The 72,089-nt window shown below is 40.3% G+C and overlaps 2 protein-coding genes across 4 annotated transcripts in view; both read right to left on the bottom strand.

Annotated features, from left to right (window-relative positions):
- The window catches only part of LOC103181068 (potassium inwardly rectifying channel subfamily J member 8), an 8,088-nt gene extending 2,146 nt beyond the window's left edge, over positions 1–5,942 (bottom strand). The window contains exons 1-2 of one of the 3 annotated variants that reach the window (XM_007897277.2): positions 5,857–5,942; positions 4,366–5,606 (exon numbers count right to left, since the gene is read on the bottom strand). In XM_007897277.2, coding sequence (XP_007895468.1) covers positions 4,366–5,469 — 1,104 coding nt within the window. In that variant the 5' untranslated portion in view covers positions 5,470–5,606; positions 5,857–5,942. Of the gene's footprint in view, positions 1–4,351 lie in introns of all 3 variants that reach the window. The other 2 variants (XM_007897276.2, XM_042335701.1) reach the window with 2 other exon arrangements.
- A 2,155-nt stretch (positions 5,943–8,097) lies between these two features.
- On the bottom strand, positions 8,098–59,001 carry abcc9 (ATP-binding cassette, sub-family C (CFTR/MRP), member 9). The gene is made up of 39 exons (XM_007897275.2): positions 58,799–59,001; positions 56,356–56,497; positions 54,680–54,801; positions 54,077–54,243; positions 52,687–52,929; positions 51,641–51,826; positions 51,243–51,281; positions 49,970–50,134; positions 48,853–49,008; positions 45,984–46,118; positions 45,169–45,331; positions 44,899–44,939; positions 44,206–44,348; positions 41,473–41,575; positions 40,041–40,151; positions 38,571–38,643; positions 37,212–37,317; positions 36,480–36,524; positions 35,207–35,305; positions 34,934–35,018; positions 33,922–34,002; positions 33,371–33,508; positions 31,466–31,591; positions 30,638–30,737; positions 29,183–29,427; positions 28,190–28,356; positions 27,311–27,380; positions 25,887–26,044; positions 25,305–25,397; positions 24,158–24,260; positions 19,497–19,610; positions 17,402–17,522; positions 16,043–16,173; positions 15,399–15,477; positions 14,952–15,060; positions 13,611–13,714; positions 12,537–12,670; positions 11,919–11,981; positions 8,098–9,803 (listed from the first exon to the last, which is right to left on the bottom strand). Exons 1-39 carry the CDS (start codon positions 58,941–58,943, stop codon positions 9,666–9,668), a joined length of 4,743 nt encoding a protein of 1,580 aa, XP_007895466.1. The 5' UTR covers positions 58,944–59,001; the 3' UTR covers positions 8,098–9,665.
- Positions 59,002–72,089: the final 13,088 nt, after the last annotated feature.

The following is a 72,089-nucleotide window of genomic DNA, read 5'->3' on the forward strand; positions in this document are numbered from 1 at the left end:
CATTTTGATCTCTTCTTCCCCACTGCAGAGAGAGTGTGTGTGTTGTGCTGGTATCAGCTGAACAGCTGTGATAATGCAGCTGTGGTTAGCCCAGGGCTAACCTGGCCAAGGTGCTGTCGCTCCTGTAAAGGGAGGGAAGGCAGCTTGTCTCCCCTCATCACTTGCTGAGCTTCAGAGCAGCAACTGGAAGAAGTCTTGGGCAGAGTTTGCTGACTGGAGAGAGCGAGAGAGAGAGGGAGGGAGGGAGGGAGGGAGAGAAGGAGGAAGGCAGGCAGCTTGTGAGCAAAGCAACTGCAAAGCAGCTGGATTATTCTCCGCACGCAAAAGCGTTGAGCAGTAAAAGCAGTGGGAAGGGGATGGTTGGTGCCTTTTTCTACCCAAATCCCGAGTCATATCCCACACTTTCTGACGTAAATGGGTGGAGCTTTCCCCCAGATGATATGAGCTGTATGTGTTCTTGTCCCAAAGGCACACACACACACACACACACAGAGAGTCACTGTATTAACTCCTTCACCACACATCACCACAAGTGCTCAAGGGCGAGTGTGGGGGGTTGAATGGTGTGTTAGTCATTTCATTATCTTCTCTTATTATCTTCAGGCCTTTTCGTACAAAATGTTTGTCATTTCAATGAAACACACATTCACTTCAGTACTCTGCTGTAAAACCCAATCAAGTGTTCTTTTAACATCCTTTAAAATTGTGTTCAAATGATCCCACTATTCCCTTGCTCACCACGGGAAACCTTATTTAACAAAAACATTGCCAATATATTATTTTCCTCTGAATTTCCCCCTCTTACCCTGTCACTTCCGAGCAGCGTCGTACAGGGTTGAAAAGATAATAAAAGTAGAGACATGAGACAGGCTGTCACCTCAAGAGCTGTGTAAAAGTTGATCTCAGTTCCATTCTCAGCTAAGTTGTCGTTTTTACTAAGACGCTACATTACGAGAGGGCAAGCAATCCACTGATCTAGAGCCATGCCACCCATTACACCTTCTCCCTATCCCACAACAATAACTTGCATTTATACAGCGCCTTTCACACGGGGCAGTGTCGCGGAGCGCTTAACAGTGGTGGAGCCTGATGCCGAGCTGGGGGGAGGGAGGAGGTAACTGTAAGGAAGGTTAAAGAGGAAGGTCGTCAGTCGTGATCTGAAAGAGGGGAAGGAGAGGGCAAGGCGGGGTGGGGGGGGGGTTGTTGAGACAGAGAGTTCCAAAGCTCTGGGGTGTATTGGCTGAAAGTGCGGCTGTCGATGGTGGAGCGGAAGGGAAAGAGAGACAAGCAGGAGGTCAATATCTCACATTATCTTGGACACCGCGCGATGCTATTAGAATAAATTGATGTCCATCGGGCTGATCACAAGCAGCCCCTCGTTTCTCTTATCTTGTCAACCAGCCTCATGATCGATGCCATCAGCCAGAAGGCTTCTCAAACAGGTCCTGGCCCCACACACCCTAACCTGGGTTTGGCTAAGAAGTATTACAGTATCTACACTAAAATACTCACTAAGCCGCCCATTCACAATATCTAATACACCTGGTGAAGCACGTCTTGGTTGAACTTTCTTACTCAACGATTACTTGTTTGAGATGTTCTCAATTGGTCCCATCAGCCCCTTAGCTTTGCTTTTGGCTTGAAAACATGGCCAATCGAACAACACTCAACGTTGGATACTCCCACTTTGGAAATGGCTGGCGGAAGTAAAGCAACTGAACAGGAGAGCTAAGCGACGCGTTTTAATGCAGGGAAACAAAGTCGAAATAGATAAAAAGGTAGTTTATGTGGGAAAATCACAAAGGAAAAAAACTAAACTAACATTCAGAATAGTGGAAATAAAGAATTACAACAGAAGGAAAGGGAAATGGCATAAAAAGATATTGTTTGAAATCTTTAATTTTAATTTGTTTTTATTTAGTAATCTTTTTTGCTGTTAATTTAGAGTGATAAAGATACCTTGATATTTGAGTAACTTTTATTAACTTTTATCGGTTTTATTGAAAAGAATTGGTTGCTTAATCCACGACTGTTTGTGGGACATTGCTGGGTGCAATTGACTGCCGTGTTTCACCCACCAAATACATACATAATCAATCCACTTTACAGTGTATTGTGTGAAGCGCTCTGAGACGTCTCAATGACGTGATCAGGCGCTGTATCAAATGCAAGGATTATTATTACTAACAGAAGGGTAATGAGAGGAGGGTTATTTTCAGTGTCACAATATATGAACCAATCAGTCCACTAAAAAAAGTACTTTTGCAGTCTAGGGATTAAATATTTGAAATGTATTTGTTCTAATTTAAAGTTAAATTCTCTTATTCTGCTAAATTATAACAGATTCGGAGATTCATTTTACAGTGCCTTATCGATTAATAGATCTTATAAATGAATAACAGATTCATTGTAATCATTTCATTAGCTTTTAGCCGTAAAATGACTCTTTTTTTCAGAATCACAATACGTGAGATAAAAACATGAACCAACCACGGGATCCAGGAATAGAGTTATTTGGTCTGGACCTGCTACAAGGAAATTTACAAAGGATTTTGCTGTGGAATTTGCGTGCATGAAATGGTGCACACAGCTCCTTTTTATTTGGCAGAGTCCAACTTGGCTGCCATACAGCTAACCCAGAACAAGTCAATTTACAAAATGCAAAGATGGAACTGACATTTTTCAATACATATCCAAGTGCAGGAAAAAAAGTGTCAAGCAAATAACTGTATGAATCAGTTGAGCAACGGTCTAACTTTCACTACAAATAAATAGATAAATAGTAATAAATAGCAATGACATTTTCAGACATCACATTATTCCGAATAGTGAGTAGGAAGCTTTGACGTCGCAAATAGTGCAATGAAAATCCTTTAAAAAGTGAAAAAAAATTCCGTCAGCCTATTTTTGGATGAAACCAGAGTGTCACTTAATATTACAATGGAAATAAAACGTGTGTTCCTGCTCGTACAGCACATGTAACCTGGTGCCAGGGTGGTTCAGTGTGTAGCTCTCTTGTCTCTGTGACAGAAGGCTGTGGGTCAAAGCCCCGGATATGGACTTGAGCTGGTCATCAATGCTGACATTCCTGTGCAGCGTTGGGGGAGCCACGGTTTGTCGGAGAAGCTGTCCTTCAGGTCAGACTGTTGAAATGGATGTTGAGGATCTCATGAAGTTATTGAAAAACAAGTGAGTTTCACCTGGTGTCCTGTTCACAGTCCTGTCAGATACATTGGTTGCTCACTGCAGGACTAGGACTCATGCTACATGCGAAATATCGGCTGTGTTTGCCTCCAAACAGTCACTAGACTTGCCAGTAATTCCTGCGAAGGGCTTTGTGATGCTTCAACGTGCTGTATACATGCAAGTGCTTTCTTTCATTGATTGCACAAATGTCTTGTGTTTGCTTTTACACCTTGCAGGTATCGTGAATCTTACAAATGAATGACTAGTCAATGGCAAGGATGAGACATGGAGAATCAAGCCCTGGTGGGTGAGCACTGTACACGTTGGTTTGGTAATGATGTCCAAACAGCCCTATTTTGAACAGTGACACTGCAGTAACCCTGAACCTGGAGAGGTGATGCCAGATATTAATGCCGCATTTGCAGCCAGCCGAGCCAATTCTCCTGCACAATAATGGCTGCCATGCCTAATATATCACCCAGTCATTTGGATGTTTATTGCTCTCCGTGCACTATTTCCACTCCTCTTATGTTTAATGTTTGCAATTGTTACTGCGCTAACGATAACATTGGGGGATGAGATTTACAGTACGGTGTTCCCAGCTGCGCTTTCATTTTCTCTCCAGTGAAAAACATCGCGCTCCTTGCATTCACTCCAACAGAGAAAGAGATGTCGACATTTCAGACGATTGAAGCATACTCTCTGTGCACGGGTTTTCCATCTAACTGGAGCACGAATGGGAAATATCACGTCAATATTAACGTGACTCTTGCCCTACTTTGTCAGACATATTGACTGCCACGTTTTGCCCACAAAAACACACAGTCACTCCACTTTGCAGTATATTCTGTGAATCGCTTTGAGACGTCTCAACGACGTGATAAGGCGCAATATCAAATGCAAGGATTATTATTGTCATGATAATCAGGCGTTGCAAGATAATCCGTATTCTATCCTGGTCTTTAAAACCAAGTAAGTTCTTGAACACAATGCAATGACTTATTTAAGAGCTCAATGTCTTGTAAGCGATTGGTTTGATGTCAGTTCATTTCATAGTTCGTCGGCTCCACTGTGACCCTCCAGTGTGAAAAACTGAACTTTACTCGTTGAGAAAGATGAATTATTTCGTCTCATTGAGTTATTTTTCTTCAAGGAACTGCGTTTCCTCAAGGAGTTCTGGTGAGACAGTTCACTCTTTTGAAGAGTCTGGATCAGGATGGATGGTTTCTCATCGAGTTCCCGAGCACTGCAGTGAGGAGTGGCCACTTTGATCCTGTTCCCAAACTTGGAATAATCCACGGAATAGGTCCCTTCCTCTTCAGTCACTATTGGGACAAAGCGATATCCCCACAAGATCTCCTCGGCGATGTAGGATGTCCGAGCCTGGGTGGTGATGCCTGTGGTCTCCACCACACCTTCCAGTATAACGATCACCTCCAGGTCCTGATTGTGGAGGTCACTGGCCGAGATCTCATACAGGGGGCTGCGTCTGTCTATCACGTGGCAGATGATGAGAGGCGACACCAGGAAGACACTGCTACTGTCGATGGAGTTTTCCATCTTGATGTCGATCTGGTTCATGGGGATGATCTCGCCCTCTGCGGTGCTGGTCTTTCTCACCACTTGTATCCTGACCGAGGCGCTGATGATCATGCTCTTCCTCAGATCGCCCACCCTGAACATCAGGCAGAGTTTGCCGTTCCTGACGCCGATGACCGCGTGGCGGCTGAAGATCAGCGTCTCCGCCCGGCGATGAGCCTGCGCCGTCTTCATGAAGATACAGCCCAGCATGACGGCATTGATGATCAGCCCGGCGATGTTCTGCATGATCAGCACCGTGATAGCGGTGGGACATTCCTCCGTCACCATCCTTCCCCCGAAGCCGATGGTGACCTGCACCTCGATGGAGAACAGGAAGGCGGAGGTGAAGGAACTGACGTTGGTCACACACGGCTGGAAGACAGAGCCCTGGCGCTGGCCCAGATCTCCGTGGCTGAAAGCCACCAGCCACCACATCATGGCGAACAGCAGCCAACTGCACAGGAAGGACATGGTGAAGATCAGCAGAGTGTAGCGCCATTTCAGGTCCACCAGGGTGGTGAAGATATCCTGCAGGAAGCGGCCCTGCTCCCTGATGTTCTTGTGAGCCGCGTTACAGGCTCCGTTCTTGGCGATGAATCTTGCCTGTCGAGGCCGGGCTGTGTAGCGCGGCTGACGCAGATACTCAGCTACAATCCGGGCGAACACGTACTCCTCGGGGATGATGCTTTTTCTGGCCAACATTCTGAGATCATAGCACTTACTGCAGTCACGGAGTCAGAGGCAAGATCAGCGCACGACACCCTCTGGTCAGCACCGGTGTGCTTGGATCCACCTTAAAACAGTTGGCTGTGGAGCTTGAGTATCTGGATCCGAAAACGCTTGCAAAAGTAGAAAAAAGATCATTTTGTGGTTAATACGTTTTCCATGTTTACGTGTTACATTTTTTCGCAGTTTTCTTTAATCGGGTCTTCTGATAACCTGATTTTAAAACGCATTCCTTAACCGCGTGGATCTCACAATGAGCTTTGAGCGTGGGGGGTAAAAAAACTTGGATTGTTACCTGCTCACAGAGTCTAAGGCAGCGGTAATCAGTAAAGCAAAGTTCGTATCATTAATTAAAGTGCTAACCATGTTTCCTTCCCCTCTGGATTTGAAGGCACTTCATGTTGGTTGGTTTCCCAGCTGTAAAGTGTGTCAGTGGCACTCGCTTCTCTTCCCGTATCTGGGCTTCTGCTCTCAACTTTATTAAAAAAACAATTGGAGTGAATCATCGCGGTTTTTTTTCCTCTCTCTCTCTCTCTCTCTCTCTGCTTTGGCTATTATTTTTTGACGTAAATGGGAGGATCTTCCCTTTCCATGTTGCTGCTAATCTCACATGGAAAACCTCAGCAGCCTGGCTGAAATTAACCCCTTAGAGCTCATCCAATAATAATAATAATCATCCTTACATTTGATATAGCGCCTTATCACGTCTTCAAGACGTCTCAAAACGCTTCACGGAATATACCCCTAATGGCACACAGCAGTGTCCCACAAAGCATTGTGGATTGAGTGACCAAATTATTATTATTATTTTTCTTTGAAGGGTTTATTATCCCCGTAAACATGTTACATATTCTATGCCAATCCAACATCATGCGGTGCCAGTTTTAGGACTGGTTCATATTTTTAAAACCATTCAAGTGCAATAAACTTCCAAACTTAAGTACTCAATTATTTTCTGCTGATATTTCCTTCAAAGATTCCTGTTGACTTTGGGTAAAAGCAATTGATGCTGAGTGTCAGCATTGGTTAGGGATCTTAGCAATTGTCAAACAAAAAAACACCAGACGGAAATACAAATGTGCCAAGCGAGTCAGAGAGAACGTCAACATAAACTGGGTCAAAGGGATTCACACGTTCTCAGAAGATATCAGAAGGGATGTAGAGACGTACAAAATGATGGTTCTCCTGACCTTTCTAACAGATTCTCCGGGTGACTGCACGTTGCCGTTGGGATCCTGCCTGGACATTCTGGGGACTCGGGCATCTGTTGAGACTAATGTGTAATCCACTGCTTGTTTAACTAAATGTCAGACATGGGATTTTGTAACCCAAGGAACAGTACATTATGGCAGGTTTAACAGAGAAACACTGACTCACCGGTTTCCCCCCAACCTCTGGAACCCCACCCCACAGTCCCTCCGCCTCGCCCCTCCCTTGCCTCCTTCAAGACCCTCTTCTTCGATCGTGCTTTCAATCACCCTCCTTCCCCTCCTGCCCTCCACCCTCCCCGACCCCGGGTCTGAAACTCTGTCTCTCCAGCGCCTTGGGACGTCCTCCCAACATGAAAGGTGCTTTACACATGTAATTTTGTTGTTGTTGTTGCATCTATTGGTTCGAAACAAAACTGAAAATTACATTGTAGGTGTTTTGCCCACAAAATACACAGTCAATTCACTTTACAGTATATTCTGTGAAGCGCTTTGAAACATCTCGAAGATATGATAAGGCACTAAATCAAATGCAAGGATTATTACTATTATTATTGGTTAAGAATTGTGCTCCAGAGCCAGGAACCAACTAACTTATTAAGGATTGATCAGATATAGAGGCTGCTGTAATAACCAATATAGTAGCCGAGGAAACCAGGCTGTAAAATTAAAATAATACTTATATTTGGATATAATTCCTGGGCTGGCCAAAACCTGACTCCACACACTTCTGTTTACCTAGCAGTAAGCAGGAACCCGGTTGTTAGTCGATTGACAGATCGCTTCAAAATCCCTTCAAAAAATAACTCAATGTCCTTTAATCCATGACTTTTTCTGGGACACTGCTGTGCGCAGTCAAATCACTTTACAGTGGATTCTGTGAAGCGCTTTGAAACGTCTCAGTGATGTGATAAGGCGCTGTATCAAATGCAAGGATTATTTGTATTGGGTATTATTAGTTTTTATACTTAAACAGTTGCTAGGCGCAGGTTGGCAAGAGCCAAGGCTCGGGGGCACTAGATATTTGACTAGAATGTCTCATGTTCGCTCGAATTGGGTTCATGAAGATGACAATACTCCTTTTTGAACAGTAGTCCATAGATGTTAAAGTGTAATGGTGTTCAAACTGAGCCAGGTCTATTTCAATGCCACACCGCCGTATGCAGATTGACAGAAGATAACTTCCTGACAACTGCATGGTTTAAATATCTGAAATGTAATCAGTCGAGTTTCATTGGTAATTGAACGTGCAAATGTCCATCAATGTTATGGGGTAATATTCAAGACGGTTTTATTTTCAGAATTCTGAACTGTTTGGACGACCACTGACTTTCAATTCACATACATGTGAAGGAATAATTTAAAGAGATAATCAGCAACACACTTAATCACGCAATCAAGCAGAACGCTTATTTTATTGTTTTAACAGTGTAAAAGCAGATAAAGAATACAAATATTGCTGTTTCATAATCGGAACTGACGCATGAGGTTCATTACATACTGGTGTACACAGTCCTCTATGACCAATGTGATAGAAAGCACCATATTTTAATCAATATCAATTACTATTTCATTGAGTAATTCTTGCATAGATCCGTCAATTGATTTAGTACTGCACTATCGACATACTGCATATCGACATAAAATCCCACCTCGTCTTACCCTGTTAAAAAATTAAGAGCGAACAGATTTTTAAATTCCATCTTAATTTAAAAGTTGGTTCCGTTTTCAGAAATATATCTGCCACATGAAGAGTAAATTGAGAATTTTTCCACAATTCTGCGCTCTCAAATTTTAAGACAAAACGAGTTTTTTGGACTAGGACTCGGTGGAATTTGGAGCTTCAAATTTTCCCATTTTCTCCATCAGTGTATATATAATCTCTTGCATACAATGATCTCTTCTAATCGTTATTAAAATTGATTTGGTTAGGCATTAAACGTGGATGAAACCATATCAATGTTTTTCTACGCTGCAAATATTAACGTATCGTCTATTTGTAGCGCTCATTTTTAAATACACATCTGGCTTTGGTTTCTTTCAATGTTTTCTTAAATTTTTCTTTAAATCATGCTAGAAAAACAAAGGCATATGAAATACAGTGAGGATACTGGTTAGCTTGTGTTTTCAGAGGGAAAGTGACAAGTGACATGTTAACGATGTACTTAAAAACACTCAGCGTGGCTGGTTTCAATATTGTGCAGTTTCTTAACAATTTTACTGATAAAATATTGCATCAATGATGTGGTTTAAGCATTTAATTTCTACGTGCACCTTTTATATCTTTTCATGCGCTAAGAATGCAAAAAGATATCACTTATTTCCACTTGGCTGCCTTTTAAAATGTGTGGATTTAATAAGAAAACTAGAGAGAACTACAACGGGCCCAGTGAGGAACTATACTTTATTTATTGGTAGCTCACTGATAGAAGAATGGCAAATTGCATTGAACATATAAAGTATTATTAATTTACTTAAATATATTGCATGCAGTGAATTCATTTGTGTGCAATAATGATAGGCTGGAAGATTTTTCTGTGCTAATTCTTTTACATTAATAAGCAACTTTCTTTTGTGCAAATCTGATTATATGCAACTATCCTACCTTATGCATTGCATACCATCTGTGCTTCATTGCAATGCATCTAGCATTTCAATAGCGATATTATAGTTTTCAACAATAGATCAATGTATTTTTCACAGTACACCTCATAAATCTTCTTGGCAAATATTCTCGTATTGCGGAATTTAGTTTCATAAATCATGTGGTCAATTATTTGGGATGGATATATGTAAATGTTCTGTAATTGTACTTATTGCTCAAACAGTTTAAATATTAAGACAACAGTTAAAACTTTATTCGGAAAGAGAGTGTGCAGACTCTTATAAATGTTGCAAAAATAGTGCGTTTGTGGTAAAAAAAAATGTCAAACATTTCAATGCAAAATGACATCTCAGAAAGAGTTACATATCTGCCCTGACAAATGATGCGAAGATACTGTCCTCGTGGGCAAGAAGACTTTCTGGTTTATCATACTCTAAAATGTTGCCTCGTTTCATCACAATGACCAGGTCTGCAGTCAGTATCGTGTGAACTCGGTGCTGCAGAGAGAACAGAAACATTTTACAATGTAATCGGCTCAAATTCACTTACAGTCACATAGAAATCGTACTATCGCGAATCAGAACTCCTTCCTCATTCATTCGCGAAAATGCTCTGCGTCGCTACCCTGCGCGAAGGGCTCCACATCAATGCAAGTTGTTGTTGTTGAGAGAGAACACTTAAAAAGTCTCGAAAACATCAATCGATTGATCCCGCAATAAAGTAATGTCATGGGAAATAACGCCTCTGTGTGTGTTGCTGATAATTGGCAATTTGGGTTGCATGTTAATAGGAACATTCACTGAGATATCTGACCAAAGGTCATCGACCTGAAACGTTGACTCACTTCCCTCTCTCCATAGGTGCTGCCTCACCTGCTGAGTGTTGCAGCGACTTCTGTTTTTATGTCAGATTTCCAGCATCTGCAGTATTTTCCCTTTTATTAACTGAGATATAAGTATAGTTTTGCTACTAAAAGTAGATAATTCTTGAAAGGAGTTAAAGAAAACCAGCTTCGAAATTAAGACTGCATTTAAGAATTTGGACCCTCTGACTTGCTAAGTAAACAGACTAAATCTAGACCCAGGTAGAATTTCGCCCCATCTACGTGTCAGTGATTGGAGGAAATTTCCTTCTAATGTCTGAGTTTACCATATATCTTTTAGTGTTACCTTTTGCCAAACATCCAAACTACAGCTCAGGTAATGTGGCTTACAACCCCTTGATATTTACCTGTCTAAGTTTTACAAACCAATAGTTCATTGATGTATCTGCAGTATTTTGCCCTTCATATGTGTAAACACTCTTCCGCTTTAGGGGTTAAAAAGCTTATTTTTTTTAAAAGACAAAATGGACGTCTACGAGATGAACGAAAGCTTAGACCGTATTTAGAAGGCAATTGCATGGAACACAAACTAGAAAAACACACAGGTATCAAAAGACAAAAAAAAAATCACACACACAACACACACAACAGCAGACGATGAACTCTCAGCACTTGCTAAACAGTCAGATTCCGGCAGCTAAACAGAGATGCCAGTAGTCGTCAGATCTACCAACCCAGGAGCTGGATACACAGCCAAAAGAGTGCACGGAACACCTCTATTTGTTGTTCTTCACTAGAGAGGCAAAGAGGCTCTCCTCTTGAGACAGTAAGTTTGACGAAGAACCAGACTCCGCTAATAAACCCTCACAAAAGACTAACAATACATCGGCATCCAGAATGGAAGTCACCCGATGCTGGAGGAAGAAACAGCAAAGAAAAGAGTGAATAGTTTGGACAGTGAGGAAAAGTAAAGCAGGTTATGGAAACGAGGCACAAACTTAAAGAGGAATTAACAGACTTAGCGAAGAGCAGAAGGGGCCGAAGCAAATCTGCGAAAACACTACTTCAGTGAGCGAGGTAATAAAAGTACGGAACAGGAGACGGTGGAAGCAGAAAATGTCGATTCTTTCAAGAACAAATGAGAGAGATTTCTGTTAGGAAATAATATCTCGGGGATACAGTATGGAGTTTGGGACACGACATGTGTAAGCGACTGTCTGGATGGTGGAAGGCAAATTGGATGGACCTTGGTCTTCTCTCGTCTAGCAAATTCTTATGCCCTCTTGGTAGGAATCCATCTGCTGATTTTGGTGGAATAACACATTGAGGGTTTTACCGAAACGTAGATTAAAAAACGTGACTTGTTATCAAACTGTGATGGAGTTGGATATCACCAGTTCTAGTCTCTAAATCAGCTTCAACTACAAGGAAACACATTTCAGCAAATACCAGACTCTATTCCACTTCTGTTGGGTTGACTGAGGTTTATAGAAGTGAGTTGCTTCATTATTTTACTCAATGTTTCTTTCATTTGCTCTGGTGAGGCTGTCTCTATTTCTTAATGATGTCATACAGTAACTGTGATTATCAGACACTCGGCTGACACCCAAAATATATAGTTGCCCTTCAAATAAAAATGCAAACAAGATAGAATGGTATGGAATCAGACTTAAAATGTATAAACTTCATAATGCGGTGCCCGACAGCCAAAGGAAATATGGATGAAAGCTGATTATTCAAATATGAATGATGGATTTTATGAAGGTTTTGCGCTGTGTTTATTACTTACAGCAATAATCACTACGGTACGATCTGCAAAAGCTGTCATCACTACTTTCTGCAGAATGTTTTCCTAATAAAAAACAGATTTGAAAGTTACAGAAGGTTCAAGGTACACGAAGATAACTGAAATTAAAGGTAACATTTCTTGAAGATGAAAGACTATTTAAATACATAAACATAAAGAGCCAAGAGACAGGACCTTGGTTTAACATCTCAATCATAAACAAATACATAAGTCAAACCATATTTACAGTACAGAAATCCTGATTATATTCTAACACATCAGTAATGCACCTCATTGCAATATTATTGCCTTTTTCTTAAATGATTAAAACTATGGCATTGACTTTGGACACTTCATGAACAATTTGCTTTGAATGGCTTTGATTTGGACACTTGCTGACGTTTGAAATTCCATTGATATTAAGGCATGATGTGAGCATGCGAAGGCACAGTGACAAGGCAGGACATAACTTAATATGAACAAAGTCACAAGTCTTTCATATATGGTAATAAACTTCCAGCGAAAGGAATGACTCTTAAGCCCCTAAGCACTCTGAGATGCCGTATGGCATGAGGGGCGCGATGTAAATGCAAGTTGCTGTTGTTGTTGTTGTTGACTTACTGTAGCCATGTCAATGGAGGCTGTGGCTTCATCCATGATCAGAATGCTGCTCTTGCGAACAAAAGCCCGAGCCAAGCAGAATAGCTGCCGCTGTCCCACACTAAAGTTCTCTCCACCTTCAGTCACATTGGCATCTGTGCAAGGAAACAGCCAACTCCGCTCAGAAAGAAAAACTTTGCATTTTGTAGCACCTTATCACAGTTAAACAACTCAAAGGTAATCAATGTCAACCGGGGTTGCAGGCAATTTGCCTGCATATATTTTTTTTTGTATGTGATTCTTTAAAAATTAACCTTTTTTTTAATTGGTAAGCGATCTTAAATACGTGAACCATATTTAATAACATTTCACTGGAAGCTTGCGTATGTGGCTGAAAACAAGCTCCTGAAAATGACGTGAATTGACAGGAATCATTGCACGACCACAGATCAAAGCTATAACTATTTCTATGGGGTCTTTGATATCCACGTGAAGAGCTAGACGACAGGACCTCGGCTTAACCTCTCAATCAAAAGAAGGTATTTCCATCAGTGCAGAAACAGACGTCAGGCTCACACATAAAGAATATTTACTTGTGTAAGCGACTGAAGGGAACCATACTCGACATACGTCAACATTTTGTGTCTGTTAAGCAAACAGGCTGTTTCCAAACCAGTCTGTTGCTAAACACACGGTGAACACTTTATACCAGTTCCACACCTGTTGTGCAAGGGTTGACTTCAGTACAGTGTTGGATAGCCATTACGTCAGCCAAGAGGTAAAATGTAACCCAGGCAGTTTATCTCTGCAATTGACAGAGCCTGCACGCAGCAGGTTGCTGTGATTTTATTTATTACATATTAAATATGATAATTTCACTAGCAAGTAATTGTAGAACAGTTTTGCAGAATGTGTTGGATTTTCATGTGCATTTTTTTTTAAACCGTGAATCATTACAGTGTGAACGTTACCGTACGAAATTATGAGAGATTTATCGAAATGCTGAAAATTGAACGATTCTCTCGTCAGTGCAATAACACCTCTGTTCTTCACTCAAGAATCTTACAAAATGTTTATGGAGTTACTTTGACTTACTTAATCCTCCTGGCAATAATTTCACTATGTTCTTTAGCTGTGCTATTTCTAATGCTTCCCAGAGCCTGTCATCAGTGCACTTGCACCCTGGATCCAAGTTGAAGCTGAAAGGAAAATAGGTTGTAAAAACATCACTGCGAGCACATTTTAATTTTTTTATATTTTTGGTGATTTTACACGCTTATTAAAATGAGGATGTGATTGCTGGAGAATCCATCATCGACATCAGACACTCAACAAGTACAGCTCAGACACACAGTACTCCATCACAACAATGTATGTTTTCATTGCAATTTAAAAGAAAGTCATCCATTATCGAGCGAGTGTACATTTTTCTGCTACCCACACAAGCCATTATTTTGCTTTTGAGTGACTTTGCCTATTTATGCCAGTTTCTTTATGTCACTTTTTATGACTGCACCTTCAGTCTCTCTTCTGGGTCTATGACCCAAACCATCCTGTGCCGGAAGAGAGCTTCATAAAACCCTCCTGATGTGATTATTGATGGGAAGTAAAGGACTAAAATTGTAAACTAAAATATATTTTTGAATAAAAAAAAAGTCCAAATCAAAGTATAACAGGCGAGGAGAAACTTCTACCCCAGAGAACAATTACCATTTGGATAATAACTATGTTTTAATCTTGATAAAATGATTCCTTCACTAAATGAAACACCAAGTGAAAGGAGCGCAAGAAACTAAACATCTGCAATGGAAAAAAAAAGTGAGAGAATCTCTGCACAGCTTTGTAAATGATTAATCGGGTGTGATATTAACTACTATTCCATACAAAATTGAATTCATCACCTCGTGCCATGAATTGTTTTGTTTAAGATAACAATTGAAAAGTGATTTGTTACTTTTTTTTCTTTGCAATGTCACAGCAAACATAACTTGTTTCCATTGGCATTTCTCCACCTGAGTGTTAAAGCTGCACTTAACTACAGCAGACGGTCAGAATGACAGTCAGAACTTTTAAGACTTATTGTAGAAAGACTCTGGCAGGCAGATTAACGTAACTGAGTGGTGGAACCAAACATTGTAAAACACGTTGGTTTGCAATGGAAAGGTCACTACATTTCGTACTCATTTCCAATCCAGACCTTTCTACTTTGTTCATTAATTCTTTACAAATAGTGTTTGTTAAATTGCAAGGCTTCACCCCCGTAAGATGGTTTAGTTACGTGAATTGTAACAATCGTCCTATTAGTGTGGAGTTTTATTCAACGCCACATGCAGTAACTGAACAGATTTACTTTACCTATATATAGTATATTCCAGGCTGTTTTCCAAAGCCAATAAAAAGGCACTTTTGGATGTTGAGCCTCTAAAGGCTACTTACCGAATAGATCCGCTGAATAGAACAGGGTCTTGTAGAATAATGGAAAGTCTGGAGCGAAGAGTATGAAGAGGGAGCTTGGAAATGTCTATGCCGTCAATGACTATCTTGCCTGTTAATTAAGTACAAAAAAAGGTACTTAAGTCAGCGAATGATTGATTTCATTCTTTCCAAGAGATTAACCCAAGTTTTACTGTTACTTAGCTTTGTCCCAGTTAAATAAATGATATTTCCAGTTTGATAAAACCCTTATCTTCTCTGATTGTTACTAACGTAAAGCAGAATTACTTAGTAATTACTACTAATTACTTAGCAGGTACATTGGAGCCTCAAGGAAAGAGATGATGGGAGTGAGCAAGACTCCATCCTGGTTTTTCACAATAATTATAAAGACTACATAACAATGAAATGTTATGAAGTGTGATAGGAGCTCCCAATGGAAATACTGACCTTCAAATATATCTACCATCCTGAAGAAAGCCAGAGACAGAGAAGATTTTCCGCTGCCTGTGCGGCCACAGATCCCAACCTTGCATAGAGAAAACATTTTATTTTAACATTTTCTGAGCATTTTTTTCAACCTTAAGCGACCTTAAATACACAAACCACATTTAATAACATTTCACTGGAAGGTTCTGTGCGGAGCTGAAAACACTGATCAAAGTGCTCTTAACTATTTCTACTAAAGCAATAGGAGTCAGTAAACTGATGAGCTTTATTGTCATCTCCAGTGTTAGACTTGTTGTAAGTAAAAACGATATCTTCTGCTCTTAAAACATTACTAGCCGCTTGTATTTCAGTTTTGTTTTAATGCTGCCCTCATGAATCCATAGTCACCCTCGCAAATAATACGCTTCCCAGTGCTTGTAAACCGTGCTGTAGATATCGTGTGGAGACCTAAAGATACAGCGCAAATCCATTCACTGCTACACTACCATTTTACAGAGTTCCCATCACCTCCATAACCTAAACATTAGTCATGTCATGTGCTTGGGACTCGTTAACAATGTTAAAAAAACAGCATCAAAAGTGAACTGCCAGAGAATGTTTAAACTTATAACAGTTTACTTTAAGCTTGCTTAAGTCGGCCTCACCTTTTGTCCAGGTGTGATGAAGGCTTTGACATGTTTGAGGACAGGTTTGAGAGAGGAGTCGTAGCGAACGCAGAGGTCTTGAATCTTTATCTCGCCTTGCTGTGGCCAGTCCTCAGGAACCTGAGCTGGGTCTGGATTCAGCGAAAAAAAAATGTCTCTATTAGCTACATCAGGGTGGTCTAACTGGCGATTTCATCCTCTCCCCTCCCACTCCATTTTATCCAGCCCACCCACTCCCTTCGTAACCTGTAAATGTCACGTTATGTCTCTGGAAGGGAAACACAAAACTATTGCTTAAATGGCCAGTGGAAGTTTCTCAAATAGGCCATCGCACCCACCCCTCAGCAGCCAAAAGGTTGGGCCACCCCTGAGCTACATAATCTCACATATATTGAAACGCATATTGCAAATTCGATTGCTTTGTGAATCTGGGCTCACAACATTGGCCCTCGTGAATTTTGTTTCAGAGAGAAGTAGAGGAAATGAATGAATAACTTCCAGAAATAGCTTAAGGTGTTGTGATAACACTGAAGTGTTTCACTATCTTGGTAATTAAGGCAATGTGTGGAGCGCAATCAAATGTCGTACGTTTCCTAAATAATTAATGAATTAGTCTAATAATAATCCCTACCAAACAAAACAATAATAAATCGGTCATTTTCAATCGACGACTGTTTGTGGGGACACTGCTGTGCGCAATTGGCTGCCGCGATTCGCCCACAAATATACAGTCAATTCACTTTGCAGCATATTCTGTGAAGCATTTTGAGGCGTCGAGAAGACGTGAAAAGCACTATATCAAATGCAAGGATTATTATTATTATTAATATATTTTGCAGCTTGTGATGCGAGAGTATGGATTGAAATTTATGACCATTTTTCACATTCTTCGTAAGTTTACTCTCACTAATATACTCCTAAAACAAAATACCTCATTGTGCTCACTGTGACACAATGGCAGCCATCTCTTATAATAATAATCCTTGCATTACATATAGCCCCTTATCACGTCTTCGAGACGCCTCAAAGCGCTTCTCAGAATATACTGTAAAGTGAATTGACTTACAGATGCTTTTAAAAGATATGGAGCTCACTCAATGTAAAGTTATAGCTACGAACTGCCCATTTAATCGGCCAGATAATGTTAGAAGAACACATTTAGATTTCTTATCCAAGTAAAATGCTTTAAAAATGGTTGATAGCTGAGAGTGAAGGCATTTAAAACATTTTTCTTTGTTCAAAACCAAATGCATTAATAGTCTTGGATATTTTTGATGGGCCATAGTGGGTCATTTTATTCATATTTGGCCCATGTCCCAAATAACAGGCAAGAGACACTTTAGACTTGATAAGCCTTACCAATGGTTCCTTCATAATTCTCACTCTCAATGTTCAGGAAACTGTTGACTTTTTTCACAGCTCCCATCTGCACCTCCAGGTCAGCGAGATTTCTCACCACCCAGTTAAGGTAGTTACAAACCTGGATAAGACAAAACCAAAGCAACACACACTCTGTGAATCCAATTTGTTGCTGTTTTTAATCAGTAATCGAATGTGCAATTCCACACAAGGCCGAACATATCTAACGACCCCAAAGCTGACTTAATGCGATTGGTTTCACTTGCAGATATCTATCATGGGGTACAGATTCTGATCATGTTATTACGTGCATTGCCTTTAACAATTTAGGTCTTTAATAGGATTTCCCATTATAGCTGCACATTGTCAAAGGTGCTGTGTGTGATACTAAACAAAATATTTACCCACATATTCCATCCTTTGTCTGGGATAATCCATTAATACTAAATAATGGATATTAGTTAAAGGATTGTTAAAGATCTCATTGTCAATTCCTGGATATACAATCATAGAATCTTACAGCACAGAAGGAGGCCATTCGGCCCATCGTGTCTGTGCCGGCTCTTTGAAAGAGCCACCAACTAGTCCCACTCCCGCTCTTTCCCCGTAGCCCTGCAAATTTTTCCTTTTCAAGTAACTATCCAATTCCCTTCGAAAGATACGATTGAATCTGCTCCCATAACCCTTTCAGGCAGTGCATTCCAGATCGGAACAACTCTCTGGGTAAAACAATTTCTCCTCATCTCCCCTCTGGTTCTTTCGCCAACACACATCACCATTTTCACAGGGTATTATAATTTTCCATAATTCTATTTCAGTGCATGTGACTCGTTCATATTTTAGTCGCCATAATTCAGTTCCCATACTCCCGAAGGAAAGTCACTGTGAAAAATATCCTTGGCTTGGAAGCTTCCTGCGTTACTATTTGTGTGGCCTTAACAGTTCGCCTTTGTTGCCTTGGAAACTCTCTTTGAGACCTGTGAAAATCCATTTTGAGATTGAAATGTTCCCAATAGGTTTTTCATAGGTTATCAAAAACACTGTATTTATACTCAAAGGGAACCATCGTGAGATCTTAAATTTGGGAACTTCTAACTGCATCAATTCCAAATGCACCCACACGTGGTGAATATTCCCTCTAACATTCTTGATGTACCAATCTATGTGAAGCTGGGCAACACACGTGACTTCAAACTCACTTATTGGAGCATTTGACTCGACCCTTTGTGGGACGGACACTTAGTGGAACGATGGGTAGATGGATAAAATTATGATACGCATTTTTAAACTAATAACAAATTTCGGACCTCGGAGAACGTTTAAGACATCCAAATCTATTTCTAAAAAAAATATATTTGGACAGAATTTGGAGTCCTGTAGCTCAGTGGTTAGAGCACTCGCCTCGCAAGCGAGAGACCTGAGTTGATTCCCAGCAGGGCAAAACCTTGAGCAAGTTTCCTTACTTCACCCACCTGATAATAAGCCCTCAAGAAAAAAAACAATAATAAATTGGTTACTTCAATCCACGACTGTCTGTGGGACACTGCTGTGCGCAATTGGCTGTCACACTTCGCGCACAAATATATGGTCAATTCACTTTACAGTATATTTTGTGAAGCGCTTTGAGGCGTCTAGAAGACGTGAAAAGCGCTATATCAAATGCAAGGATTATTTTTAATCTTTTATGTTAAAATCAGAGCCAGAAGTGAGGATGTTGGCAGGAGGGAGGTGGCTTCCATCTTGTCTCTGTGAAGCTACAAAAATTGAGACCTTGATGTCTGACAGCCAGACAACATTTTTTTTAACATAACCAATTACTTTCTTTGAACCATTGGTAATTTGAAGAGAAGCCACGAAAGCTTAAGACATGTTGTAACACACATTTTCTGATGCAACATCCCTGGTTTTATTTTTTTTGGGGGGGGAGAAAGATAAAAGATTGAACTACATATAACATAAAATATATAATGCAAGGAAATTCATCAACATGGAAATTTGAACAAGGATTTAGAAAGATATAACTTTCTGGCTCAAAAATAGAGTCTCTCTGCTCTATTAACTTGACTAAGGCAAGTGGTTGAATTAATATACGTACTGTTAATGCATAGGTAAGTCCGAGTCCCACTAAGCTTGATGAAAGTTTGGTGTATGAGGCGCAGAATATGGAGGCCACAGCAGCAGTGAGTACAATACACGCACCAAGATAATCCTAATATAGGCAAAGAAAAAAATCTAATTACAACACTGAGATGTTTAACGTTAACATTTAGAATACATTTATATAATAATACAATAATAATCCTTGCATTTGATACAGCGCCTTATCACGTCTTTGAGACGTCTCACAGCGCTTCGCAGAACATGCTGTAAAGTGAATTGACTGTATATTTGTGGGCGAAACGCGGCAGCCAATTGCGCACAGCAGCGTCCCCACAAACAGCCGTGGGTTGATTGACCAATTCTTTTTTTAAGGAATTAGTACCCCAGAAAATTGATCCACCAATCGACTAATAACTGGGTGCCTACTGACTGCTAGGTAAATAAGGAAACTTACACCACGTGCCTCTAAGGAAACAAACCCAGGTCCTCTCGCTTGCGAGGTGAGCGCTCTAACCAGTTCCCTGCAGGATTTCACGCCCACATACACAACTGTGCTGTGCGTTAGATAACAAGGTGAAATCCTATTGACAGCCGGGTGACTCAGTCTCAGAGGACAAGCAAAGAGCCACAGTAATGACGATCTTATGAAGGCTGCCAGGCTCACATCCAGACTCAACAAGGCCTTGACAATTTCAAAACGTAAGACAAAGTCTCTGTCCAGGAATTTGAGCTCTCTAACTTCAGACAATTTTAGAGTTATACATTTGGCCTCTTATCTGTGTCAGCTCGCGTTATTTGTTTTACTATTTAATCCAAATTTGCTTTGTGGAATTGATCTGGTACATTGCTGCATACATGTCAAGATACCAGCATCACCTAACACACTCCAGTGTTTAAATTCTCCAATCAACTAATCTCAGTTATCTCCTCCCCTGCGTTGAGACTGTTTTATCTGAAATTGTTTTCCATTGCAATTTACCACCCACCCCCCCACCCCCACCCCGGCATCTCAGAAGGTTGTCTGATTCCGAGGCATTCGCCTACAAAAATACAGTCACTACACTTTATAATGAACCTTGTGAAGCACTGTGAGACATCCTCCTGGTGTAAACGGCACTATATCAAGCACAAGGAATATTATTTTAAATGGCTGGATTAATGAATATCCTGCATGCACTTGAACCCTGGCATCTGGTTAATTTGTAGAGTCCTGTAGCTCAGTGGTTAGAGCACTCGCCTCACAAACAGAAGGACCTGGGTTCGATTCCCGGGCAGGGCGAAACCTTGGGCAAGTTTTCTTACTCCACATGCCTTGGTTTACCGAGCAGTAAATAGGACCCTGGTTGTTAGTTGATTGGCGCATCGCTTTTCCGGGGGTAATAATCCCTTCAAAATAAATAAAATAATAATATCTGTTCACTCAATCTACCACTGTTTGTGGGACGCTGCTGTGCGCAATTGGCTGCTGCGTTTCACCCACAAAGGGCTGGGAAGTGGGATTGACATTAATTGCTCTATTCAAAGAGCCGGCACAGACTCGATGAGCCGAATGGCTTCTTTTTGTGCTGTACAATTCTATGATTCTATGATATACAGTCAATTCGCTTTACAGCATATTCTGTGAAGCGCTTTGAGACGTCTCGAAGACGTGATAAGGCGCTGTATCAAATACAAGGATTATTATTGTATCGGTATTAATTCAGATCCAGGATGTAGGATTGTACAACTGATCCTAACTTAGTTATACACCCTGGCCAGAGAGAGGAAGAACAAGGACCTTGGCTGAGACATTTTATCATTATTTAGCGATCCCTGTTGGAAAGTGCATGTATGAATGAATACGAGGTGATGAGTGACTGAATGGGCCTTGGCTGCAATGTATCTGTCCCAGATCACACATGAACAACAGATACTTGGGTAAGGCATTGAGAAGTTGAATGTGATAATAATAATAATAATAATAATAATAATCATTATCACGTCATTGAGATGTTGTTGCTGCTATAAAGCAAACCAGTGATATCAAGAGTAAGATAACTGGGATCTCAAAAAGAACTTGTTATTCTTCCTAATAAGAATGAAGCCCGTGGAATTTTATGTCATAATTTTAGAGTTACGCTAGCAAAGGGAGGGGACAAACTGGTCAATTCGACTTTGTCACGCAACTCTGATAACTTCATGTAAGTATGGCCGGCATTTGCAACTCAATACAATATGGGATGTATATCGTTAACCAAATGCAATGATGAAGGAAGCTTTTACTAAAGGGCATCAAGCAAATAGTGAATGCTTCAGAAATAGTCTGCAGAAAAGGAGTTAACAAATGCAAGGATTATCATTATTCACTTGATTCTCTTTATCTGAAACCTTCAACTGGAAGGAACAGTGTAAACACAGATTGTAGCTGTTCATTGTAATCATTACAGAAATAGCTAGCACTGGCAGGCCTGCCGAAGGTTTGCCAGATGAATGACGGAATGATAATTTTAAATAATGATGACATGTTTTACTTGATTTGTGAAACACAGGCCCCTTGGAACAAATTGTCCGTTGACTACTAGGCTATAGCGGGTATGAAACAGACAGACAACACTAAATCGAATTAATCGTGGGTAATTGGACTCTGGAATCTTTTAAGAAACCGGTAATATTCCAAGCTTTGGTTCTTTTTGGGGTTCAGACGCATGTTTGACACAGATGAAAACCATCACTGTAATCAAGAGTTCCATATGTATGTATGCCACCTCCGCTTTTCAGCATCTTGGGACCTCCTCCCGACATGAAAGATGCTCTATAAATATAATTTTGTTGTTGTTGTTGCGCCAGGAATGGAATGCGTACCCTCTCCTGGAGGGATGTACCCTGGTTAGCTAATGAGCCATAGGAACCAAGACATCATTTTAGATCCAGTTCAGTTCCAAGGAGACTCCCTTACCTCCCCCACCCCCAGATAAATAGTCACTAGTTCGTGCTTTGAACAAAGTAGGAGCAAGAGCTCAGATTGCCGACAGAATGTAACGAAGTACATTGGAATGAGCTAACTAAGCCTTTGCTGACTTAGCTCTGGCTTTCACACAGGCATTAAGTATCAGAGTGCTATTTTTAGACACGATTGGAGATTTTCCTCCTGTTGGTAACATTAACACACGACCATTGGCATCATGCATACTGGAGGTTCAGCAGTACCGAGATGTTTTTCTCTCTCAGTGCTACCCCAGCGGAGAGAGCTGAGCGAACGTACGGTTGAAACCCCCTAAATAAGGCATTTATTTGCGGCCGGAAGCCAATGATGCCATGATATCTATGATAATTCTCCATCCTTGAGGTTTACTGAACATACAACAACAACAACAACAAGATTCCATTTATAGAGCGCCTTTCACGTTGGGAGGACGTCCCAAGGCGCTGTACAGTTGGGTCAGGACCCGAGCAAGGGGGAAATGGTCAGGGTGAGGGGAGGGAAGGGAGGGAGAGAGGAGGGGCAGAAATGGTCAGGGTGAGGGGAGGGAAGGGAGGGGCGAGGAGGGGATAGAGTCGAGAGGAGAGCTGAAGGCTGAAGGTCAAAGAGAACGGTCTTGAGACTGGCCTTGAAGGAGGAAAGGGAGGAGGCGGCGAAGGCACTGGGGGATGGAGTTCCAGAGCCTCGGGGCTGAGAGGCTGAAGGCCACCGATGGTAGGGCGGTTGGGGCGGGGGATGTGGAGCAGACCGGAGCCAGAGGAACGGAGGGTACGGGCAGGTAGGTAGGGGATAGTAGGTCGGAGAGGTAGGAGGGAGCGAGGCCGTGAATGGCCTTGTAGGTGCGGATGAGGATCTTGAAATCGATCCTCTGGGGGATGGGGAGCCAGTGGAGGTGAGCGAGGGTGGGAGTGGTGTGGTCCCGAAGCCATATTCAACCATTCAACCAGGGGGTTGTGAGTGGGCCGTGGGGTGTTTCAAAGCGTTACTTATGTTGACTTACACCAGTGTAAACAAACCCCTAGGGGGCAGCACTCCCCTCCCAGGAAGCAAAATATTCCTTTCAGACCTGGATATTATTGTCTTTATTCTCCCCTGAAATGAGTGAGAATTAACGTAAATTCTGACTTTGCATGATTATTTTCCAGGGTTGATCTGCCAAGGACATGCATCGCTTTCCCCCGCCAACAAATGAAAGCCTCTGGACTGCTCAGTAAAACCAGAGAGACTGGTTTGTGCATTGCTGCCTTTTCCTCACTATTTCCCAATTAAGCGCGATATAAATGCAAGTTGTCGTTGCTGTTATTTTAATGTTATGATCATCAGACAGTAACACGGCTGCTCGGAGGAATCGATCGATTTTTTTTTGTTAGGTCAGGGTATTTTTGGGAGGTCAGGGTATTAAGGGCTATGGAAGCGGGAAATTGGAATTGAAAGGATTGCTTGAGGTACAGATCGGCCATGATCTAATTAAATGGCGAAACAGGCTCGAAGGGCTGAATGGCCTCCTCCTGTTCCTATGTTCCTGTGCAAGTTGTGTCACTGAATGCTCGATTTAGATTCTAAAAATTATAAACCAATAAACCAATAAGACCTGATAACCTGGGACACACATTTACTTAATTTCTTGTGACCGGTCACCTCGATGATGGGTTTGCTTGCAACCATGAACATTCGGAGAATAAATCACTAGGTCATACCGTTCTAACCTCCAACCATCTGTTGGCAGCTGAGAGAAACAAGTAGGCAATGTTATTGGCATCTGTGAGCTCCAGCATTCGCTGTTTAAACCTGGCTTCATGCCTGCAACAAAACAAATTAAATGTTTCAGTTCAAACAATACTATAAATTTCTGTGAGGAACCCACGTAGCCTGTGGGGAGCTTTCCATTGTTTCGTTCGCTGGGAGAAATGCTATTGTTAGGAGCAATAATACAATGATATGACAGAGATTTTCCTATCTAATCCATGTCTGGGTCACGGTTTAACATTTGGAAACAGAACCGCCGGTAAACAATTTGATTTGTGTTTGCGAATCAAGTTACCCTTTGGGAAGCAATTTAAGTCTCCCAGAAATACAATAGGATGAAGCATTGTTCAGCAGATATCTGACAGCTTCAAGGTAAAGGTAAACCTGTAGCACGGAAACGCACCCTAATCCCACTGATATTAAACCATCATAATACATGTTATTACAACTATCTCACACTACACGTCCATTATAACAACCAGCTCAGTTGGGTTACTGCAATCGGCCTGGGCTAAGCAGAGAAAAATAACAGGTTCCCATTACTGATCATTATCCAAATGCATTTATGTGGATATTGGGCAACAACAGGATCAGGCTCAGTTATAATAATAATATAAAATTATAATTACAATAATAATTATATATCAATTTGTGTTACAGCACAATTAGATAGGAATAAGGAAAATCTCTGTCATATGATTTTTTAAAAACATTATTATATTAAAAAATGAGTGAAATATCAACTTGCTGCAAAATTAGCTATTTAAGAAGCTCAAATATATTAAATGTGATATCCATTCATATGTAACGTGGCAGTCTTATTGGTCTGGCCTACCCTTCACTGTTAATAATAATAATAATAACAATAATAATGTCCTCTACAGTTGAATAAGTGGCTGACATTCAGTATCTAGGCTCACACATCTATTTGGATGATGTGTGGCTGCTTGTCTGAAGGGAACATAGCTCAACAGCAGATGACAAAAGGAAGTAAACTGCTAAAAATAACTTTAGATGTTGCAACAAATGCACTACCCAAAACTAAGTGAAGACTATGTTCACAACATGCATTCCCAGTAGCAGCGATCACGGTCTTACTGGAAAGCTCGGATGGTTGTAAGGCCTTCTGCAGTTTCTGAGAAGTGGCAGAGGAGAGGTAGCTGTGTACTGTCATCCAGCTCCTGGAGGTCCCTTCAGGAAATAAACAATTGAAAAAAGGGTCAACTAGTGCAAGCAGTTTAAAACCACTGGGAAGTGCTTCTACTTTTCTAGAGATATAAATCTGACAGGAGACACCAGTGTAAAGACACAACGGATGCCGAGTTTCAACATTTCTCACCGTCTTAGTCTTAAGGCCACAGTCTTAACATTTCTGATTACGCAGAATTCTTTTGAGAATTACGGAGAACCGGTTACACAATTAAGATTGATTGGCAAGTGGAAGATACGATTCAGGGAGCATTTGAGGGTTCTATTGCCTCTATCTTTTTGGAGAAATACGAGGGACACATTTACACTATATCACTGAGAAGTCTTAAGTTAAAGTTTCCTATTAAATGGGGGAATTAAGGGATCACACAAATGAATAGCAATATTGTTATGAGGTTTCAACAGTTAGTGAAAGTTACAAATGAACTTGGTTTAATGGAAAACATTTCAAACATTTGGACGTTACTTTACCTGGAAGCAACCCGGAAGTATTTCTGGATGAAGTAAAAAGCTATACCAAAAGGTACCATTGCTATGAGGAAAACGGGTGTGACATATGAGATCACGCCAATTGCTGACAGACAGAGAAGGGTTGATCTGGTCAGGGATTCCAGTGTTGGGGGGATATGCTGTTCGCAAGTAAAAAGCAAGAGTTACCAGTTGTATTCACAAGTTAAAGGTCGCTAATCATATCACAAACTGTGCCAAGTTTGGTTGAAGTAACTGTACTCATTGAACCAGTGTGATTTCACTCACGAAAATCTCCATCTTTTATTGAGTGCCATCCCAAGAACAGAAGCTGTCGTGAGGAAGTAATGATATCTTTTAGAAATGAATGAGCTAATATTTGCTATAACAAGCCTGTGATCTGAGTTCTATTGAAATGGAGAAAACTGCAATATTTGGTTCAATGAAAATCCAGGTGAAAGGCCAGTCCTGTAGCTCAGTGGTTAGAGCACTCGCTTTGCAAGCGAGAGACCTGAGTTCAATTCCAGGCAGAGGGCGAAACCTTGGGCAAGTTTCCTTACTCCACACAGAGCCTAATAATAATCCCTCCAAAACAAAAAACAATAATAAATTGGTCATTTTCAATCCATGACTGTTTGTGGGACATTGCTGTGCGCAATTGGCTGCCGCGTTCGCCCACAAATATACAGTCAATTCACTTTACAGTGTGTTCTGTGAAGCGCTTTGGGACGTCCTCCCGACGTGAAAAGCGCTATATCAAATGCAAGGATTATTATTATATATATCATTATTGTGCTGCAATAAAGATTTATATATAGCACATCAGGATGACATTCCAAGGTAATGGAAGAAGCCACAGATGGCACAAACCCTTGTAATATTGGAACGAGACCAATTGTTGCTGATCAGACCAGGCTGTGGCTTCCTAATCCTTCCACTCACTGTTGTCTAATGTTCCATTTCAAACATCCTCCCACTTATTAAAGCTGATGATCACCAGTGCTTTGTGGCTTAACTCACTATATGCCTCTCCATCTGTTGTCATGTTTTCTGGGAATGGCTTCCGCAACCGTTCAAAGCAGTGATGATTTTTGATACGAGCAGAATATTTTATTATATTTCTTTAAACAACTCAACGTTTTATCATATTTCTTTAAACGATTCAGTATTTTATTATATTTCTTCAAACAATTCTTAACTGCGAACTTTCTGCAGATCAATAAACTTTAGAAAAGGAAGAATGCCGTACTTGAGAGGGATGGAATAGATGAGTATGAGAGAGCGCATTTGGAGGCTTGGGGGTCACGTAGAGTATAAACGCGGGCACAGACTATTATACGGTCAGACTCCACCACTGCCAAGCTCTCTAGGACGCTACCCCATGTGGAGGGCTCTATATAAATGCAAGTTGTTGTTGTAGTACATACCTGATCAATTATGTTGGTGTCAGCAGAAAACCGATTGAGGATTTGGCCCAGAGGGGTTGACTCAAAGAATCTAAACAATTGAAAACAAACAGCAAAGGCCAGACAAATCAGCAAGCGAGGGTTCAAGGCTGTCAATCTGTCGCAAATATTCAACCCTGAAATGCAGAATTATCTTAGGAGGTCACAACCACAGTATTTTGCAAGATGAGACGTGTAAAATTTTCAAAATTAAATCTCAGCTGAAATTTATTTTGAAGATTTTTGGGGGGGGGCGCTGGGGGTTGGGGGAGTGGGGCGGGGGGGGTGGGAGTTGTGAGAAGGTTATGAGCTCAAACCTCATGTCAGGACTTTCAACTAATACAGTCCAGTCTTGGCTCCTTTGGATGAGACATTAAACAAAGTGCTAATTATTTGGTATTTGAAAAGAAGAGTGAGTTTCTCTCATTGTTCTGACCAACAATACGCTGGATAAAACTGGCCATTCATTTCATGGCTGTTGTGTTTAAATGAGCATAGCTGCGTGAAAATCGGCCACAAAATACACTCAATAAATTCACAATAATAATAATAACCCTTGCATTTGATATAGTACCTTATAACATCTTCAAGATGTCTCAAAACGCTTCACAGAACATACTGTAAAATGCACTGAATATATATTTTATGAGCGAAACACAAATAAATCCCATGAAGTACTTCAAGACATCCTCCCAAAGTAAAAGGAGCGATAGAAAAACACAAGGATTATTAATACTAACAGCACATTTCTTAAAAGGAAAGTGGTTAAGAAATTCCCCGAATAGACCTCATTGCCTCAATGAAGAGTCTTGACAAATCTAACCCTGTTATCTGTAAATTCAAGACTAGGCTCTGTCTTACCTCAATGGTGATAAAATTATCTTGTTGAGGAGATTACGGTGAAGATTCTTGGCTGCTGTGAGTCCCATCCATTCCACAGTCAGGGAGGTGATGAGACATAAAGCAATGCCAACACTGCACAGAATGCTAAACCACAGTTTGCAGTAGCCGTGGTCAAATGTCCCATCCTGAGCAGAGAAACAGAATGTAGATCTAAATAAGCAAGCCTGCTTTCCTTCTTAGATGTTTTAATACAGTTAATCATCTTCAGTCAGATGAGAAGTGCGTTAATATAATGTGCCATACAACGTAGCAGCAATGCTGTACAAATGAACTATTCTGTCTCCAGGTTTGACGAACCTAAGTAACGTTAGTTCACACATCTACAAGAAAATGTCCTGAATTTCGCTGGCTTGGCTGTCAGACAGCCAGAATCAACATCAATTTGGGAGGTAAAAGGAATTATACTTATCCACTGCACTACCCAAATGCCCCTTCTACCAACTTCATGCTATAGAAAATATCAAATGCAATACTTTAATGTTTCTAAAGTGGCTTAACCATTATATCTTGTACAGGATGTCGTAACGTGATAACGTGTTGAATGTTTTGTCAACCCAGAGATTAGCCGAAGTCTTGCGAATGAATAATATCGTGAGTTTCCTAGATTACTATTTACTTAATGGAAGTTTCGTACTTACATCTTAATAATAATACATTTCCTTAAAATGATAGAAAACGTGAAATCTACCCTTATTTGAGAAAAAAATGGAAAATAAAATTGATAAGTTTCTTATAAAAGTTTTATACGACTTCGTAATAATTATTATATGCATCATTCAATAATAAATATATTGACCCTATTATTAATATTAAATATTGGCATTTTCAGCTTTATATAGAATACTTAAGAGTTCTTGGTTAGTAGTCTAACTACTCATATAGCAATTGCCAGATAATATGCTCTGTTTCAGAAGGCTCAGCCTTACAGTAAACTATCTTTGAATCAATTACCTCTTCAGCTACTGGGCCATTAGTTCCTGATATTGACTGGTTAATGTAACCCGGCGTCCACTTTGCCAGCCAATAGTCAATAGCCACCATAACAGAGTGCTTCAATAACTTGGAAATGATCATCAGAAAGAGTAAGAGGAACCCTCCAGATGTCAGATATCTCCAGCACGCTCGCCAAGGCATTTTGGTCCGAAGTCTCATTACCGAAGACATGTTATCTTCATCGTCCTCTTCTAAGTCTTCCTCTATGGTCAAAGGTATATGAAACATAATAATAATAATCCTTGCATTATAGCGCCTTATTACATCTTCGAGACGGCTCAAAGCTCTTCACAGCATATACTGTAAAGTGAATCGACTACATTTTGTGGGCAAAACGCAGCAGCCAATTGCACACAGCAGCGTCCCTCAAACAGTTGTGGATTAAGTAACCAAATTATTATTAATATTATTATTATTATTTTATTTATTTTGAAGGGATCATTACTCCCGGAAAAGCGATCCGCCAATGGACGTGGACTGCTAGGCAAACAGAAGTGCGTGTGTGGAGTCAGGAAACTTGCCCAATGTTTTGCCCTGCCCGTCCGGGAATCGAATACGTATAACTCTTGTGGTTAAAACCTCCAAGAATAAAATTTGATAAGAATAATATTTATGAACCTCTATGAATAAAATTTCTAGTTTGCTGAGACACAAGTTGAGAAAAACCTCTATGAATAAAATTTTTTGTACGCTTTCCTTGTAAACATTGGTAAGGGACAAATTATACCCAGGTCCATATTTACTCTGTGTAGTATTTTAGTGGCTACAATTTGGCAGATTCTTGAATAGAGTCATAAATCAGCAGCTCGTTTCCTGTAAATTCTTTTAAGAACTGCAGAAAAGTGACTTCAGATCTGAGACTGGATTAAAAACACTGGCAAACTCCAGATCCGCTAAAATGCTCTAAATAGAATACACCTATACCCCGGAGTAATTTCTCCCCAGAAGTTTATCTTGTACCAATCGCTGAAAAAATTATCGCTCTTATTTTATTGCCATTTTACTCGTAATAAGTAAGAAAAATTTTTTTTAGCAATGACTCATATGATAAGCGCTGTTGTCTCATCATGTTTACAATAGTTTTTAAGAGATTTAGGATGTCATGATAACAAAAAATTTGTTAGGTCAGGGTATTAAGGGATATTGGGGCAAGGGGAGGAAACTGGAGTTGAGATACAAATCAGACGTGATCGTTTAGAATGGCGGAACGGGCTCGAGGAGCTGAATAGCCTACTCCTGTTTCTATGTTTCATTACTGTATCATCTTTTCCCTCTCTTTTTGACTCCTCATATAGAACGCTGGTACGGTTAAAGTCAGCTAGGACTTGAACATTGAGCGTAGGTTCTTAGAGCGAAGCAGGGGGAAGTAAACGTTGGTGAATAACGTTGATAAGCACAGCAAAAAATCTTCACCTTCATCCTCATCATCCATTTGCGCTTTTGCTTCACGGGAATACATGGCTCTCCGCAAATTCTTCCTCTCCAGAGTCGTTTGGCTTTCACCTTCAGTGTCCTGGGAACAAGACAGCTTAAATTATTCAAATTCAAATTTTCTTAAAAAAATAACACTCTGAATTTCAAAGTTGACTTAACATATTAAAGACGTTATATTTTGGCACATGTTACGGTTCCTTAGAAACGAACTATTCCCGTTGGGTGGAGATTTTTTTTATCATCACCGTAGCAAAATAACAATAATCATCCTTACATTTGAAATAGCGTCTTATCACGTCTTCGAGACGTCTAAAAGCGCTTCACGGAATATACTGTAAGTGAATTGACTGTATATTTTGTGGGCGAAACATCTCCCGTTACTCCCGTTAAATATCACTTACTAAATAGCATTCATCATAGCACCAGTGATTTTCACTGGAGCAATAAAAACTCCCTCTTTAGCATATGAGAAAAGTATAAAACCACCACGGAAATCAAGCCCTGACAGAGTTAATTTGGTGAAAGGTGATGAATTGCATAAACAGCCTAGCTTGCTGAGACACAAGTTGAGAATTCAAGGGGTCTGGATGCCTCAGCAGCCCTCTGTATCTGCGTCCTATCTGGAAAGACATACAATCAATGGATCATGACTGTTCCATGTTTACTCCAGCCTGTCACAAATGGAATGAGTAAAAACCTTGCTGATCTTCGAGACTTGCGTTGAACTTGCAGAGCTTCATGAACATATCACAGTAATAATATGTTTCATAAACCAATGCAAAATACTTTTAAAAGTTCAAACATTACTTTTTCCAATTCCTGATCCTGTCTATTCATCAGTGTTTTCCAGTGTTGATACAGCTCCACATCATGATTCTGGATGTCCTTTAGGGTGCCTTCCCTGATGATTGTCCCATCTTTCATAGCAATTATCTGGAAGATAAAACAAAAGCACTTATTTTCTGGCTAAGACAAGACTTGTGCCTTTTAGCAGGAAATGCCCTCATTCTGAGAACAGATTTGGAAACTTTTTCTCTGATAGAAACAGTAAGCCTTGGGCAGTCCAGGCAGTAACATGATTGCCTTCTAAGCCGTTATCCCAAGATAATTATGTGACTAGCACTAGTGTCTGCCATTTGTGGGAGAAACGTCACTTCTCAGCTGAACTTTGCGCAGATCTAAATCAATTTACCAGATCTAAAAGGAATTGGATTCTTAATAATAATAATAATCCTTGCATTTGATATAGCACATTATCACGTCTGCAAGACGTCTCAAAGCGCTTCACAAAATATATCATAAAGTGAATTGGCTGTATATCTTGTGGGTGAAACGCAGCGGCTAATTGCACACAGCAGTGTCACACAATCAGTCGTAGATGTGGGTGTGAATCATGAATTGTAGATTTTTCTGTACCCAACTGAAACAGGTTAATTGGTATTATAACACAGTTTTCTTTAGCTTTCGCTATTTATTTTAGTGGGTTAGTTGGTGGACAGTGGGGATGGGGGAGAAGTATTGTTGAAAGTAACTTTTCCATCCTGGTGACTGATGTACTGCTAGAACAGTGTATCTCTCTGCTCCCTAAGTATAAAACCACTGAGAGCTGGGAATTGACGTCTAAGTGACAATCTGTCCTTGGGAGTCCTTAAGTCAGCCTAACTTCAATTCGTGTCACTTTCCCAGGATAATGGAAGCTTTCATCCATCAAAAAGTATTTGAAAGAAAAATGGTACTTTAATACTACCTTATCACGTCAAATTGATTGAAAGCATTTCACTGGTCATTACTTCTGGCAGCACTTTCATCTGTTAGTGTGCACGTTGTAGGTTCAAGCTTTACGTCAGTACTTGAGCTTATAGTCTAGACTGACAAACCACTGGACTACATTGCTGAAATCACTGGGCTTTGGATGTGATATTAAATCGATGTTGCGCCTGCCTGTGGATGTTAAGAATCCCATAACTTTTCGAAAAGGGATGGGAGTTTTTCTTTGTGCCCTGGCCAATGGATAAAATTATTCATTCACTCTGTGGCAGTTTGAGAGAGTCTGCTACATTAAAATGTCTATAAAACAGTCTGTTTTCAACAGCTACCAGCCAATCCATGCAGATATGACTGTGTCTCCTTGAGCAATAAAGTGTTCTGTACTTCAGTGGGATTCAGGAAAGACGTTTCGCCCACAAACTACACAATCATTTCACTTTATAGTATATTCTGTGAAGCGCTTAGAGACGTCTCAAAGACATGATACGACGACGTATCAAATGCAAGGATTATTATTGTATTATAATAAATTCATGAAATGGATTTTCACTTTTGTCTATCATTGTTCATGGAGCTGTTGGGGCAGTAATTTGTTTGAGTATCAGTGTGTTCAGTATGAGAGAGTTTGCCTGGAGATCAAAATCAGTTCCCTTCAAAATGACCCTTCACCCATGGCATCAACCACATATTTGTTTTTCTCTCTGTGTGCACATCCGCATAATCAGACATCATCAATTATTTGCATTAATACCTAGCTTTCCCACACTGGACATCTTATTGCTAAAATAAGTACGTGATTCCATGTGGGAGACAATGCGATTTACGTTGATCCAATTTGTAGTAAATTTGAATCAGTAGCAGCTTCAGTTTTATCTGACCTGCCATCATTCTTGAGTGTCATTTCTGAGAATATTATTGAGGATTATTATTATTAATATGACTTACCCAGTCGGCGTGTGTTAGATACTGCAGCTTGTGTGTCACCAAAACAATTGTTCTCTTGTCTTCACGAAGAAACTTGAGGATTCCTTCCTGCATTAGGTGGTCACTGAGATGAATATCCAATGCAGAGAATGGATCATCCTGATGGGGAAATAAAGCCAGACTTTTATACATCTTGTGCTTCATATATATTATATATATATACATTTGTGTAATATATACACTATTGTTTTATGCACTTAATAGGTTCAGTTTCTGTTTCTTCCTGGAGCAACTTATCTAGTGCAAAGCGCTCACAGAGTAAATAATTATGGCATAACTCGAGAAATATTCAATCGTGAAAATTTATTATTTTGATCGACCAAAAAGGTTGGCTACCACTGGTCTAGACTATGTGATTACAAATCTCGATGTGGGGCTTGAACGCACAACCTTCTGATTCAGAGATGAAAGTGCTACTACTGCTCCAGGCCAACAGGTTTTTTTACATAGCAAAGCGACGGCCAGAAACGAGCACCACCTCATATCGCGGTAAGCAGGGTATGACTCCTTACCAAGAACACAATACTTGTATTTTGATATAATGCTCGCGCTACACAGATTCTTTGCCTCTGACCTCCACTCAGATTAATCCCCTGTATAAAGAAAAAAGTCACATTATGAGTCGGATCAGTTCTGAATTAATTATTTTATTATTATCATTCTTTTGTTGAACACTGTTAGCAATGACGGAGAGTAATCTCTGTGAGTTCAACATCACACCAGCAAAGGCACCTTTGACCTTGGTGAGGCTTGAATATGACTTGGAATGTATTTAGTCGATTGTAAGAAAGAATTGAATGGGCTGCTTGCCTTCAAGACAAAGGGTCACACTCAAAACGCTACCTATTTTCTCTTTGAGATGCAGTCTGATTGCCAATATTTTCCACGTTTATTTTACATTAGGGATGTTCAGTGCATACGTATCTGATCAGTATATTACTTATATCCAGATGGACCCGAGTGATGGAATATGAAGGAACGTCAGGCTCTGGATTCCTCTGTTTGGTTTAAGCTACTAAATCCAGGTATGAGATGTCAGCAAAACTACATATAGGGCAACCCCAGCGTTAGGTCATCACTGAGATCACCCCCTGTGGGGCCTACACGTCAATATGCACAAGAAATACAGATGCTGTCAGCCGTGTTTCTTGCCATTAGCAAGCACGTCCGCGCACACATTGAGTGAGGTCAGTACGAGCGACGTGAGTGGTGACACGATGACGTTGACCTCAGCCATTTTCTCATGTTTCGCTTAGAATGCTGGCCTTGAGCTATTGGACCCAAACAGACAACAACAACAACTAAGAACATACACATTACATTTGTATAGCGCCTTTCAAGTCGGGAGGACATCCCAAGGCACTGATTATAACCACAGTATTACAGCGTCGCCCTCTATTAGTTCAGACACCTGGATGAACAATACAACTACAAGTGGAGCTTATTCCGTTTCACTTTACTGCAAAGCTACATTCACAAAGATTATGAATGTGCGATTTGATAAATACTTTGTTTGATATTTACCCTCTCTCCTATCTCGGTTTGGTCTCCAAATGGTAACAGGTCAATATCGGGCTGAAGAGAGCAGGCTTCAATGACAGCATTGTACCTAAGAGCGTGAGAAAAGGTAGGTATTAAAGTTACAACCTGGCCTGATCCAGAGATGGGTGGCCATTTTGCTTGTGAGTCTTGTGTTTGGACTTAAAACAACTTTGGGATTCGTGGCTACATATTTGGCACGTGAAAATTAACATAAGAAACACAGTCATTAATTATCATGGTTCCAGTCTGATTTACCTTTGTTTTATGAAGGGGCTTCCGAAGGTAATGTTTTCTTCCAGTGTGGCGTTCAGTAGCCAAGGCTTCTGAGCAGAATAAGCCACTGAGTTTCGATTTCTAGTAGTGAAATTATAACAAAAAAAAGCAATTCAACACATTTCCAGCCTGACAGAAGAGAGCCAAATAAAGTCAAACAGTTGGGAACGTAAGACCCTGATTCCAAACAGGTCACAAGCAATAATGTAGCACAGGATGTTTGACTTTCCCAGGCCTTGCGCTGAGCAGTGTGGAAAATTGTACCATGTAGAATCCGGATTAGAATGTAAACACAAGAGCGATGCCTGGTTTCTGTCCTCGTCCCCACTTAAGTTCTCGTTCTCTCCCCTGTTTCTATTTCTCCTACCGCACTTCATTCCCGAGTCAACACAACGTGCTTCCAGCAAGCTGTCAATAAGCCAATAAGGCAAATAATGGACCACGTGTAACTAGATGGACTATTCTGTGAAGCGCTTTGAGACGTCAAGAAGACGTGAAAAGCGCTATATCAAATGCAAGGATTATTAATATTATTATTCAATATCGAATGGTTAACCCATTCCCTACACCGGCTGCCACCTGCCAGAGCTCATCAACGATCCTTTCAATCAAAATGTCTACTGATGCTTACCATCTTAAGTACTTGTAATCCTTGCTTTTGATATAATATCTTATCATATCAAAACGTCTCAAAGTGCTTCATAGTAGTTGCTTTTAAGTGTGTTGACTAAGTGAATCGACAGATAAACTTCACTAGTTCCTGAGGCAGGTTTTTGTGCTGAACATATTTTATACTGAATAAGCCGCATAGGAACTCGTTCAATACACTGTTTGATCAAATGAGAAGTGGAACCTCAATCTTTGCTTAAGTAGATCAGTAAAAGAATTGGGCAAGTTTCAAAACAACACCTGGAACATTATTTAAAATAAGCACAATAATACTAAATAATAACAACAATATTCCTTGCATTGAGGGCCTCTGAGATGTGTCTAACTTCCTTGCCAGCAGGTCACTTCAACATTACATTCTGTTTTCTGCGCAAAGAGGGAAGTGATGTCAGCTATTACCCAACGACCCCTAACTAGCAATGGAAAGCTAAAACTATAATAATCCTTGCACTTGGTAGAGCTCCTTTACAGTGATGTCCCACAGACAGACATGATGCACAATGTGCTTAACAACATGACAAGAGACCACATTGCAGAGAGGACATGCACTGATTGCAGAATGACGTGATCGTGTAGCACAAATTACCTCCAACTTGCTTCTTGGTTCAACTCATTCTCAGGCTGTCTAGAACTTATGGCAAGAATAAAGACATAACCATGTCAGGATTAGTGCCCAACTATAAACGATCCGCAGGCAACATAGTTGTTGTGACACTGACATGCTAATAACAGAAACACTCTTCATTCTGGCAAATGATTTTCTCACCTCTAACCCTTCATTTAAAAATTACAAAATATTTGGATTAAATCCAGCCCCCAACGATAATAAGAAACTGTGGCCATGATTAATTGGTTTAACAACAATCTAATAATAATAATAATATTTGCATTTGCTACAGGACCTTATTACGTCATTCAGACGTCTCAAAGCGCTTCACAGAATATATTGTAAAGTGAATCGACTGGATATTTTGTGGGTGAAATGCGGCAGCCAATTCCACCCAAATCCCTTCAAACCCACAGAATCACAGAAAGGATGTTATTCCAGTCCAATTCAAAATGTTAGCAGGGATCTATAATGGCAGAAATGTATCTTGTGCTTTTTAAAGCCATAAACCTGAATACCTTCCTGACTGTTGATTTAGAACATGTTTTGTTTCATCTAATGCAAACGATGATGAACAGAGGCAAGCGCTGAAGGTGCACATTTTTTGTTATGAGATGAAAATGAAACAAAAAAAATCTAGACCCATAGCTCAATGGGTGGAAATTCTATTTAAATGTTATTTAAGTGTTAAAAAGTCATGATTTCACTCACTTGCTCCAGTAAACCTTCCCAGAAATGTTTTGCATCTCTCCGAGGGTAGCAAGGAGAAGGGAAGATTTTCCACATCCCACCTGTCCTACAATCATTGTCAATTCTCCTGGAAATTAACACACACAAAACTTATTTTACTTGTTGAATAATACTACAATACTTCCTTACCATTTAGCTTTTGCACATCCAATGTTAATAATAATAATCCTGGCATTTGATATAGCGCCTTATCACGTCGTTCAGACGTCTCAAAACGCTTCACAGCATATACTGTAAAGTGAATTTACTGTGTATTTTGTGGGTGCAAAGCCCCAAACCTAAACCACGCTCCCTGAGTTCTGCACTGGAGTGAAATCCTAGATAATAAGACCAAATCCCAATGAGGGGTTTGAACCCTGTTATCCTGTGAGTTAGAAGCAAGTGCACTGCCAACTGAGCCAAGCCAATGCTTTATAAAAGTAGCTTCCGTGGAAAATCAGTATGTGTCATCAGGCTATGGGACCAAGGAGGGATCACAGTTAAGATTAATTTATTCTCTTCCGAAAGCCACGCACATGAACTTTCCAGGAAGGGTCACTGGCAGGAAATCAAGAGCAGAAACCCTGGCAGATTGTCTTCTCCCCAAGGGCTCTGAAGCCCTGGGCTGGGATCGGCAAGCTCTGCATAGATCCTCTGCAACAACCAAACTGTAACGGATCTGGATGGCTCAGGGATACATCTGGCTGTGCCTTCACCCACTGCACCACGGTGAAAACTCGTGGCTTTTTTCATAATAATCCTCGCATTTGATTTCGCGGCTTAACGCGTCTTCGAGACGTCTCGAAACGCTTCGCAGAATGTACCGTAAAATGAATTGGCTGTATATACTTTTTGTGGGCGAAACGCGGCAGCCAATTTCGCACAGCGGTGTTCCCGCAAACAGTCGTGGATTGAGTGAACAAATTATTATTTACTTAATTTGAAGGGATTATTATCCCCAGAAAAGCGATCCGTTAGGTAAACAGAGGCGTGTGGAGTAAGGAAACTTGCCTAACATTCGCTGTGCTCGGGAATCGAACCCAGGTCCTCTCCCTATAACCGCTAAGCTACAGGACTCCACAACAATCATATGGCTGTGCCTTCACCCGCTACAGCATGGGGAAAATGTGATTATTTAATCTGGAACCAGAATCAGACTAAACAGTTTTGTTTAATAAAAATGAAGTTTGAAAAAGTCTTCCCATTTCTTGCTCACTCTCCTTTTGTTAACTGCTGTGAAGCCAATCACTTGTGTAACTGGTGTTATACTGTCATTCCCAAACAGAACCTTGTGCATATCTATTCACATGGCACAGTCTGATGAATGGATTTAACACGAACCTGTTGGTATCCTGATGTTGATGTCAGTAACTGTTGCCATCCCACTTCCCCAGGAGAAGGATCCGTTAGTAACCTGTAATTATCAAATGCTTCCAATTAATCCAAAAAGCAAAACACTGCGAGTCTTTCGAGTAATCAGAAAGAATTGGTGTTTTTGTAGAACCTCGTCACGCCAAACATTGCAAAGCACTTTACAATAGTTAGTGTTTAACTGCTGCATGTTTGGTGTGGATTTTATGTGATTTCCAGGTCCATTTATCATTGAATCAATTTTGAATCCAGTTCCCAGGACAATATCAAGGAGTCTGTCCATTTATAAGTCCATTTATACCACCGTTAATTCCAAAAAATACCCCAATATATCATAAATTCCTTTGATAATATTTTTCTTCCAGCCCTCTAAGAGGACATCTGTACTTCGTGGCTTCAAAGATTTGAGCTTAATGATTGTAGGATTTTTTTAAAATTATGCAGTAGGAATAAAGGTAAAAAACATTAACCATTTTCCCTCTCTTTCATGCACAATCTGCCAAACTGCAAACTTTACCAACTCACTATCTACTGAAAGTGCTTGTATATTCACTGATCTAAGAGGACACGGCCTGCGATTAAAGGGGAAAATTCAGACCAAATCTACGCAAACACCATTTCAGTGAGCGAATAGTGAACCTGTGGAACAGGCTCCCTGGGGAGACGGTTGAAGCACGAAATGTTGATTCTTTCAAACACAGATTAGATAGTTTTCTTTTAGGAAATAACATTATGGGATGTAGAACATAGGAAGGAGTTCGGGACATATGTGCCTGTGACCACCAGGAAGGCGGAAGGTGAACGAGATGGACCTCGGTCTTTTTTCGTCCGGTGTTTCTTATGCTCTTGTGATTCCCAAATGTCCTCAAGCAAGGAAGCTAAATTCTGATTGGTGTTATGCTTAGCATCTTGAGTATATGGGGGGAGATTGATTATCAGCCGCCATCATCAAAAGCTCAGAGGGTTTGTGACCACCTGAAGTTCAGCTCACAAGACACTTGAAGTTTCACATCCAAATGTTTTCCTTCACCACCACTATTGGTAGACATCTCTTCATTGGGTACAGAGAGCTGTAACCACATTTCTCAAACCATTGCCTTTGAATGACCATCATGTGTCATGTTTCAACACCGAAACTCAATGCAAGCCCTTTTTGCAGCTAATAGTAGATTAACATCCCAAATTGTATTGAAAATATAACTTACTTCACTGAATGAATGTAAGTATAATTGTTGCATAATGTACTGTGGGAAACTACTACTGTAACAATGAGCTGACGGAGATTTTTGGGGGTTAACAACTTTTATGAGTAACTGTCCAAATCCAAACGTTTTATGTTCTTTTGTTCCCGCTTGTCTCCAAAGAGAGTTTTTTTTGTTGCTTTACTTTCAAGCATGAGAACCCCGGTTGTATAAAGTGAATTAATTGCAAGTCACTGACCTTGACTGACACATCGTCTGTCTCAAAGGACTGAAAGTGCCTCCTTAGTGGCTGATCATGACCTTCCAGCTGGACTCTCAAGGGCTGTCTTCTGTTTATGGCTTTCGTGTGCTGAGCAGCGAATATAAAACATTTCATCACAACAGTCACATACTAACTCAAAAGTTAATTCGGTTCCTTCGATGCGTCAAATTATTATGTGCTTTAATTTTTGAAATTAAAGGCTTCTTTGCTTTTATAATAGAAAATACACACGAGGGTTGTGAACACAAGACTCAGTAAAACATAGGTCACTGCATTCACAGCGACTTCAGTTTTGCGGATTGCAAAATCCTGCGAAATTGCAGGATTTTCAACGAAATGTACTGAAAGCCGCTGAGAAGCAACTGCAATCCCGAAGGCGTTTTGCTGTCAGTCTGTTTCTTGGTCACAAATGGGTCCAAAAAAGTGTAACAAAACTCATTTGGCTTGAGAAGGAAAATTTTCCTTGTGTCCTGGCTAACAACACCCCCCACCAGATAAAATAAGTCATTCACTTCATAGCTGTTTCGGGGATCATTGCTGTGAACAAATTGGCTGCTGCGGTCACCGGCAACATACAGTAAATCTTGTGAAGCACTTTGAGATGTCTTGATGACATGATAAAGCACTTCCTTTATCACCACTTACACAACAACAACTTGCATTGATATAGCGTCCCAGAGTGCTCGATACACATTGTTTTGGAAGAAAAATCATGCGAGAGATAATTACTGTCCAACAGGACATTTGTGATAACGGTTGAATAAAAATCAACAGTTACATTTCTAGTAAAATTTAAGTAATAATGTGTCTGACCTTGGTTTTTGAAAGCTTACTTAATTTATGGTTTGTCATTAATCAGCACCAAGCCTACATCTCCTGGGAAGATGTGCACAATTTAGGATGAACAACAAATCTCCACTGGAACCAGATGCGGATGTTTAACCAACAGAACATTTTGCCATCGGAGAAGATTTATTGTTTGCTCAGAGAAATAATATTAGAGAAATAATCCGCATTATTGGAGGAATAAGACACTAAAAAAAAAACCTTTTGATTTGATTTCCATTAATCTGTCTTTTTAGTCAAGCCTGAATCGTTTTTTTTCCACCAAAATGATGCACAATCCAATTTTCAGAGGTTAGAGCAACACTCTTAATATTTCACGGCGCTACACAGTAATCGTAAGAGCATAAGAATTTGCGGGGTTTTTTTTTAAACAGATTGTTTTCTTAATGATTTTCTTTTCTTCTCTCGAGCAAAGGAGAAGGGAGACGCAACTAAACTCACTCCATTTTCAGGGGGACCTTCTTTGCATTTTCCGAGGGAATTCATTCAAACATATGACCTGCAAGGTTTATTTTAAACCCACAACTCTAACACAAATCGCAATGCTCGTTTTGTTACTCACAATTCCTAAATGTTTTTTGCACGTCTCCAAATTCACAGAAGTGTCACCTCGAAAACCGTCAGATATCTCGTCGCTCAGGAGAAACTCCCTCAACTTCTGCTCACTGGCGGAAGATTTAAGAGTGAAATATCAGCATCGGGTGGAGAAACCAGGTCGAAGCACTTGACTAAAACGAACAAAGGCACCCAATGAAATAACAGTGAATCATTCAAACAGAAGTCAGATTACTACACGGTTTAATTCAGTTTCATTCATTTCGATGATCCTATTTTGAAGAAATGATACACTGTTTTAGCAATAAAATCCTCTGCTTTTTACTTCTCTTTTGAAACACACTGTTGGTCTTGGAGCACTGAAATCCTACGAGTGAAACCAACAATAAGGAAACTTGGCCCAATGTTTCGCCCTGCCTGGGAATCGAACCCAGGTCCTCTCGCTTGCGAGGCGATTGCTCTAACCACTAAACTACTCCTGCAGCTTAGCGGTCAGGACTAGAGGCTGAGAATTTTCAGACCTAATCGATAATAAATAATAATAATAATCAGTACATGTCCCAGAAGCTGGAAAACTGAATGGAAAAACCTACTTCAGCTGGCAAAAATGTTTTTTCTGTTTTAATTACTGTTCATGTGCCAGCCAGACCCAGTTGATGGTACTGAGTCAGAAGGTTATGGCTTCCAGCCCCATGCCAGGACTTTGAGCTCATAATCCCGATCAGTCTCTCTCTTATTTCATAAGAGTTATAAATATTGTCATTTACAACTCTCTTACAGCTGTTATTTTAAACTATTCTCTGGGTTGGGATACAATCTTGAGGCATCTGATCAGGAGTCAAATGGTTTATCTTCAGAATTTGCAGAGGTGCCCTTAAAGTTTGTATTAAACTTTGTACAGCGCATCTCTCTCTCAGTCCAGCTGATCCTCTAAATCAGGGCGGTCCAACTGGTGGCCCGTGGGTCGCTTCCGTCCCCCATCCCCTCTCCCTCCATCTCGTCTGGTCCACCCACGCTCCCTCCATAATCCGTAAATGTTACGTTATGTTTCTGGAAGGGAAACACAAAAATATTGCTCTGCGGCCCGGGGAAGTTTCTCAAATAAGGCATCCGGCCCTCAGCAGCCAAAAGGTTGGACCCCCCACTCCCTGCTCCAAATCAAATGAAAGTCAAGCTCCGGACATTCATTGCACTTTTCATCTTGCAAATGCTTACGAGAATCAAAGTGATTCACTTCTTATATGTCCTCACCTTTCTGGACCCTAGAGAACGTGCCCTTCTTCCTTTATTTGTCTCGTGGTAAATCCCATTAGATCCCACAATGTATCACAACCTTTTTCATTCTCTAGCAAACCCACCAAAAGCAGAGATAGTGTCACTGAGCACCCTTTTAATGAGCCTCTTGAAACAGACTACTTCAGCTAAGTAACTTGTCTGACCCTTCAGCTAAGAGTCTCGTTTATCTTATTCAGAGGTTGAACAGGTGCTGAACTTGTGATGGGATATCACGGCTGTGGCGGTTTTACAATCTCCTTTTTCTGAGAAACTAATCTTCCTCCAAAAGTCTGCAGTTTTTCAAGGTACACAATGCCTGTGCCCGTGGCCAACTACAGCTTTGTTCCATTACTCATCATTCCCTTTGATCACAAGCCCAATCCTGGCAGAGGTTAGTATACTCAAGCTCACATTCACATAACACATCCCAGTCAATGTCAGCCTTGTTTCTAGTCAGGACAGAATGGGCTGCAAGCTGACAACCTGCAGTCTGTCTGTTTTACATTTAAGCCTCAAGACTTGTATGTGCCTCGTACTATCCATTTCACCGAGTGCTATACAAATTGGTCTGCAATCTTATTCCTGTTCTACTAAAATTTATGGGACCCAGAAATTAGACCACAATAAAACAGGAGAACCAAATAAAAGATCTCACACAAAACATAAAATAAATTACCAGTAAAACAAAACTACAGTCCGACAATTAGATTTACAGGCACTACATCATACAAATACTCATTTTTTTTGAGGACTGTACATGGGGAAAAGAATTATTAACATTTTCTGTTTTTAATCCTCTGCATTTTTTGCCTCCGTTCAATCATGGTAAATGTGGGAACATGGAACATCTGTGACCGATTTGAAGAAGGAATCTTTAAACGTCACAATGGTGGGGAGGGGCGGGGGGGAGAGAGCAACTGGCTTCTTCCCAGAAGATAATAATAATCCATGCATTTGATACAGCACCTTATCACGTCTTCGAGACGTCTCAAAGCGCTTCACAGAATATACTGCAAAGTGAATTGACTGTATATCTTGTGGGTGAAACCCGGCAGCCAATTGTGCATAGCACTGTCCCGCCCCCCCCCCACAAACAGCCGTGGAACGAGTGACCAAATTATTTTTTGTTTCTTTTTTTTTCTTGAGGGATTATTATCAGGCGTGGGTGTGGAGTAAGGAAGCTTGCCCAAGGTTTCGCCGCGACCTGCCGGGTAATCGAACCCAGGTCTCTCGCTTGCGAGGCGAGCGCTGTAACCACTGAGCTACAGGACACCACAGGACGTCTAAATAGTTGAGACTTACAATTTCTCAAGTTTCGCCACGTGTTTTTGCAGCCATCGTATTCCCCCAGTTGACCACAAATATCCCCAGAAAGGCACAAATCATCTAGATTTTTTCCATGGGTGCAAAGTCTCGAGCACTGAGCAACCCACAGGTCTCTCACGGTAGGAATTTGCTTGTGTACCTGACCCTTGCTTTCACAGCAAACCTGACCACAGTGGACAGCAGAAAGAGTGGAGTCACCAGGATGTTGAACAGGGAGAGGGAGGCGAAGGCCACAGCTGGAGACAGGCTCGACGACTTGTTGTGAGTATAAGCCATAAAGGTCTGTCAAGCGGAGGAAACTGTCAAAATCAACATTTCATCCACATTTACCTTCACCTATTCTTTCGAAAAGGATTAACTAACTACTTAACTGAAACACTCTTAATAGTTAATTCATTGGTGCTTCAAAATAATGATGATAATCCTGGCATTTGATACAGCGCCTTATCACGTCTTCGAGACGTCTCAAAGCGCTTCACAGAATATACTGTAAAGTGTAGCGACTGTGTATTTTGTGGGCGAAACGCGGCAGCCAATTGCACACAGCAGCGTCCCCACAAACAGTCGTGGATTGAAATGACCAAATTTTTTTTTTTTTTGGAGGGATTTTCACCCCCGGAAAAGCGATCCACCAATCCACTAACAACCGGGTTCCTATTTACTGCTAAGAGGCGTGTGGACTAAGGAAATTAGCCCAACGTTTCGCCCTGCCTGGAATCGAACCCAGGTTCTCTCTCTTCCGAGGCGAGTGCTTTAACCACTCAGCCACAGCACCCCTTAAGTTTCATGCAGTTCTCCTCTAGTGCTTTCAAATAATGTCCTTTCAACGTACCATGAGAACAGCTGCAATCGGGATGGCTGTATTCATAAAAACTGTAAAAATAAAATAAAATGTCGAGTGGTAGGACACCAAGAGAGAGAGAGAGAGAGAGAGAGAGAAACAGAGAGAGGGGGAAAGAGAGAGAGAGAGAGAGATCATTTTATCTTATAGAGTGTTACCTTCTTTCAACACAACATTAGTTTCCAAGAATGTGGTAAGCATTCTAATAATTCACAACATGCACATCCTCAAGGTAACGGGCTAACTTTCATCAATACTTACTGGATAAGGACGTGTATAGGGCAAAGGTCTTGAGGCTGGTTAATTCCTTCATTCTGGTTTTTTCCACGTTGTTGCAGAAAATGTGTTCCCAGGCGTAAAGTTTCAAAAGTTTGATGCCTTTCAAGATCTCGCTGGTGTTCTTCAGTCTTTCTGTGGAGTAGTCCTTTATGGGGATATAAAGCAAAGGTAGAGGAATGAGATTAGAAAGATTCACCATTACTTAATCAAACGGCAGAACAGGCTCATAGAACAGATCATAAAAGGGGCACCATACAAATATTGGGTTATGAAAGGAAAATGATTGTAAAACTGTATTCTTTTAACTATTCGTGAAATTCAATAGTGCATAAAAGTGAACAGTTGCAACAATAAAGCCATTCACTCAACACACAATATCATGCTATATACAATACTAGTATTTAATTAAAACAGGTAAACCAGCTCATGATCTTTGAAATAAAGCCCAACTAATTATTTAAATGAGTAGCGTGATGAATTCCTGTGCCGTTTAAAGTGAGCGACGTACGTTAGGGGAAATGGAAAACATTGGCACTTTGGGCTTTGAGTTCTCAACGGCATAACGATCACGAGATTGGTTCAGTTGAGGAAGCTCTTCAGTCCATTCAACATGAAATTAAGAGTATAAAGCGGGGCATTAATCTTCACCCTACTGGATTGCACTGTACTGGATGAACTCAACCTTCCTCACTTTGATGAACATCAGAATTCACCAAATGATAAAAACTTTGAATCAGGAATTGAATACTGACCACCGAAATTCGCACTAACATTCTCTCTTAAAACGCAGTACAAACCAAGGTGTTCTTCTGTGCATCGGCAAGCTTGGTTGCTATGAAGTATTGGAGTGGAGCGAGCATCAGGATGACAAAGGCGCCAATTAGAGCACTGTTTCCGAGCATGTAATAGAGCAGGATAACTCCCATGATAATCTGTCAAACACAATGCATAATACATTCAGCAATAGCATAACCATCAATGTCCAGACTAAGGGATAAAAGTTTTGTTCTGCGATACGACCATGACCATTGGCGAGCAGATTTTCCATCATGTGCTTGCTTTGCCAAAGGCATAATGTTGAGCAAAATTTTTACCCTTAAGTGAAGGGTAACATTTTGACAACAACAACAACTTGTATTTATACGGCGCCCCTCACGCACAGTAGAGTCCCAGAGCGCTTTAGAGCATCTCTTTTTTTACTTTTTAAACTGCTTTTCTACAGTTTTAGTGTTTTTTTTTAAAAAAAAGGCTTCCAAATCAGACTACATTCAAGAATTTTCGACAATTCTGGGCAATGTTAAATTTTAAGAAAAAATGGTTTTCTTACCCCAAAACAATGCACAACACTTGAAGCATTTAATAAGAGGGTAGATGTTGGATTCTATGCTTTAAAAGAAACCAGCGGACAGTCCTTGGAGATGGTCAGTCCTCTGAGAGTTAATAATAATAATAATCCTTGCATTCAATATAGCTCCTTATCACGTCTTCACAACAGTCTCAAAGCACTTCACAGAATATAATGTAACGTGACTGTATATTTTGTGGGTGAAATGTGGCAGCCAATTGTACACAGCATTCTCCCACCAACAGATTAAGTGACTTTTTTTTAAAAAGGGATTATTACACGCGGAAAAACGATCCACCAATCGACTATCAACTGGGTCCCTACTTACTGCTGGGGAAACAGAAGCGTTGAAGCAATGAAACTTGCCTAATGTTTCTCCCTGCCCGGGAATCGAACCCAGGTCCTCTAGCTTGCGAGTTGACCTCTATAGCTCTAAATATTGCATCTCTAGCACACATACTACTGAAGCTCCCTAGAGGGAAGGATTCTATTACCCTTGCTCAGCATCCAATTCTGTTTACGCCACATTTTCAGAACAGGGTAACTCTGGTGCACGCAAATGGTCTCTCGTATATTTTCCATTCTCTGTTAGTAGAAGCACATGATACAATACAACAATACCAAATTTACATTTATATAGCGCCTTTCACGTGGTGAGGACATCCCAAGGTGCTTAATAATAATAATCTTATTAGCAGTGCCTTGCTAAAGAGATGGATGTAGCGTTAGGTTTTGGCTGACTCTTCAGCACTCGGTAGTATTTAAAATAATGGGGAGTATTAGTCTAAGCTGCATTTTCCATTATGTCATTCTCAAGTTATGTGCAAATAAGGTAGAATCACAAAGGACAGAAATGTACATCAAACAATACAAAATACAATACTCGTAAATCCCTGACAGAGTAAAGACCTAATAGAATTACTGCCATTTTAATTCAATTGACTAGGGTAATAATAACCTCTTTAATGTTCTTGTGCCAGATGAAGTCACTTTCACACTGAGATCCAGATGTTATTTCAGACTGCCATTATGGAAACACGCAAATAAACCCATTCAAATTTGTTGTGCGTGTATCTGACCACGTAAACTATGCCAATGATTAAACCCATTTCTCAGCAGTAAGGAAATATATCGTGTGCAAAAGGTACATGCCAAAACACAGAGCAAGAACATTTCAAACAGGGTCTCTCTTGCTTAATTTACCAACGCATTACACTAGTTACTTTGGTCAGTTTCAGTATTACCATTCAATTATTATCAAAAAAATACTGCAGTGGGACTGAACTCTGGTCTGGATAAATGGTGCAAATTACTCGAAAATAAAATGTTTATTGGATTGAACGGAATATAACACAAAGGAAATTAGTCAGGAAGCTAGGGTTGAACAGAAGTAGTCAGTATAATTTCATTTGTTAAATTCAATTTGATTTTGGTCAGACGGGCGTGGAAACCCATCAGTTTGCTTAAGAACAGTCCAGCTGAACTAACAGCTTGTTGCTAAAGGATAGCCACTAGTTTGTTAACTTAATTTTCCACTTGCCTATAGAGACAAAAGCAGGTACTATCCAGTGCATTTTAGACACAAATTAGGGAAATTTACTATCAACAACCATCAAAAAGTGCAAGTTCTTTCTCTCTGATCACTGTAATAAAGTAATACTAAACCATAAAACCGTAAACCATCTTACTAAGGAAAGCAAAATGATTGTACAATGTTTGGAAAAGGCTACAATTGAACTATATCTCACGACATTTTATTTGAATCGTTTGAAATACAGATTGTGTGTGTACAAAACGAGTGATTAAGTACATTAGACGTGTTCTCTGCTCGTCAGTACATTTGCTGATGTTTAGTGATGTGCCCTTATAGTGGTATTTTCCATTGTTTGCACACTCCTTTAAAACGTCAATAAATTTAGCAGCAAGTGGAAAATAATACTGTCAAGGCCACTAAATTTACTGACGAGCCGTAGAATAAGCCCCGTAGTGCCGAAATAGACAGTAGTTTTGCGATCATTAACATAGCATTAATAATAATCCTTGCATTTGATACAGTGCCTGATCACATCTTCGAGACGTCTCAAAGCGCTTCACAGAATATACTGTTAAGTGAATTGGCTGTACATTTTGTGGGCGAAACACAGCAACAAATCGTGGATTGAGTGACCAAATGATTTTTTTTTTTTGAGGGGATTAAAAGCAAAAATGTTAACGCCTTCTTACAGAATGATTGAACTCCTATGTTCCTCTCCACACCTGCGGCAGGATTTCCTTTCTTACATATCAGGGTTTGTTAGTGAAATCTTACTTGAGGTCTCTACCTGCACTGGCATGGCCCACAGATTCGGACATAAGAACAAAAACCACATCAACTGGTTGGTTTCTATTGCAACGAGATTGTTGATTTGCCCCAAGGTCATCTCCCCCATGGACATGTTGGATGTGGACAGACGAAGGATCTTGTTGTAGATCATAGCCTGAGGAGAAAGACAAGTGGTAAACCAAGGAGACACTTTCAGCAAGAAAAGACATATTCTATTAAAAATATACAACCAGCACATTATCAACAACAACGACACCAACTATCAGAGGCCCGACTCCGCCACTACCTCACTGTCAGCCTCCCCGACTCTTCCCTCCACAGGCTGTAGATCATCCAGAAGTCTGCAGCTCGTGTCAAAAAATGTTGATTTCATTCTTTTCTCCTCTCCAAGATCCGCCAAAAGAAGAAATAAAGGGCAGATGTTGACGCCTCTCACCTCTATTGGGAGGAAAAGCTCTGAACGTTTATCAATGGCTGTTATTCTAGGATGTTTGATGAGAACTGTATTGACTGGGATGATACATATTCGATGGATCAAAGATGTCTCACAAAGTGCTTCACAGAATATCAAAGTTGGAGGAACTGAGGTTGTATGTTACTGTTATAGTCTTAGCCTTATCCTTGTGACTCTCCATTCAAAATATATTTCTTTGTTACAGTCTGATTAAAACCTGATTGTATGATACTAGACCACTCTTATTTTTATTTTTAATTCACTTTAGTCCATTTTCTCTGGAGCTGTGGGCCAAATGAGACTGACAGCAAGAGTGGGAACCCAAGCAAAGTGCTCTCAGATCTCTACCAATGTCCACTGGGAAACCTAACTCCTATTTAATACAGAGCTTAATCTGTGTGACAGTTTAGCTGAGAACCAAATCTTAGATGCAGATGCACAAACGAAAAGGCAATCGCCAGGACTGAATTAGTCTAAATTCCAACTTTTATCTGCAGTAACATCTCAAACAATTCCTACCGAATCCTTGAGAACAAGTTGCAAATTCCATAGAACACGCTTGAGCATATATATTCCCACAGGAAAGAAGCACGTCCATTAAAAAAGAAAACAGCCAGCACTTGACAAGATGCAGTTGGACAGAATGAAGTATCTTACACACCAGTAAGGCTCCACGTAAATTGATGCCCGTCTCTATAGCAACGTAGTAGGAGGCTTGTAAAAAGGTTCTCTGCAGTATGAGTGCAAGGAAGAGCAGAACTGCCAAAACATATTGGTTCTCCAGAAATTCCTTCGATGACAGGAAATAAACGCCCAAAAACGTTGCCTAAAAAAGGAAAGGTTTCAGTAGAAAGGAGGAAAGATAGCTATTATCTTAAAGTCTGACAGCAGCTGGGTTAACGTAAGCTGCAATTAAAAACCACAAAAAAGATTTCGAATGTCGGAGGCATTTATTTTGATAAAGATAGCATGGCAAATAGGAAACATTATCTGCACAGCTTATAAACGCTGTCGATTCGTTTTATCAAATATTTGTGGTTGAATTTGAGGAAAATTACTTTAACTTGTCTAACCACAGAACCTTGGCCACCCAAAATAGTCAAGTCTTCAAACCAAACAATTTAGGTACCAGATGAGTCTGGAATTTTCCATGCGGTAATGATGGCAACCTGGTTAAAGGCAGTGCGTCTTGTGAAAAAGGGTGGCACTTAGGACTTGAAGTGCCATTTGACAGCGCTTTTAAACACTTGATGGCTAAATGCATCATTATATCATCTATTCTGTACCTTTAATTTTAGTGGTGATTAGTTCAACGGACTTGTAAAACATATATCAGGAATACTAAGGAGGGGGAACCAGACAATGGGATAGTGAAGCAGAAATAATACTAACAGTGTCAGGTTTTAACTCTGAAAGTCACATCACCGCAATGGGAAGTTGTTCTGTATAAGTTTAATGCCTACCTTATTGTTATTTATTATTATTACTGTTACCTTATTGTGTGTTCCTTGTGAGAAGGATTTGTGAATGGAGGGGAGGGATTTTTTTGGGGGGGTTAATTGTTCCGTCGTTAATACATTTATTGACCAGGAGATATTGCAATCAAATCATATGCAGTGGAATCCTACTACCTGCAGAAAGTTGGGAAAACTTGTAACACTACTGTACTATAACTATACTATAGGCATAAGAGGAATAGCTGCAGCAGCACTTAGGGTAAATGGAACTTGTTAAAAAATGTGCTTTTGTTAACAATTCTAGGAAAAGTCTTGTTAAATCAGCTGCTTTCACTGCTGGTTGAGCAAAATGAACTCTTTCATTGATCAATCAATCAATCAATCAATCAATCTCTCTATTGTGCTATTTTTAAACAATATGACCGTAATCTAGATTTCAGAGAAAAAAATGGATTTTAGTAAAATTCTGTTACTTACTGTGTCTGTATGGTTCCCCGAGGTGGCAGTGCTATTATCCTGAGGGGAAATCACAGCCAAATGGAGCTCTGTGAACCTCATGTATATTTGATCAGTATTACCCGACTGTTTTTTTTTGCCAACTTGCTCTTTTACTATAAAGAAACATTTTGACGTGATAAGGCCTTGTCAAACCAAATGAGCGGTGGTTATTTATATATTATTATGATATTACTATTAATATAATACATATTAATATAATACATATTAATATTGACATATTAAATACACCAATTTGGATCTTTTAACAAGAATGTAAGGTTGACATCCTGCTTCTACAGTCAACACATAACATCTCATTTACTTTCGAGAGGAGATAGTCGCAAATAATGAATCGATTCGGTACACGGCAAACTCACCGTGGCATTGGGTTGACCTAACTTGCTAAGGTGATCGACGATTTTAAAGATGCAGAGTGGTCCAGCAAAGCCTAAGAGGTCGGCCAGATAGCGGAATGTGCTGCTAAGAAAGATTGGGCGACCGTAAGCCCTGTATATCGAATGCCATATTGATGGAGGATATCCCTCTAGATTGTACACCTTTTTCTACATATGAAAATAAAAGCGTTGCTGTTAATTCAAGAAGAACAACTGCAATATTGATCTTCTGCATGATAGATTTGCACAGGATCACCCATTCTTAAAAGCTGCACTAGTTTTAAATCAATCAATACAAAGGAAACCACATTTATGTGTTTGAATAAAGTATCTCAAATGTGTGCAAAAGACCCACAAGAAAGTGGTATGGTAGCTGATAATAATAATAATAATTATAATAATAATAATAATCCTTGCATTTAATATAGCGCCATATCACGTCTTCGAGACGTCTCAAAGCTCTTCACAGAATATACTTTAAAATGAATTGACTGTGTATTTTGTTGGCAAAACGCGGCAGCTAATTGTGCACAGCAGCGTCCCACAAACGATCGTGGATTGAGTGACCAAATTATTAATATTATTTATCTTGAAAGGATTACTACCCCCGGAAAAGCGATCCACCAATCAACCGACAACCGGGTTCCCACTTACTGCTGGGTAAACAGAGATGTGTGGAGTCAGGAAACACTTGGTATTGTGGTACAGGAATGATACCCGTAAACTAAGGTTTACTCAAACCAATGTGCCGGGGACATCCTTTGTGGATTCTCTGACCCACAAACACAATCCAGATAAAACTCCAGAACATCCCTCACTTGTAGTTTCAGAACCCAGGGGTTTAAGAGCGCAAAGGATTCTAGCCACAATAATTATGCTTCCTGTGTTCAATTAAAATCCTTCTCTTTTGTCCCAAGGCCTCCCCTATTATTTTTTTGTCCAGCGGAATACACGTTCATATTCCTTTACACATGTTGCTTGAACGACAGCAACTCTTGACAACGCAAAATAGCAATTCAATGCTTTACCTTTTGCTCTTCATAAGCGTCTTTCAAACAGACATAATTTGTGAGAGCTCTCATGGCGATGGGAAGCTTGCCAATGATTTTCAGGTCTATTGGCCTCTTCTGTGCTGAAATGATGAGGGTGTTCAGCCACCAGTACGTTGCCTTCGATAGTAAATTGACAAACGGTTGCAGGAATCGGACACCGAGATCTTGCAGGTCCTCGGGAGGTTTTACCTTCTTGGGGATTCCAAAGAAAACGTATTTCTATGAAAATAAGCAAAAAAGTAAGACACAGGCAAATTAAAACGAAATGTCCCCCACCCGGCCCCTCTCCGCCATCAGTGGTCGGGCCTTCAGCCTCTCTGCCTCCACCCTTTGGAAATCCATCCCACAGTCCCTTTGCCTCGCTCCCTCCCTCCCTCGCCTCCATCAAGGCACGTCTCAAGACCCTCCTCTTCAACCATGCCTTCAGCCACCAGCCCACCCCTACCCTCCCCGCCCTCCACCCCCTCCCTGATCCCAATCCCTAGCTCGGGGTCAAATCCCTGACCGTCCAGTGCCTTGGGATGTCCTCCCAACTTGAAAGTTGCTGTTTCTAAAAAATTTTGCCTGTGTATCAGGAAACAGCTGAACCGCATTATTTTTTGAACAAATTGGTAGATTACGTCTAAATCAACACAACATGTGTGTGTGAAACGAGGCTGCAATTCTTTGGTTGGATGAGTCTGCTGTGCGAGCGTACAAAAATGACACATCTTTTATCTCTAACTGTTAGACAATGATTACGGTAAAGATATATTATGTGTTTATAGCTGATGGATCTTTTTACAGGACTGACAGTTACACTGGAAATAAAAGGCGCATTCAACTAATAATCTGGTTGGCGCTTGGGTGAGGATTTATTATTTGATTATAATACTTTTCACAAGATCTACAATCGACTTCGCTGCATTGTTGAAAATGTTCTAGCCTGGGAGCCTTTTGAAGTGTGAACGTAAGTGGCAGTAACTTGCGAGGTTTACGATAATAAAGCTCTGGGACCCCACCACTGAGTATAAGTTGTTGTTTTGGTAATAGGAAAGTATCACAGCATTAAATTTCATTTCGCCCACGAAACACACAGTCAATTGACTTTACAGTATATTCTGTGAAGCGCTTTGAGGCGTCTCGAAGACGTGATAAAGCTCTATATCGAATGTAAGGGTTATTATTAATATTATTATTATTATTATGATACTGTAAAGCACAGTGACTGTGTGTACTGCGGGACATGGCAACCCAAGGAGTAAAATTTCACCTGGTTCTAAATTTACTTTATTGATGTAGCATTTCAGAGCAATCCAGAATTTGTCAAATGCTTTGATACAGTTTTTAATTTTGAATTAAATGATCGCTGGCAATACATACTTACCCTCACTATGATTACATTGACCTCCACCGCCATCAGCGATCCATAAAGGATGACCAGCATTACTGTTATACAGAACCGTAGCTGAGAAAGGCCCACACCGTGATCACAATACTTCACCAGCTTGATAGTTTTGGTGATAAAAGCGAGGATCCAATAGATAAAGAGAGCTGTACACACACACACACACACACAGACACGCACAAGTTATAATCCGTCCTCAACCATAAATAAACTTTTACAGCTAAATATATATTGCGCAATTGCTCTTTTTTAAATAAAGCTTCAACATTGCTCAAAAGTTAAGAGAAATAAATCTTGCCTATTTATTTCAAAAGTTGTTGAGATATTTATTCTATCTTAATGCGTTCAATACTGCATTCCAATATACCTTATTCTCTTGTAAATGCTATATTTATAATTAGTAAGTCAGTAAATTAAATTATTATTACTTCTCTCAAAAAAGCAAATAAATAACATATTAACATGTTAAGAGATTTTAAGCCTACGCAGCGTGCTTTACAAGTGTAATTTATTGTTGTTGTGTTGTATGCAATCTATTCTAGAATGCTAACAGAAAAAATGCTTAAAATGCGGTTTACTAACCTAATAGTAACTTTGGAAAATTGGAGGTTTCTATATTATGATAGTAGACTATCGATGTAGTTGCAGCTATAAATCCCATAAACGAAGGCATAAATAGATGGAGGTGTCGAGTAATCATTTTTCTGTTACAAGAAAAACAATCAAATAACAGTAAATAACGTGAAATTTTAGTAATTAAATATGTGAGTTAACTCCTCTGCTCCTCTGGCAGAAAACATGGCATAATTCTCAACTGTAAAATATCAAACAACTGGAATGTTCAGAAGGATTCAACCAACCCATCTTGTATCTGTCCCACTCAGATGATTTGGAAATCATTTGAGTGTTTTTAAGAATAAAAATCACATTAATCTTAAATAAATAATGTCAAAACATCTTAAACTGCTTTACAGGTAATTGGTATCAAGTGTTAGTGTCTACATTTAGAGATAAACATGGCAGCCAATTTGCCACAGATAAGGTCCCATGAGCAGCCATGAAATGATGTTCAATTGATCTGTTGGTCAGGATAGTGTGAGAATGAATTGGAGCTTGTTGAGGCTGGTGAGGAGAAGCCTAATGTTGAGGTACGAAGGCATGCATGAAGATTTTAGCGGCAGGGAGGTTCAGATAAGATGTAAGTGAGTATTTTATTCTCTATTCTGGGCAAATATTTGAATATGTGGAGTCCTGTAACTCAGTGGCTAGAGCCCTCGCCTCGCAAGTGAGAGACCCAGGATTGATTCCCTGGCAGGTTGAAACCTTGGGCAAGTTTCCTTACTCCGCACGCCACTGTTTGCCCAGCAGTAAGTAGGAACCTAGTTGTTAGTCGATCGGTTGATCGCTTTTCTGGGGGTGATAATTCCTTCAAAAAAAATAATAATTGGTCACTTCAATCCACGGCTGTTTGTGGGACGCTGCTGTGTGCAATTGGCTGCCGCATTTCGCCCACAAGATACACAGTCAATTCACTTTACAGTCTATTCTGTGAAGCGCTTTGAGACGTCTCGGGGATGTGATTAGGCGCTGTACCAAATGCAAGGATTATTATTATTATTATAATTAGAAGTGAACCCACAGTTTTGTAATGCACATTCTGTGTGTTGCCCGTATGTACCATTTAGAATTCTCTACGTCTATAACAAGTATGTCAGCAGTATCAGAACAATAGCAATGTAATATGTTATAGTGTTATGGATGTACTATAGGGTCTAATTTGTATGAAGGCATGATTTAACGCCTTATCACGTCATTTGGACCTCTCAAAGCTTCATAAAGAATCCCATTAGGAGTCCCACTGACTGGTGGAACTTAGCTCTGAAAGCAGATCATAACAGAATGGAGATCCCGGGTTGGGATTAGTTAGTTCTGTTTACTAAAGGATATCCTATTTTCTGACTCAGATTTTTTCTTAAGAAACCCCATTAATGAACACTACAAATTGAACTACTATTTAAACTGATAATAATTTGGTCACTCAATCCACGGCTGTTTGTGGGACACTGCTGAATGTAATTGGCTGCCGCGTTTCGCCCACAAGTATACAGTAGTTTCACGTTACAGTGTATTCTGTGAGAGGTCTAAACGACGTGATAAGGCGTTATATCAAATGCAAGGATTATTCTTATTATTATATTCATATTTTGTTTTTTACGATTTTAAGAAATGTTAACGATGTGACAGATTCGAACCCTTACTTATCTGAAACCATTCCTTCCGCAATTTCACAGACAAGCACGAAGAGAAGCACAAACGTGAGAATCCATCGTAAACTGTGCCCAGGGAAATGCAACCAAGTGTTGTGATGAATCTGAACCTTTGAGCTCTGGCTCCCCCATCCTGAAATTCAAACACACAAGATATTTCTGTAGAAACACAAATGGCGTGAAGAGTTAATCAAACATCCTACCTACACATGGAGATAAGATTGTCGGAATGGAATGCGCTCTCTTTCTCTCCCTGGAGGGATGCATCCCACTTACCTAATTCCAGAAAGTATTAGGCGTAGGTTGGCAGGAGCTAAGGCTTGGGGACCAGAATGTGTGTAGGGGGTAACTGCTGGTGTATAACTAATTAAAACCACACAGCTTGCCACTGATATCACTGCCTGGCAAGCTTTCGCGCTGTTTGTCCAGCTAGGACCACCCTACCCATTAGGGCTTTGACTTGCAGGTTAACGGGAGCTGAGCGGGATGCCCCCAGTTAAACAACACAAACGGGAATGGGAAATGGCTCTGCAGTCATAGCTGGAGGAGCAGCAGATAAGGCAACCTCAAGGCGATGCCACAAATTCTGCCTGGCCTCTCAGATGATGATGGCAGATGGCGTTGTAGAAATTCAGAATAGTCTCTTCAGGGGGGTTCTGATCGCAATGCTGAGGCCTCAAATCAAATGGCAGTGTGGCAGATAATAACATCAAGAGTGAATGTAGTCAGTGTCATCGAACTGACATACTTGGATGTTATGATAAACAATTGAGAAGGAGTGCGAGGTTCACATTTGCTGGAGTTAAGGTTTTGTAGTCAATGTGGCCAACTGTGCGATATTCAGCACATAGCTAATGTCTCTATAAGCTCCATGATCATTAGATCCCAATTACGCAGGTCTTCATATCTTTGAGATTTCTTAACGCCAGTTTTGCCGTTGGCTGTTTTGCTTGCTTGTGTTTTATTTATATTCTATCTTCCTCCCTCATATGATTTTGTTTGATTATCTTTGAAGATCAAGGAAGCAAAACCTGTCCCCAGGCGAGACAGTGGGTCGGCTGGGTTGAGTCTATGATGGAGTAGATTTGCAGTGATCCTGGGAACGACTGTACTTGATAATCCAAATGCGTGTTTAAGAATTGTGGGAATTGCGTGCCTTTGGTCACCTTCCCCCCCCTCCCCAGGCTCGGTCCCGGGATCCATTACTGTGAAGCGCTCTGAGACGCCGTCCGGCGTGGAGGGCGCTATATAAATCCAAGTTGTTGCTGGTATTGTCGTTGAAACTGATTTTTAAATTAAGGCCACATTTAAGTTTCCCCACAATTCCGCACAATCTTAAATTGTAAGGCAAAAGAGCCTTCCTCACGAGATGGAATTTCGGGCCTGTTGTTGTATTTTTAATTTGTATTGGGCCAGAAGAAAGTATGTTGATTGGACTGTTTTCTAGTCCACTTAACCACAACATCAGCAAAAACATCATCAGCTACAAATCTGTCACACCTCTGCCTCACTTTCCACCCTCCCCTTCAATACCAGGTTAGGAGGTTTTCTTGAATCATATGTATCTAACTGAAATAGATTTAATCCAATTGTCCATTTTTAACTTTAAGATGCCACATTTCTTTCTTTTTGACAAACTAACAAGCTGAGCAGACACGTCCAATTGAAAACACACCCTGTTCCTAAATTCATATGTGGGAAAAAAACTATGCCAGATCAATATCACTGGACCTGAATTCCTGGAAGAGACCGGAATAGCATAGGGCAATCAAACACTACATTAATAACTGCTTAGACTGGAATACTGAAGGCAAAGAAACTTGCAGTAATAGCTGTTTGGAACAAGAATAGCACCGGCAATTAAACTACAATGATTGCTGTTTAATTGCGAGGAGGTCACTGAACTCTGAGCTTCACAAGAATGTGAAAGTGTATGGAGCAAAGATATATCACTTCCACCTTCATTCCCAATTGCACCCACAGTCCAATCTACCCTGTGATATACTATCTATCTACCTACCTACCTACCTACCTCACTATCTATCTATCTATCTATCTATCTATCTATCTATCTATCTATCTATCTATCTATCTATCTATCTATCTATCTATCTATCTATCTATCTATCTATCTATCTATCTATCTATCTATCTATCTATCTATCTATCTATCTATCTATCTATCTATCTATCTATCTATCTATTTAATAAGCACCCAGCTCTGCAGCAGAAAGGCAGCATTGTGGATTACAGACACAGACATACACGAAAGCAAAGGTTCCCTTGTTACAGAACAATTGGATGGATGTATTTATCATTAATTCATTGATTTATTCACCATTCCAACGTTGTTATCACTCCACGATCTCCCTCTCTCTCTCTCCCCCTCCTCCCCCCCCCCCCCCCCGCTGAAACAACGCCAGGTTTTACTTACCAATGAATAGTATCGGGAAGGTGATAAAGAGCAGAAAGACATGAGGGACCAGATTCAGAGCATCCACGAAACAGCCGTTGTTTAAAACACCATCTGCGACATCGTAGGCTGAAAAGTTGTCATTCCCACAGAAGGAAAGGGCCATAACTGCCAAGTGATCCTGAGCAAAGCAATCACAAGCTTCTCTGTGGCCTCACCATTTTCCCCCTTTTTTTTGTAATAAAAGATAAGGACCCGATGAAAGAACAATCTTTGGACCATTCAGTACAGTCTGGGCAGAAATTGCAGCAAAGCGACTCAAGCTATTTATATATATATATATATTTATACAGAGAGAGAGAGAGAGTTACACATGACGTTCAGGCAATGAACACACTGATGTGTAACTGATCCGCCCCCTTCTGGACCAAATACATCCACACAGAATCTCCCTCTCTCCAAACCTGGGCCGTGTCTGACAATTTCCCGGTAGTTATTCAGATAATTTTATTGTTCACTGATTCACAGCAAATCTGCCACCCCCCCACTTCCCCACCCAACTGATTGCGGTATTGATTAACAGGAGAATCGATAATAATAATAATAATAATAATAAGATGACAATAATAATTCTTGGGTTTGATGTAGCGCCTTATACCATCTTCGAGACGTCTTAATGGATGGGGATGTGTATGAGTTGCTGAATAGAGTTTTAATATTAAGGATTTATTAATTCCGAATACTGTAATATATTCTAACCACAGGCAATTTACGAATGCAGGCTGTTGGGAAACTTTTGTACATTGTACATTTCGCCTACAAGATACGCAGTCAATTCACTTTACAGTATATCCTGTGAAGCGCTTTGAGACGTCTCAAAGACGTGATAAGGCGCTGTATCAAATGTAAGGATTATTATTATTTTATTTTCCTTGCCGTGGATTTAAACGACAAGCTTTTATTGAAACTAGGATTATTCCCTCGCTACAATAATAATACAGTATTAATATATAATACAGTAATAATAATATAATATAATAATAACATATTACTAAACATTACTAATGCATTATTAGTACTAATAACTCAGTGCTTGCATTTGATATAGCATCTTTCAAGTCGGGAGTATGGCTCAAAGCGCTTCACAGGATTCACAGCAGTAAATGTATTTTGTAAGCAAATAGCACAGCCAAACCGCACACAAGAAATAAAGTGAAATATTTGGGGAATTGTTTGCCAGGACAGTGGGAGAAATTATTTTCTCTTTTGAATAATGCCACGGTATTTTAAGTATTCAACTGAAAGTCACAGGGAGATAGGACCTTGATTTGAACCCTGTAAACCGCAAGGGTCAAAGAACAGTGTGGTGCAATAATAATCCTTGCATTTGATATAGCGCTTTTCACGTCGGGAGGACGTCCCAAAGCGCTTCACAGAACACACTGTAAAGTGAATTGACTGTATATTTGTGGGCGAACGCGGCAGCCAATTGCGCACAGCAATGTCCCACAAACAGTCGTAGATTGAAAATGACCAATTTATTATTGTTTTTGGTTTTGGAGGGATTATTATTAGGCTCTGTGTGGAGTAAGGAAACTTGCCCAAGGTTTCGCCCTCTGCCTGGAATTGAACTCAGGTCTCTCATCTGCAAAGCGAGTGCTCTAACCACTGAGCTACAGGACTCTATGTAGTACAGTATCTACAGTAGCAATGCCTCGAAGTCACCCTAAACGGTGAACAGAAATACTGCATGTTTTCCTTACATTTAGATTTTTACTAGAGATAATATTGAGCTAAAATAACAATACAAAAAACCATTGGCTTATAAACCCTTTTCAGATATTACAATAAGATTTGCTTAAATCTGAATCTGTGTATCATTAATAATAATAATAATCAAAACATAATTAATAATAATACATCATTAATAATAATAATAAATTAATAATAACGTTAATAATCAATTCATTTCCCAGTATATTCTGTGAAGCGCTTTGAGACATCTCAATGACGTGATAAGGTGCTATATCAAATGCAAGGATTATTATTATCATTATTGTCATCATTATAATTGTCCCAATTCAATGTAGAGTCATTTACAAGAGCAAAAAAACATTAAGACCATGATCAGTTGTGGATCTGAACAGACCCAGAAGCCTTCAGACCAGAGTTTTGCAAAGATTAACTTCAATAAGGCAAGATTTCAGCTTTAACTATGCCCTGAAACTACGAAACTCTGCTCCTCAATGGAATAATCCCTCCACTTTGCCTCCTCCTTCCCCATCTTCAGATCACACCCGAAGACCTTCATCTTCAAGCATGCCTACGGTCACCTCCCTTCTCTCTTTGGCTCGGGGTCAAGCTATGTCACCACTCTTAAGCTCTCCAAGACACTAACCCAGATCAAATTCCTATCTTGGAAAGCCTGGAAATATGAGTACTGGGAAACGTCAGAAATCACATCGAAATTCCAAGTAATAAAGAAAACACCAATCAATCAATTCCAAATCACAAGCAGCTGATACAGAACATTAAACAAGGAGCAGATACAGAAACCAAATGAAAGCTACCTTTTGAATCACCCTGAATCTGAACAGACCCCACTCTTCGCTCATTCCTTGCATATACCAGACATTTGCTTCTGCAGTCGACACGGAAGCTAAAGCTGATTATTTTTAGGTGGTCACAGGTCAGATGTCTAAACTATCGAATTACCAAGCCACTTCTTTATTGGGTCCACTCTTATTCCAACATCCCAACTGAAGAAATGCCAAGGGCAGTGCAGTATCCTGAGCAATTTGCTGCAGTGTTGGAGGTGCTGTCCTTTGGATGAGACACTAAACCAAGTGCCTTATCTGCTGGTTCAAGTGGATGTTATGGATCCCATAACACGGTTAACACAGAGAAATTAGATTTTCCTAGTGTTCTGACCAACCGTCTTCCCAAATAAAAATGGTCATTTATTTCATAGCTGTTGAAGAGTGCAAATTAGTTGCTATGTTTGCCTCCAAAGAATCCCTAAAATCGTGAGGATTTCACTTTACATTCAGGATGACCGATGATTACTGGGAGACGTCAGTCACATTTTTTTTCTCTCCCGTTAAAAAAGGAGGAGACGCAACAAAGGGGCTTGTGGCTGTGGATAATTTAATAATAATAATAATCCTTGCATTTGATATAGCGCTTTTCACGTCGGGAGGACGTCCCAAAGCGCTTCACAGAACACACTGTAAAGTGAATTGACTGTATATTTGTGGGTGAACGCGGCAGCCAATTGCGCACAGCAATGTCCCACAAACAGTCGTGGATTGCAAATGACCAATTTATTATTTTTTTGTTTTGGAGGGATTATTATTTAGGACACTGGACTGGAACTGGTCCTTAGTTCCCAGATTGTAATCCAAGCTGAGCTGCAAGCATAATATGTGTTGCACTATAATCATTCAACAACAACAACAAATTGCATTTATATAGCTCCTTTCTCGTTGTATGGATGTCCAAAGGCACTGGTCAGTGAAGGGTTTGCACTTGAGCTGGGGGTTGGAATCAAGAGAGGGGGTGGGGGCGAGGAGGATGGAGGGAGGGTCATTGAAGTGACAGCTAAAGAGGAAGGTCTTGAGATGGCCTTGAATGAGGCAAAGGGAGGGGTGAGGCAAAGGGACTCTGGGATGGAGCTCTAAAGGGTGGGGGTAGAAAGGCTGAAGGACCAACCATCAATGATGGGCGGGGACATGAAGCAGGCCAGTGCCTGCAGAGCGGAGGGAGCGACAGGTTGGTAATGGTTTAGCAGGTTCAAGAGGTAGGGAGGAGCAAGACCTTGGAGGGCTTTAAAAATGCGGACGTAGATCTTGAACTCCATCCTCTGGAGGATGGGGTGCATTCTTTCGACTATCTGGATAATCTGGAGCTTTAAAACGTGTCATCCGATCTCTGATCAAATCTGGCTTCATCCTGCCTGCAACATTGCCCGCTTCTAACCCTACCTCAGCCCCAGAACATTCAAAACTCTCATCCAAACCTTTGTCACCTTCAAACTTGGGTTCTCCAATGCGCCACTCACCAGTCCTTCCAGCTCTAGATCCAGATCATCCAGAGCTCCACATTCCCTTTCACACAAGGCTACACGAACCCATTACCCAATCCTCACTATGCTCCACTGACTGCCTACTTGACTGTGAGTTAAATAATAATATTAATTCTTGCATAATAATGCAGAATGCCCTCCTGCATGTGCTGGCAAGGCAGGATCCATATTAGCCTTTAAAGGGAACTAGCTAGATATCTAAAAGAGAATGAGTTACAGTGGTATGTGAAAAAGGCAAGCAAATGGGCCTAAATGGATCGCTCTCAAAGAGCCAGCACAGTTATTATAGGCCAAATAGTCTTCTTCTTTGTTGCAAATTTCTATGGTTCTGTTCCCCGGTGAATCAAAATTAAGATCCTCGTTCTCACCTTAAATAGCCTCCACTCTACCACCTTCCTCAGTCCTACTTGGTGCCTCTGCCCCCTTCGCTCCACCATCAGTGGCCAAGATTTCAGTCGCTTTGCCCCATTCTTTTGAACTCTCTCCCAAAATTCCTCCACCTTGCTTCCTCCCTCTCTACTTTTAAAGCCTTTCTTTTAGATTTTACCTACCATCTACCCTTCCTATCTTTCACTCAGCTCGAGATACCACTCTGTCTTTGTAAAGCACTTTGAGATATTTGCCTACATGAGAGGCACTATATAAATAAAAACTGTTAATAATATATAATTTTTCAGCAGATAGTTTTTCACTCACAAACTCATCTATCTTATCTTTTAGGGAGACAAGAGCACATATTTATTGCCGTCAGTTCTGAATAGTTTGGGAGGAAGTTAATCTATCAATTCAAATCTCATTTGAAATTGCTGCTCTGTCAAATTGAAATGAAGTCGTTGACATGTACTAAAAGAACATCTACTAAAACTCATGTCATGTCAAAGGATTAAACTCTGGATTTGGGGGATTTGGGGGCGCATAAGCCTAACATTCCCCTCAGCTCAATGTTCAAAGGGGTTTTGAACTTAGAAACTCTTAAACGACAACAAGGTTACATTTGTATAGCGCCTTTCACGTCAGGAGGACGTGATATCTCATTCAAGCTCTCATAAACAGCTTGAATAACCTGCCTCAACGATTGTACCCATAATGTAATCTAACTGTTCCTAACCTTGGGACGTCCTCCCGACGTGAAAGGCACTGTACAAATGCAATTTTGCATTGTATTGTATCATGCCGTTGTACTTCCAGGTATTACCACAGTGTGCAATGGTATGCCTGCTCACATAGCCTGAATGTGTAGTTAGATGAATGCTATCCTTTCATTACCTTCCTTCAACGTGGTAGTCATGTTGAAGTGCAAACACCTGTCATCTGTGACTGATAGATATGTTTGGCTCTGTTATAGTTGACCCGTGCGACTAAAGATAGTGCTGTGGGGCAACATGCCGTAGCTCTGTGCCGTTCCTGTCTTTCAGCAGCAAAGATACCACGTAATCCTTCATTAAGTGGATGAGAGATTTATCCGGGGGACTGTTGGCCAAGACATTGGAAGATAATCCCTCCTTTTTTCCAGTAGTTCCGTGAGATCTTTAATATCCACATGAACAGGCAGATGGGATCAGTGTGTCAACCGAGACTATGATTTCAAGGTCCCCACACATGGGTCTCGCACCCACAAACTTCTGATTCAGTAAGACTGCTACCAACTGAACCAGGCTGATACCTGAGTGACACATCTTATCATCATCGCAATCACAATGTTTCTCTCCGACTCTGAGACATTAGGACTCGATGTAGCAAAAGCTCAATCACAGCTGTTGTCTTGTTGAACGATTGCATTTACAGTTACCACTGTATACAATTTGTACTGTCTCAAAGGAGGATACGAGTAAAATTGTACACGTCATCTCTCTATTGGTTTGTCTCGTAAGTACTGTCCAGCTGTTCAAGACTCGTCTCCTACAGTATCTCAAGTTCACTTCTCCAGAGTTCATCGCCAGTACTTTAAACCACGAGAAAGACCCAGGGGCAGGAAGCTAACTTTTACAATCCATTCAGATTCACTGTTCCTTGAATCATTCATGAAATAATGTGGTTGATTGATGGGGTACAAGTGATCTACAATAGTTTCCTTCAAAGTTCATGTCCTGTTGTACATACGCGCAGCTCTCCTCAGACTCTGGTCAAAATGATTGGAAGTGGAAAATATTAAATATTTTTCCCATTCCAGCAGGAAACATTGGGTTAAGATGTTACCTATTGTCCTATTGACCATCATATTTAGTGTTATGATTAATATCTCTGTTTACCTAGCAATGGAGTCCTGTAGCTCAGTGGTTAGAGCGCTTGTCTCGAAAGCAAGAGACCTGGGTTTTATTCCTGGGCAGAGCGAAATGTTGGGCAAACTTTCTTACTCCACACGCCTCTGTTTACCTAGCAGTAAGTGGGAACCTGGTTGTTAGTCGATTGGTGGATTACTTTTCTGGGGTACTAATTCCTTAAATAAAATAACAAATTGGTCACTCAATTCATGACTGTTTGTGGGATGCTGTTGTGCGCGATTGGCTGCCACGTTTCGTCCACAAAATATACAGTCAATTCGCTTTACAGTATATTCTGCAAAGTGTTTTGAGACGTCTCGAAGATGTGATAAGGTGCTATATCAAATGCAAGGATTATTATTATTATTAATAAGTAGAAACCCGATTGTCAGTCGATTGGCGGATCACTTTCCGGGGCTAATAAACCCTTAAAAAAATAGTAATTTGGTCACTCACTCCACGACTGTTTGTGGAAGACTACTGTGCACACTTGGCTGGTGCATTTCACCCACAAATACATAATAAATCAATCCACTTTACAGTATATGCTGTGAAGCGTTTTCAGACGTCTCGAAGACGTGATAAGGCTCTGTATCAAATGCAAGGATTATTATTATTAAGATTATGTTGTCTCGCCCTTACCCTTAAACATGGACAGATTCATTTGTATGGACAGGGCTGGATCTTTTGTGTCATTGTCAAGTCGAGTCATTTATTATTCCCAATTCTTAATTTAGGCGATCAAAAATCGGATTAGAGGTTGACAGGATTTCTGGTTTATCAAAGCTTTGCCAATCCTCAATCTTTTAGGGTTTATTGGCTACAAGCCAGTCTTGAGCCAACGAAAAAATTACTTTTTTTTTTAAAACAAGTTGCTTTCTACATTCCAAAATGATCAGTGGGAGACAGAAGAAAAATAGAAAAGTGGGTGAAATCTTTCAAAGTTAAAATAAACACAGCAAAGACAGATATGAAATAAGAGCAGCCAGATGGAATAAGTAGGATGAAACAAAAGGAACATGTGAAATAAGGAAAGCACCGGTAAAGATTTTAAAGTGTTTTGTTGAAATACTTCAAGCTAAACACTTGAAGCATGAGAAGCTGTTGAAACCAGTCTCGAAATTACATTCTGTATATATTTAAGAGTTAATATTTCAGCAATAAAGGTACCTTGATTGGGAGCTTTAATATTGTAACGTAAGTGTACACTTTACACTAAAACAGCCATTTTGCACTTGCAACTCTGCAAAATAAAATAAGAATGATCCTTGCATTTGATATAGCGCTTATCATGCCTTCGAGACGTCTCAAAGTGCTTCACAGAATATACTGCAAAGGGAATTGACCGTATATTTTTACGGGCGAAAATATCTAAACCTATGGGAAATGCATCTTAGAAAGATCAATGATTTTATTTAGTGGATTAAATTTCGTTCTACAAATCTGGCAGTTTTTAAAATAGTTTAGGCCCAAACACATTAAACTACAGGAGACTGGAAGACTCACAATGATCTAAGCTACTGAAGGTGTACACGGTATAATTAGTAAAAGCAGTTCTGAAATGGCTAGTAAGATTTTTAGCTGCATAAAAAAATTACAGCAAGCGAAGAAAAAGACCATTACTTGCAGCTTGTGCGGATTCATTCAACTATTCCCTAAAGGGAAGGTTCAAAGCCCTGACATAAAGTATCTCAGCATTTCCTCAGAGCACCAGTCTCATTTTCCCTTGCGTTCTCCAAAATATTTACGTGTGGATTAGAGTAGCACGAGTTGAGTCATGAACAGAGAGCAGCTGTCTATAAGCAGTGACCTCAGCGATGTGAGGAGAAACATGTAATGCTGTGAAGGCGCTCAGTCCTCATAGGGCACGAGAGACAGGAGAACTTTCCATAACTGGATGACATAATCACACTCACAGCGCACGGACCGAAAGACAGACATTTCCCATCTGAGACGTTGGGAATGATGTTGTAACACTCGTGTTACAGTTCACATGCTTCACACCGACTCTGCTGTCATTGCTGAGCATTGAAAAACTCAATGAGCTCCCTGCGTGTATGTGCATCTTGTCAAGGTTAGGTCCAAACAAAACAGAAATCAGACCCAAGGAACCAGTCTAGACTTTTAGTGACATTAGTGTCTTTGCATATGATATAGCGGTTTATCAGGTCATCGAGAGGCCTCAAAGCGCTTCACAGGATATACTGTAATGCGTTACATCGGAGAAGCTACGGTGTTTGACATGCAGATCATGCTCTGTATCTTTGCAGCGCCCACATGCCGTATGCAACAATTGTACTATCTTTACCTACATCGGGGGAAAGGAACGTTTCATTTGCTATCTTACTCTTATTCTTTAAAATGGGTTATGAAGAAGGCCCTTCGGCCCATTTGATCTCAGCTGTGCGTCAGCCTTGCTCAGTGGTAGCATTCTCGCCTCCGAGTTGGAGGTTGGAGTCTCAATTGAGACTTGAAGTGACATTGTCTAAGGCTAGGAACATGTTGTATTGTCGGACTTGCTGTCTTTCGGCTGAGATGTTAAACCAAGGCGCCATCTGCCTGTTCAGGTGGACATTAAAGATCTCATGGCATTATTTGAAAAGAGAAGGGAGTTGGTCCTGGTACAAAGTCCACTCATTCGATGGGCTGTTTTTTTGTGAGAAGGTGGCAGGATGCCTGTTAAAATAGTCGGCCTAATGCCTGATGGGGTTAGTTTGAAGGACCTAGTCCATAGAGGTTAGGCATAACTTCACATCAGTTGTCAGAGTTTTCCATGTGGGCTCACCAGAAAAGGCATCAGTAAGTCAAAAATAATAAATTATGGAGGGATGGATGGCAGCCAAATAATTCCTACTTTTGTACAAGTTGGATGTGTTTTCTAAGAAAAATGAATACAGCCATTGAAAAAATGAAAAAAAAGCCAGAAACAACTGATTTGCTATTTTTCATTTCTTGACATGCTTTACTTAATTATAGATAGACTAACGTCCGAGTTTTTGAAATAATAGTTAATTTCTGCTTCTCAACATATCAAATGCAAGGATTATTGTTATTATCTAGATTTGTTAATTGGAGTACAATGTCCAGAAGCACAGACATCGGACCCTAAGAAAAAAGAAAGAAATTACAGTTTCTCAGCACATTATCTCATCACATTGAAACATCGCATTATTGTATTCAGCAGAGAAGATGTATCTCATTTACCTCACTGGTACCTGGATAGACAAAAGATAAATACACATTGTAAGTGTTTGGCAACTTTGACATTTCTATTACAATATTCTGTTGTTTCGGGCAATGTGATCATCATAAATACAATTACAAGATACAATAGAGATTGTTAAACTCAGCATGTTTTTCACTAAATCACCATTCCTCATCATTTCTTCTGTAAAGTGCCCAAGTTGTTTTATTAACAACGCATTACCGTGTGACTGTTAATGATGGAGATGAGTATTAAATTATTATTTAGCCCAGACTATAAATAACGATGCATTATCAATAAAAGAACTAATGTTGTTAATTAATTGTTCCGTTTCAAACAACAATGTTGGGATTAGCACGATATCACTTTATTTTGTTTTGAAATACTGAAATTTGGGTCTAAAACTTAAAAACGGGGTTACCATAGAATCCAGAGTCTAGTCTCACGTCCATTTTCTCACGAAAGATGGTAGTCCAATTCTCATCATCAAAGAAAAAAAAACGTAATTTAAAATTTGAACTTAATCCAAGTGTGTGTATGTGTTTAAGGTCACTTACATTTTTGGCTTACATCGTGAGAAAGTTGTATTGGTCATGCTGTCCTAGTGAGGGGAGTTAGTCCCCCAGCCCAGCTGTGTATGTTTAGATTTCCCAATGGATTATCAGTATAACCTCAAAATGTTCCTCTAACCTCATCCCACAACTGGAACCAGACCACTGATTCGATGCTGCAAACTACGAAATGAGCGACAATTAAAAAATATATATTATACAAGATAGAAAGAAGGAGAAAAGTTGATGGGAAAGTAGGAAACAGCTTTAGCCTGACCTGTGCCCCTCAGATCCAGAGAAGCTTCTGCTCCCACAATATCGAACCATCTGCAATCAGCAAAGCTTTGAATAACTGGGAACGTAGCAGTTAGCATCGATTGTATTAATAGTAATAATAATCCTTGCATTTGATCTACGCCTTATCACGTCTTTGAGGCGTCTCAAAGCGCTTCACAGAATATACTGTAAAGTGAATATTTTGTGGCCGAAACACGACAGCCAATTGCACACAGCAGCGTCCCACAAACAGTCAGGGATTGAGTGACCAAATTATTATTATTTTTTTGATTATTGTCCCGGGAAAAGTGATCTGCCAATTGACTAACAGCTGGGTTCCTACTTACTGCTCGTTAAACAGAGACGTGTGGAGTAAGGAAACTTGCCCAAGTTTCGCCCTGCCAGGGAATCAAATCCAGATCCTCTTGCTTGCGAGGCGAGTGCTCTAACCGCTGAGCCACAGAATTTCAAGGGTTTCACAGGTAAAAGTTCATCGCAATCATTGGGATTCATCAGCATTTGTATTTCACGTTGGATGCAGTATTTGGACATATTCCAGTTCCATGTTTTCTGACAGATGAAGTCAGCGAGGTGTTTGGACACAGAAAGGATGATAGAGGTGGTCTAGAGTGGAATCACGTAGCTGAGGAAGATAATGGAATGAACAACATCTTTTCCAATGTGTTCATTCAGAAAATCTACTATAATGGTGCAACGTGATAATAATCATAATAATCCTGGAGTTTGATACAGCGCCTTATCATGTCTTCGAGACGTCTCAAAGCGCTTCACAGATTATACTGTAAAGTGAATTGACTGTATATTTTGAGGGCGAAACGTGCTGTTAATGTTCAATTGTGTCTAAACCATTGAATCACTGAAACAATTTCCTTCGAGGTGGACCTGACTGCCTACATTCAGTAGTTAGTGGTTTTGTTCCAATTCTCATACTTGCAGACGTAGCTCACTAACCTCAGTGCACCCTGCTTCTGTTTTGGCTGTTCAGTTCCGTGACTGTTTAATTGGACTCTTTGGTTTGCTTTTAAACAATGTGTTACAGAATATCTTCTGTCTCAATGAGTGTTTAGAGTTGGTGCCACACTATGAACTGTGTATTGTAGATAAATGCATATTCTTTAATGTCTGCACTGGAAAGCGCTAAATATTCTCACACTCCAAATAATAATAATCCTTGCGTTTGATATAGTACCTTAGCTTCGAGACATCTCAAAGCGCTTCACAGAATATACTGTAAATTATGTGAGCAAATGCGGCAGCCAGTTTTGCTCACAGCAATGTCCCAGAAACAGTCATGAAGTGAATGACCAATTTTATGTGAAAGTAATTTTTCTGGGTTAATTTTTCTTATCATATTATGTGTAATATATACCTGTGTAATGAAAGTGTCTCTTTTCAAGTGCTATTTTAATAATGAGGTGCATTAATGCGTTCAGCCTAAATTGTATTCAGGAACTTTATGTTCCATATCCATATCCAATGTTAATATTCTTTTAAGTGCCCTTCCATAAACACTTGGCATTATTTCTCAAGCTCTTTTGTAATAGGAGAAGGTCAAATTTAAGACTTATTTTCTTCTTCCTAAGATGATCCGAGAGCTTCTTATAAAGAAGCAATCCTTCGTCCTTTTTTTACCCCATTCCCTGAATCTCTGAAATAGATCTTATTACACTTTTTTTTAGGTACCAGCATCAAATGCTCTGGAATAATGCTGAACTCAATAAACTCACTCTGTGTAAAACAGTTGGGTTACAGTCATTCTTTTGTATTTCTGGCATTATGCAACAGCTGAACAAAAGCTGAGGAACACTAGCCCCATTGTAAACGTTTTTAAATAGAAGACGAAACAGGCAGTCTGTTTTTATCAAATGACAAATATAACAATATTCACTCAATCCACGGCTGTTGTGGGCGCTGCTGTGCGCAATTGGCTGCCGTATTTCACCCACAAAATATACAGTCAATTCACTTTACAGTACATTCTGTGAAACGCTTTGAGACGTCTCAAAGGCGCTGTATCAAATGCAAGGATCATTATTATTACTATTATTTTTGTTCGCGAAATATTACAAAGTTATTCCTGTAACTGTGTTGAATTGTTTCAATAAAACGCTGTAAGTTGTTTTCTGAGTTCAGTGACACATATGTTCATTGAAATGTTTTGTGCAATTCTGTTGCCCCCAACTGAAACAATAGAGAATAACAAGGATTGCAAAGGCCAAGCAATGCTCATTATTTTATGAGTCTTGATGCAGATTGGATAATAATAAAAATAATGATAATAATCCTTGCATTTGGTATAGCGCCTTATCACGTCGTTGAGACGTCTCAAAGCGCTTCGCAGGACAGACTGTAAAGTGGAGTGACTGTGTGGAAACACAGGAGTGAGAGAAACTGGAAAACACATTCCAGTCTGAACTATCCTATCTTCAAAATACTCTATACCATTGCTCCTCACGCACCTCACATACTTCACATAGTTTCTATCTCCAAATCCCCTTTGTGACCATAAGCCTTTCTTTGTGGGGAATAATTAACAAAAATCTCTCCCTCCACTCCCTACTCGAAACCCTCCAGGCCGGTTTTTCCACTGCCCACAGCACAGCGATCGTCAAAATGACTAATGACACCCTCCCTCTGTGACCAGGGCTCACTCTGCCTCCTCGGTCTCCTGGCCCTCTCAGCCACGTTCGTCACAGCTGATCACACCACCTTCCTCCACCGCCTCCGCTCCCTCATCCACCTCATGCACTCGCACTCGCGCGGTTCAAGCCCTACTGAGCAAACTGACAACAATACATCACGGCAAGTGGTTTTCCCTCAATGCCACGTTCGCATTGTCCAGAGTCCTGTTTCTGTAAATCCTGCTAACTGAAATCCTGATGATCTGGATCGTAAAAGGTATAGATAGGCAGGA

Source organism: Callorhinchus milii, unplaced genomic scaffold (assembly GCF_018977255.1).
Source record: "Callorhinchus milii isolate IMCB2004 unplaced genomic scaffold, IMCB_Cmil_1.0 Scaffold5, whole genome shotgun sequence".
Lineage (NCBI taxonomy): Eukaryota > Metazoa > Chordata > Chondrichthyes > Chimaeriformes > Callorhinchidae > Callorhinchus > Callorhinchus milii.

Bases quoted from the DNA above. Each gene is read 5' to 3' on its own strand.
- abcc9 (XM_007897275.2), bottom strand. From the start codon at position 58,943: ATGGCCCTTTCCTTCTGTGGGAATGACAACTTTTCAGCCTACGATGTC. The intron at 51,282-51,640 runs GTGAGTTTGCCG...ATTTCCCCTCAG, and splicing joins TAGGTCAACCCAATGCCACG to GATAATAGCACTGCCACCTC. The intron at 25,398-25,886 runs GTAAAGTAACGT...TATTTCCTGAAG, and splicing joins TACTTCCGGGTTGCTTCCAG to GGACCTCCAGGAGCTGGATG.